Below are 71526 nucleotides of genomic sequence, written 5' to 3' on the forward strand. Positions count from 1 at the left end.
ATAATTAAAACATGAAGAAAAATAATTCGTGAGTTTCGTAGTCGTTAAACCGGCAAAATAAGGATGAGAGGAGCATATTTCTCGATATCGCGTGCCTTCTTCAAAGGCGGAGATAAAAATTCTGCGCAGAATACACTTGGGTAAAAATATAACGGAGTGATTATTGGGTATAAATACAACCGACCGCGGAAAAATTATCGCCAAGTCACATCGGCCTCTAAGCATGAAAATCTGGACGAACAACGATGATCACGTTGTTATATGATGCAACACAAGTGCCTAAACTCTGGAACCCATGATTGTGGCTCTGAACCAACTGACCTTTCGGTGATTTTACTTGTTCTTCTTATGTTATGACATGTTGGGTTCATATTATATATCATGTATGATGTATATACTACGAGAACGGACTTGCATCCTTCGACAGATTCACGTCTCTTTTTTATATTTTATTATGCCAATCCTAAAGTGGACAAAAACAAACTATGTTCTGAGCAAAACTATAAAAAAAAACAGACAGATCCTCTTCTAAAAAATTGACAATATCTACTGATTGGATTTTTGTTTGTCCAATAGGACCTGAATATGCGAAACATCTGAAACTCCATTGCTTAGCCACTGAGATATAATTTTACTTCAACCATTTTTTTTTTTTTTTTTTAACAATGACATGCACAAAATGATATCAAACCCAAATTACTTTAATGAATCTGAACAAGAACTTTGCTCCTTTGCATTCCCCGAACATACAACATGTAATGCATTGCTGTTACACACACACACACACAAACTTAGTATGTCCACTAGAGATATGTATACATTTATGTTTTGAAAAAGAACAGTCCAAGTCCACTTCCGGTGAGAATGTTTAATTACATTGCATGGATTCCTAGAACTCTCATTAGTAATAAATGAAGTGCCAAAAATACGAAATGAGTGCGCAGATGTCTCTGGTCGACTTGACTCAGAGCGGGACCGGCCACGTCAAGTCAATGGCCGCCACAATTCTCGCCCAACTCAACGTGCTCCACGACCAGTCTCTTGTCTTTTATTGCATATATCTCTCCTGAATCACCGTGAGATTCAGAATTCAATTTGGAAAACTCATTTAGTTCACATCATGACAACCAATGGTCACCTGCCACATGTTAGAGCATCTAATGGAGTTCTAATGGAGTTAAAGAAAAAAGGTGGTTTAGATCGCATTGTTAAAAAGCACATTCCAATAGTATCATCTGCTAATTAGGGATATCAAAAAACTTTCTAAATAAATAAGATCTGGAATATTTAGTATATTATCGTTCTTGTGCTACAATGGCGCATTCTAATTTTTATTCTAAATTTACCTCTAAAAGTGCGACTTGTCTCCAATCAAGTAATAAATAGAATAACGTCTCTTGTGTTAGATTTAGCATATTATGATTTGTTGTTTTTTTTTTAAACGGTAACTTCATTATATATATTAGAAAAGGCGAAAGCCACTTTACACAAAAGATGGAACGTTTATAGTCTGCTCCCCGGATCCAATGCCAATCGAGCACGCGAACCAAGCTAAGCAAAACTAGAAAACGAAACCACAACCAAAAGCCGTTACAAGGAGGAAAGGTGAACCTTAGATACAAAAACTAATCTACTGTCTGTCTTAGCGAGCCATAACCAAAAGAGACCGTGTAGGTCTTTATACATAGGAAAAAGAGATAATCTAAAGGGTCAAAAGCTCCCGCCCCTGGTAACTGGGAGAAGACACAAAACAAAAGGAAGGAGCTTCTGTTGGAAGAAAGTTTTGGGTTTGTGGAGAAAGTGTAGATATTTTGGGTGTTTAGGGAAAATGTTTAGAAATTTGGAGGCTTGGGTATAAAGTAGAGAGGTGGAGAATTTCTTCGTAGAAAAGAGAACTTTTTATTTTTTGGCTTTATCCAAAAGTGTAGGATTACATCCCTATTTATATTAGTCTATGGAAATCTCTAGATACAACATTTTCTAGAGAATTCTCCTTATTAATGACTATCATAGATATTACAAGATTATTCTAGAATTTATTCTCTCTAAGCTCTCTAGGCATATCAAGAATATTCTAGATAATATGACCACTTAACTAGGCCCAAAATACTAAAGGCCCAAACTACAACTAGAAATAATTAGGCCCAAATACTATAACCCAAAATCAAGTTTAATTATTCAACACCCCCTCTTAAACTTGATTTTGCTACTCCAAGTAAAGTTCTTAACTTGACAAAGTCTTCGCGCTTGAGGGGCTTGGTGAAGATATCGGCTACTTGGTCATGGGTCTTCACGTACTCCAATTGCACCTCCTTTTGGGTAACACACTCTCTAATGTAGTGATAGCGTGTGTCAATGTGCTAACTCCGATCATGGAAAACTGAATTCTTCGCCAAAGTTATTGCTGACTTATTGTCCACGAAGATCTTAGTCGGCTCCTCTTGTGGCAAACTCAACTCCTTCAATAAGTTTCGTAGCCAAATTGCGTGACAGACACATGAAGTGGCAACTACGTACTCCGCCTTGCAAGTAGAAAGAGTGACAATCGATTGTTTCTTCGACATCTACGTGAAGGTTGTGTCTACAATGTAGAATACGAAGCCACTTGTGCTTTTTCGATAATCTATATCTCCACCCCAGTCGCCATCGCTATATCCAAGAAGCTTGTAATCATTAGAAACGGTGTAGTACAAGCCAAAGTTTGTCGTACCTTTGATATAGTGAAGAATCCTCTTTGCCGCCTTCAAATGAGTGGTAGTTGGATGCTCCATGTGTCGACTGATGACTCCCGCAGCATACAAGATGTCAGGCCTCGTACACGTCAAGTATCGCAGGCTTCCAACCAAACTTTTGAAGAATGTTGGATCAGCGTTTTCTCCTTCCTCGTGATTTGACAGCTTGATTCCACATTCCATTGCCATGCTGACTGGGTTTGAGTCATCCATCTTGAACTTCTTGAGCACCTCTTTGGCATAGCCTTCTTGACTAATGATGATTCCATTGTCTTCTTGTTTCACTTCAATACCGAGGTAGTAAGACATGAATCCAATGTTAGTCATCTCAAACTCCTTCGTCATCTCTTTCTTGAACTCCTTGAACATGCTTGGATTGCTTCTTGTGATGATCAAGTCGTCTACATACAAGCATACAATCAATGTATCATTGTTTTGGATTTTGATATAGAGTGCATGCTCATATGGACACTTGATGAAGTCTCTTCCTTTGAAGTACTTATCAATTCGAGCATTCCAAGCTCGTGGGACTTGCTTCAGCCCATATAGCACCTTCTTCAGCCTCAAGACTTTGTTTTCTTCTCCCTTAACTTGTGGTTGCTCGATGTAGACTTCTTCATCAAGGACTCCATTTAGGAATGCGGATTTGACATCCATCTGATGTATCCTCCATTTGTTTTGAGCCGCTAACGATATGATTAGTCTAATAGTTTCTAGTCGAGCAACAGGAGCAAATACCTCGTCATAGTCGATGCCGGCTCTTTGGATGTATCCTTTTTCCACCAATCTCGCCTTATATCTTTCAACTTCTTCTTTGGAATTCTTCTTTGCCTTGTAGACCCACTTCACACCGATCGCCTTGTGCCATTTTGGAAGTGAAGCTAAGTACTCCCAGGTATCATTCTTCTTTATTGCCTTGATCTCTTCATCCATGGCGTTTCTCCAAGTCTTCTTTTCTAAGGCTTCTTGAAAGTTCATAGGCTCGTAGTCCGCAAATAGACAAAAGAGAGTAAGGTTGTCTTGATTTTCTGTTACCTCGTATAACTCTTGCAAGCTTCTAAAGTGGGGAGTCCTTTCACTTGAACTTTCGCCTTCTTGAGAACTCGGAGTTGGTGAAGTCGGTGGGGTAGCCGCATCTTCTCTTGATTGCTCTGGCTGCCCCACATCATCTTCTTCAAATTCTGGAAAGAAGTTAAAAATTTCATTGCTCGATCTCCAATCCCATTCTCATTCTTCTTCGAAGATGACATTTCGGCTGATGATCGTCTTCCCCGTATCTGGATTGTAGAGCTTGTAGCCTTTAGAGTTGGTGTCGTAGCCGATGAAGATGTACTTTTCGCTCTTGTCATCTAGTTTGCTTCTCTTTTCGTCCAACACATGAGCGTGAGCTATGCTTCCAAAGACTCTGAGATGAGAAATTATGGGCTTTCTTCCACTCCATGCTTCTTGTGGCGTTTTTCCCAGAACGCTTCTCGTCGGGGATCGGTTTGATAGATAAACCCCGCATGCTACTGCTTCTGCCTATAACTCCTTTGGTAGTCTCTGGCTCTTGAGCATGCTCCTCGCCATCTCAAGGATTGTTCTATTCTTCCTCTCCGCCACTCCGTTTTGTTGGGGGGTTCTTGGCACCGTTAGCTGTCGCCGAATACTGTTGTCTTCGCAATATTTCTGGAACTCGTTTGAAGTGAACTCTCCTCCTCGGTCAGATCTCATGGCTTTGATCACAAGTCCACTTTCCTTCTCAACATGGGCTTTGAACTTTTTGAAGTTCTCAAACACTTCGGATTTCTCCTTCAAGAAGTATACCCATGTTTTTCTTGAATAATCATCAATAAAGAGAAGGAAGTAGTTACTCTTACCAAGTGATCTTGGCTTGATCGGACTGCACACATCTGTGTGTATGAGTTCCAACAGCTTCTGAGCTCTTGAGCTTGACTCCTTTGGAAAGCTTATTTTGAATTGCTTTCCGAGTAGACATCCTTCACAGACTTGATTTGGGTGGTTGATGGAGGGAAATCCTTTGACCATTTCCTTCTTGGAGAGCAGCTCCAATCCTCCAAAGTTGAGATGTCCAAATTGAAGATGCCAAAGCCACGACTCCTCCTTGTAGCACATCTTGAGACATTGTGCGACGTCATTTTGAATGTTGAGGATGAACATCCTATTTCTTGTCATCGACGCCTTAGCAATGAATTTGTTTGCATTGTCTCTTATAGAAAGGTTACTATCTTTCAATCGAATATCATAACCTTTCTCTAAGAGTTGTCCTAGGCTCAAGATGTTGCTCTTCATGTTTGGCACGTAGTAGACATTGGAAATGAATTGATGATCCCCATTCTTCAATCGAATGAGAATGTTTCATTTACCGTTCACCGCCACCTTTGATTCATCTCCGAAAGCAACGTTCCCTTTCACCGATTCGTCAAGCTCTACGAACATGCTTTTTTGCCCGCACATATGGTTGCTCGCACCACTATCAAGGTACCATTGTGTATCTCCTCCCATTTCGTTGTCTTTGTGAGCCAACAAAACCGTTGAGTCTTCTTGGGTTCTTTCTTTAACATAGTTGGCCTTCTCTTCAACTCTATTGTTGCGCGGAGCTCTACATTCGGAAGCATAATACCCAAACTTCTCACAGTTGTAGCATTTGATCTGTGACTTGTCATACCTTGGTTTTGTGGCTCCTTTCCCACGACCTCTGGATGAGCTTTCTCCTCTTTGGTTGTTGTTGTCGTCATTGGGCCTCCAACCTCTTCCACGTCCTCGTCCTTGACCGCCACCTCTTCTTTGTTGGCTTCCACCGCGATCTTCATTTGTCGAATCGACTCGTGTCTTGAGTGCTTGCTCCACGATATCTTTATTCTTCTTTTTTTTTCTTCATAAGCTTGAAGCGTCCCGATGAGTTGCTCCATTGTCATGGCCTCCAAGCCCTTCGTCTCTTCGATGACAGTGACGATATGCTCGAACTTCGAATCCATGGATCTAAGAACCTTCTCCATGATTCTCACGTCATCTAACTTCTCGCCGTTTCTTTTGAGGTTATTGGTAACCATCAAGACTCTCGAGAAATAATCGGAGATGAGTTCACCTTCTCTCATGTGCAAGGCTTCAAACCTTTCTCTTAAAGTTTGAAGACGTACCTTCTTGACTTGATCCGCTCCCTTGTAAAAGGTTCAAAGCTTTTCCCAAGCTTCTTTGACCGACTTTGCTCCCGAGACCTTCTTAAACGTGTCTTTATCTAACCCTTGGTAGATTAGGCAGAGAGTCTTCTTGTCTCTCTTCCTTGAGTTTCTCAAACTATCCTTTTGAGTTTGAGATAGACTACCTTCGTTCTCCGGGTCAGCGTGGCCTTTCTCGACTATCTCCCGCACGTCGTGTGCACCAAGGAGAGCCACCATTCTAAGACTCCAGTTATCATAGTTGCTCTTCGTGAGCATAGGGACTTGGAAGGGAACACCGCTATTCGCCATCTTTAGGAGGATCTTGTAGCTCTGATACCACTTTGTTGGAAGGAAGTTTTGGGTTGGTGGAGAAAGTGTTTAGATATTTTGGGTGTTTAGGGAAAAGTTTAAAAATTTGGAGGCTTGGGTATAAAGTAGAGAGGTGGAGAATTTCTTCGTACAAAAGAGAACTTTTTATTTTTTGGCTTTATCCAAAAGTGTAGGATTACATCTCTATTTATACTAGTCTATGGAAATCTCTAGATACAACATTTTCTAGAGAATTCTCCTTATTAATGACTATCCTAGGTATTACAAGATTATTCTATAATTTATTCTCTCTAAGCTCTCTAGGCATATCAAGAATATTCTAGATAATATGACCACTTAACTAGGCCCAAAATACTAAAGGCCCAAACTACAACTAGAAATAATTAGGCCCAAGTACTATAACCCAAAATCAAGTTTAATTATTCAACAGCTTCTTCCTTTTATGCTTTCATATGGCACTTGCACAATCTTTTTTTCAATCCGCTAGAGAGTAGCCTTTGAATTCTTTCAATGAGCTGTGAAGCCACATAGCTACGAGTCTGTTACATGTCTCTTGAAGAGCTTCTACGTTCCAACCTTCGTCGTTGAAAATGCATTTGTTTCTTAGAATCCAAATCGCACAAAATCCCGCAAGCACTCCTGTTTTTACTGCTGCCACCCATCGAGCCTTTTTCCTAGTCGATGTGTGAACCTGGAAAAAATCAGCCAACAAAATAACAGAAGAAGCGTGGATACCGACTTTACCGAAGAACCAACTCCACCAACTCGCCGCTGCAGGACAGTCAACAAATAAATGTTGATCATCCTCTGCAGCACTTTTGCACACCATACAGCAATTAGGACACAAAACCCGATGTGAATTTGGCCTTTGAATGCGTTCAGCCATGTTGACTCGTTTGATAGCAATCCTCCACCCAAAAATCTTCACTTTTTCCGGAGCCGCTGAACTCCAAATAGCGCTGATAAACGTCCCAGAGGGGGCAGTAGCCGCCTGAGAGATGGCTGCGGCCATGCTTTTTACTGAGAACTCCTCCGAATCGTCCATCAACGCCTTTCGATCCTCCAATCCTTCCCACAAGGGCACTTCTTCAAGCATGTCTAAAAGTGTAGCCAATTCCATCGTCTCACGGTCTGACAAGTTTCTTGGGAAATTGAAGTTCCAATCCATGGCTTCAAATAAAAGCGAGGAAGGGGAAGCCAAACTAGCGATATGGGATCCTTTCAACGGGCAGAGTCGGTATAGTCCGGGGAACCTCGCTTTTGTGCTCATTCCCTCTAACCATGAATCCTCCCAAAACCAGACTCTTGATCCGTCACCTATTATCCACTTGCAATGCTTATGAAAATCATCGTGTACCAAATTGATTGATTTCCACGGACTACGAAGTGTGTGTCCCGTAGCGGGGCCAGGGTCCCACCCATTTTCATGGTAACCGTAAATGGCGACTATCACCTTGTGCCAAAGAGCCCTAGGCTCAAGTTGAAAACACCATAACCAGTTTGCGAGTAGTGCCAAGTTTTTCTCTCTCAAACCTCCTAGACCCAAACCGCCCTTTTCCTTTGGCCTACAACATACCTCCCAAGCGACTCCGGAGTAGCCTTTCCGGCCTTCAAAGCCTTCCCAGAAAAAGCTTCTCATGATTTTCCCCAAGTCATCTGCCACCCCTTTGGGCATTTTGAACACCGACATAAAATATGTTGCAAGAACGGATAGCACCGACTGAATCAAGGTCATCTTACCGCCTTTCGAGAGGAACCCCATTTTCCACCGGCCAGCCTTTTAGTTGCCTTTGAGAGGATGGGATCCCAAAAAGTTTTGCTTCTCGGATTGTTGTCTAAAGACATACCAAGGTAGGATATCGGCCATGTTTCCTTTTGACAACCGAGAGTGGCAGCCAAACGCGTACAATCGACCGGGTCGCTGTTGATCCCTATTAGGCTGATTTTCTCAATATTTATTTTAAGCTCAGAATCGTCGCAGAATCTAGAAATGATATCGATCATATTCACCCGATTATGTTCATCAAACTCCCCGAAAATGAGCGTGTCGTCTGCAAATTGGAGGTCGGAGATTGAAAGGGCTCCTAAAGAAAGAGCATGGAAATTTCCTTCCACTACTCCGCGCGTGATACGTCTTGACAAAGCATCCGCTACCAAGATGAGGAGGAAAGGCGACAGAGGATCGCCTTGTTGAACCCCTCTCGATCCTGAGAAGTGTCTCAGATCTTTACCGTTCACAATAACCGAGAAAGACACCAAGGAAAGGCAGCCTTTGACCCACTTCCTCCATCTAACATCGAAACCTTTGCCTTCCAACACGAAGTCCATAAAGTTCCAATCCACCATATCGTGCGCTTTTTCAAAGTCGATTTTGAGGACCGATCCAATTTTTTTAGTCCTACTTGTCTCCTCAACCATTTCATTGGCTATGAGTATGAGATTCGTAATCTGCCTACCTTTGACAAAGGCGCCTTGGAATTCTGAAATGGTTTTTTCAAGAACATTTTTAATCCTCTTTGCCAAGACTTTAGCCAAAATTTTGTAGAGACCCGTCACCAAACTGATTGGCCTAAAGTCCTTAGCTCTACATGCGTTGAGCTTTTTTGGAATTAGATAGATGAAAGTCTCATTGACACTTTTATTCATTACTCGTGTTTCCCAAAATTCTCCAAAGAATTGAAGGACTTCATGTTTGATCGTCTCCCAAATATCTTAGAAGAAAGCCAAAGAGAAACCATCCGGCCTGGGCGACTTGTTCCTTTCACATGCGAAAACCGCCGCCCGAATTTCATCTTCCTCGAAAGGTGAAGAGAGAATTCCAGTGCTCTCCTCGTCTGTGGCTTCCCATTCTATGTTGTTCCACTCATATCTTGTTGTAGCGCCGGCCTGGTAGAGATTTTTTAAAAAATGATTTATTTCCTCCACGATTTCAGCCTCGGCTATCGTGATGGACCCGTCGGACTTTTCCAATTCCACAGCGCGTTTTTGGCTTTCCTAGCGCTTAATAAATTGTGGAACATACTCGTGTTTTCGTCGCCGAATTCGGCCAAGCTGATTTTCGATTTGAACCTGGCCGCTCTTTCTTCGTTTGCTAAAATGCCATCTAGTTGACCCTTGAGGAAAGCTCTCTCGTGTCGTAACTCTTACGTCCAGTCATCACCCCATTCGACACTGTCCAAGCAGGTAATCTCCTTCTCGATTCTGAGTTTTTGCCCGTATCTCCTTTCTTTCTCCACTACAGACCAAGCCTTAACTTTGTTTTTGAGTTTGTAAAGTTTTCCCATGATTCGGTGTCCTGACCATTCTTGCCGGCACCGCTTCTGACCATGTACTTTAACCAAATCTTTGAATTCGGGATTATCCAACCAGTCATTATCTAGCCTAAAAGGAACTGGACCCCAGGTTGCCATATCCGTGGTTATGATCAACATGAAGTGATCTGATACCCCTCTTAGTTGAACCTCTTGTTGGTAATAGGGAAAGATTATCCGTCAACCTGGTGAGAACAAAAATCGATCCAAACGTGAACAAGTCGGATTCTCCCGGAAATTAGACCAAGTGTACTCGCCGTTTGAAATGGGGGGGATCAAACAAGGATAGCTCTGCGATTATTTCGTTGAAGCATCTCATACTCCGCCTTGCCCGAACGGTTTTGTTCTTTTTCGATGCGAATCTAACAACATTAAAATCTCCTCCCGCGCACCAATTCTTGCCACAAATTTTCCCAAGGCTAGCCAACTCATCCCAAAACTCATTCCTTTCTCTCAACCGGCATGGTCCGTACACCCCTGAAAACCACCACGAGGAATCACCATGCATAACCTTTATCGACACTGAAAAATCCGCCAGTAGCGAATCCTCCACCAACACCCTCCTAGAATCCCATACAATCACTATGCCGCCCGAAGCACCGATGGACGGTAGGGAAACCCATTCCTTAAACCTAGAACTCCAAATACTACCTATAAACCTCATGTCTATGTTTATTCTCTTTGATTCTTGCAAGACCAGAATATCCGGATTAGCTTTGCACACAAGGGATTTAATTCCCATGCGTTTGTCGGGGTGAGATGTACCCCTAACATTCCAAGATAATATCTTCATAAAAACGGTACCTATAAACCTCATGTCTATGTTTATTCTCTTTGATTCTTGCAAGACCAGAATATCCGGATTAGCTTTGCACACAAGGGATTTAATTCCCATGCGTTTGTCGGGGTGACATGTACCCCTAACATTCCAAGATAATATCTTCATAAAAACGGTACTTCCCTCCTTTTGAGCTTTGACTTTCCGTAGCTCATATTAAAATCCAAGTTTTTAATTCTTTTCTGGCCCCCTTGGAGCGTTGTGGGTTTCCTTTTTCGTTTACCCGAGACTCTAGTTGCCTTCAATACGCTCTTCCCAGAGCAATCTTTTCGTGAAGTTAGAGGAGCGGACAAAGAAGGAGAGAGAGGAACCTTAGGCTTTTTCCTGCCTTTCGATGTGAAAGAGCCGCCATCGGAGCTGATCGCCTCCTCGGTTCCAAGCAGAGCAGCCACTCCTTCCAAACCGTCTGCCGAATCTAATCCATGGTCGTCCTCGGTGGAGCAAAAGATTTCTTCAAAAAAACCCTCTTCCGGGAGGATTCCCATATCATATTTACCATTACCCCATCTTGATCGTGTCCAACTTTATCATCCTCATCCATGCCTCCGGGATGAGGTTTGAAAGTCGACTCTTCCTCTTGGTTGCCTAACCACTACCTTTGAGAATAGCTTTTGCCATAAACTCCATTTTTTTGTTCACCCACTTCAGAGTCGCTCACGTAGTTTGACTTGTCCACGTCCTTGTAGACAAAATCATTCCACCTTTTGATAATCTAACTCTGAAGATTTTGCGCAATTTTGGGCGACGAATAAGGGAGAAACGATCGCAGCTCTTGGTCGTTTTTTGTGACGTTATGTCCGTCATTTTTTCCGATGCGACCCCGAGGTCCGATTGTGCATCAGTGAAAATAGCCTTTTTAGTAGTTGAAGACACTTTTTGAGGCCCAACCCTAGAAACGCAGTCGTTGCGGTGGATTTCATTGATTTGGTCGGCCAATCTCGCATGCAAAAAACAGACTTCTCTAGGGCAACATTGCGATCGAGCTGGAAAATCAGAGGATATGGCTTTGCTATCTACTTTTTCGGGGTTTCTTGATTAACCGCATGTACCTGCCCAATCAGCGAGTCTTCTCCGTCTTTTGAGACACCGGTCCTGTTTACGCCGAAAGCAGTTTCAGTAACATTGGAGACGAGGGAAAGGTCATCATCCGTGCACCGACGGTTAGATGACTCAGGGAAATCCATCTCGAGATATCCTTGAGTTTTGGCCATAGCCCCGTCCTCCCTTCTACAGTTCCGGCAAGGATTTGTTCCTAAAAATCCTTCGTATACCTCTTTTCCTTTATTGGCTAATTCCGACTGCCGATTAGATGCCGGAGGAGAGACCCCTTGACCCTCTGTTGTATTAACTCTATGGATCCAGAGAAAGGGACCTTTAGGCGATTCCTCCAGGTTAAAGATCCATACTCGGATCTGAGAAGCACCGTAAGGAAGCTCTAACCACGGCAAAAGAAGGCCTCTTGTCAGCCCCCGGAGCTTGATCTTCGCGTACCTTAGATCGGTCAGTTCCAATGTCTCTTTGGTGATTTGAATTATCCCTCCAAACTTTGTACCGATCGTTTTCAGAGCGTGAACATTCCATAAGTCGAAAGGTAGTCCTTCGATGCCGATCCATCCATTTCCTATGCTCGCACGGTTGTCCTCCCACTGATCCAACGCCTCACATTCCTTCAAAATATCGACGTTTTTCCTGTTATTGAAGATGACTCCTTCTTTTAGGATTTTCTCTCTTTCTTCCTTGTCCCTGCACCATATAATGCCTTTGTTTCCCGAAAAAGGTGAAACAAAGACATCAATTCCAGTTAGCCTTTTGATGGCGTGCTGGAGAGGGGTTGCCTCTGATTACCTCTCCGACACTCAACATTAGTGGGGTTGAGGTGGATAAGAGGGTTTAGTGTTTAGAGGCAAAGAGATAAGTGAAACGAGTGAAGTACGAGTTCGACAACGTTTCGAGGCTCAAATTTGGATTACCTTGGGTCAAGAGGCGGACCCTTGCATTTATAGGCGACCAATGGGTGGTTTGAGCACACCTTGGCCGAGTGGAGTCAGGGCTGCCATCGGCCAAGTGTTGCTCGAACTGGCCGATGGTCGGATGGATGTTTTGCTCGGCCATTGGCCTAGAGATGCTCGAGCTAGCCAACGGTCGAGAACAATCTTTGGGCCGGCCATCGGTCGGGGCAGCCTCGAGCCGACCGATGGCCATGTGTAACTTCTGCTCGGTCATTGGCCGAGTGGTGCTCGGGCCGGCCAATGGCCGAGGCTGGGTCTTGGGCCGGCCAATGGCCGAGTCTAGCTCGGGCCGACCATTGGCAGGTGGGTCTTCGTGTCACCGGTCCGAGATGGGACGGTAACATTAGCCCTCCGAGTTTATCATCGGGGGTGGCCTGTGTAATAAACTCAAGGTTCTTCCGTCACCGTCGACCCGTCTAAGCATCTCGTCGTCAAAAGGTACAACTTTTCTCCATTTAGTAATATTTAAATCATCCTCCGCTTGTATTTTTCTCATTACACGTGTCGATGGACCCTTCCAACCACCTTTCGGTGAGTGGGTCCTTTGATGAAGACCTCTCTTCTTTTCTAGGAGACTCTTTGGTGGATTCGGACGGATTTTAAGACAAATTCCCTATGTCCCTAGCCGATCATTCACTTCATACGCCGCTGTGCTAGAATTTTTCTGGGAGTGGAGAGATAAGCATGACCGGTGGTGATTTTTCTTCGGAGGATGCGTGGGTGGCCGGTGAGGACCGCTCTCCGACGACAAGCGAGGTTGATGCACTAGAGGCGCCGGCCTGGGTAGTCCTGGTGCGTGGTGGACTGGCGCCGGTGGAGATGCGTGCTGAGGATGACCCACGCGACCCGGGCAGGACGAGCCCCGGGGAGATCTTGCATGACCCGGGCGAGGCGCGTCTGGCTGGGGCGAGCACCAGGGAGAGGTTGCACAGTTTAGGCGAGGCCGGACCGAGAGATGCGCGTGCCATGGGATCTGTTCGGCCGGATGCTGGTGGAGCCGGAGAGGCGCGCGGCCCGGGCGAGGCGAGCAGGGGAGGCCACGCGTCGGGCCCGGGCGACGTCATCTAGGCCGATGTCGGTGATGGAAATGAGGTGCGCTGTTTGAGGGGAGTCATCTGGACGATCGTCAATGGTGTTAGAGCTCCGGGCGAACACCGGTGGATGTGTGCCAGCGCCGGGCGACACAGTCTGTGGCAGCGCCGGTATCGGGGATCTAGCGCACTGATTGGGTTTTTCAAGATTATTTCTAATGAGTTAAGGACAAGATTGCGAGGTTTTATTTTGGAAGGACTTATGTGCAACAAAATGAAGGACGAAATTGAAAGAAAAAAATAGAAAGGGGTCATTTGCTGAGCGACGTGTCCACTTGTGGTGCAACCACATGTCTTCCATGTGTCGTATTGAAGAGCTGCCATGTGGATATTTTTTCTCCACCTCTAAATATCGGCCACCTCACCATTCCATTCTCTCTCTCTCTCTCTCTCTCTCTCTCTCTCTCTCTTTCTTCTTTCTTTTCCTTCGTCTCTCCCGCGTGCGCACAGCCACACCTGCAACGAGGAAAAAAAAAACGCTGTTAGCTCAAATCATTATCATCACCGATCATCACCATAGTCACCCTCCCTTCTCTTTTTCTTCTCTCCTCATCTTCGCGCGCCATCTCCGTCGTGAGCCTCCATCACCGCGCACTCCGAGCTGAGGAGAACGAGACTCGCCGTGAACCGCCGTGACGCCGGAGCCAGAGAAAACGTCGGGGAAAAAGTGGGAACTCATCAAGGACACTCAATTCCACGGATTGAGGTGAGAATTTCTCTTCCCGGATGGATTTTCGTTTCTAGGGTTCATAGATCCAAATTGGGGGGTTTTTGAATCCGTGATGATTTCTGAGAAATTGGTTGGTTTTGTGTGTTGATTGGGCTTAATTATTGATGTTGATGATTTGAAATTGAGGATTGAACTCAGAATTTCTTGGTTGTGGTTTGAATTTGGCCGAATTTTTGAAAAAGAAAAACTGTTTACAGCCTCTGTAAATCGACGTGGACAGACCGGTATGCTCTGAGTTCTTATTTTTTTAATATTTTTCATGGATAGTAGACTGTATGAGCTTTCTAAAATGACCAAGAACATGTAAATCCATTGAGTATTGAATGAATTATGAATTTTCAAAGATTGTGTTTCGCAGCAGTAATTAAAGGATTTTTAGAATTGTAACATTGAATTACGGGCTATTTTTGAGATAGCTATTCTTGTCGTATATATGCTTGTAATATCTCGTTAGAAAGCTACGTGAGTCTACTTTCATTTGCCGCTAGAGTGAATCGATTTCAAGTTTTGTAGCTCGAGTTATGATAGCTTAAGCGGTAGTGGGTCAGGCTGTCGGGAAATTCTTTTGATTTGTTTATGTTTGTCGAGCGTTCGTTTCTTGTGTGTTCAGTCGGGGCTGGTTAAGTGTTTGTTTGGTTTGGAGTTGGTTAGAGTGTTTTGAGGTTTATGTTGGAGTTTCAGTTAGCTCGGGTTCGGTTTGGTATGGTCGGGTTCATTGAGATGTATGGTTCGTCTTTTTATCAAAGTCTCGGGAGTCTCTCGGGTCTTAATGAGAGACCGAGAAATTGGATTTCATGGTTCGAGTCTGTGCTGGAATTAGTGGTTGACTCGATCTCTGTTTTTGAATTTCACAGCTTGATTACAGATCTAGACGGACGAGCGGGAACCGGACAAGTCGAAGGCGACGAAGCCGGGTTTTGAAGATTTTAAGAAAAAGAGTTATCGAAATCAAAGCTCGATTAACTCGTGAGTCTTTTTATCGCTTATAGCGTTTAAATATTCTTGGATTTGATTATGTAATGTATTTCCTGTATTTAAATAAATAATTTATGATTATTTATTTAAAAACGTTTAAGAATTTAATTTAATTATTCGCTTTGGAATTCTCGGTTACTTTTTATTCGGGTCAATTTATTTAAGACTCATAATCATATTATTGGATTTTATTTCGTATTATTCTCGATACGAAAATATGTGAGTCTTGAATAAAACGACTTCCGAAAAACCGGAGAATAATAACTTAAATTCTCGAATTTCGAACCGACTCGAATCTAATCTTGACAACGAAACTTATCTTTTCAAGTAGTTTTGAACCTAATAACTAACGAAGTTTCAACTTCGGATTCTAGTTCTCTCGACGCTTTAGGACGTGCTAAAGGTCTCGGGAAGTGTGTAAAGCAAAGTGTCCTCCGGAATTCATCGAGTTCTCCGACGAACTACTCCGGGTAAGCGAGATTTAGGTTTGGGGCACCAAAAGGGGAATGGTGCCTAGTAGAATAATTATTTATGTTTGTTCGTTTAATCCTAAAATCAAGAGAAACCCTCAGTTAGACAAGACGACTTAATAAGGCTACTAACTAATAAGATAATAAATGATAGGGTTAAACGATTAACGGGTTAAGAACCTTAAAGCCTTTAAAGCTATGTTAAGCTTATGTAATAGGTTTTACCCCTTCGTCTTGATGAAGAGGACAACATGAGGAGGAAAGACGGTGTCCTCCAGATTCAATCCCGAGAGGAACTATTCTAGGAGAAGGTCCAGTCTCACAGCTGTCGACAACTCATTCTAAAATACTTAAGGAGCCATACAGTGAAATGAATAATGTGAATGACGGGCTTTATCCCGATAAGATCTCCTCCTGTAATAAGGTAGGCAGGTAGGCTGTAGACAGCTCCTGTAAAACGTAATGAACCCTTGCCGGCAATGTAGCGGGTGGCATCCCCAGAGGCCCTTTAATGAAAAGTATGAGAAAAGTATTGAGCGGAAGATGATTTTCCTGCTTTCATTAATCGGCAATATATAGAATACAATTAGGTTAACTACTTCCTAAAATAAAGTAAAAAATCTGCTACAGTTAAAACAGAATAAAATCTAATAATATAATTAAAACTAATTCCTAAATTAGACGCAGCTAATTATCTACAGAATAACTTGATTCTCTACCGACTAACACTCCCCTCAAGTTGGTGCAAAGATATCTATCATGCCCAACTTGTTAATGAGTTCTTCAAACTTTTGGCGATAAAGTCCTTTGGTAAGAACACCTGCGAGTTGTTCCGTTGTTGGAACAAATGGTATGCAGATTTCTCCTCTTTCTAACTTCTCATTGATGAAATGACGATCAATCTCCACGTGTTTAGTTCGGTCATGCTGGACTGGATTGTGTGCAATGCTGATTGCTGATTTGTTGTCACAAAACAGTTGCATAGGGGATTCGCACTCAATCTTCAATTCATCCAGGATGCCTCTCAACCACATCACCTCACATAATCCTTGAGCCATAGCTCTAAATTCTGATTCTGCACTGCTTCTAGAGACCACATGTTGCTTCTTTGTCCTCCATGTCACAAGATTTCCCCAAATGAACGTGCAATAGGCTGAGGTAGATCTTCGGTCGTCTGAGTTTCCTCCCCAATCAGCGTCAGTGAAGACCTCAACTTGTCTGCTCTGATTTTTAGTGAAGAGTAGACCCTTTCCCGGACTTCCTTTGAGGTAATGCAGGATTCTATAAACTGCCTCGAGATGTTTTTCTGAAGGACTGTGCATAAATTGACTGACCAAGCTCACAGCATAGGCAATGTCAGGCCGAGTGTGAGCTAGGTAAATCAGTTTTCCAACAAGTCTTTGATATCTCCCTTTATTTGCTGGAACATCTTCTTCTTTTTGGAGCTTGTGATTTGGATCAATCGGAGTAGAACACGGCTTGCAACCAAGTAGACCGGTTTCTATTAACAGATCCAACACATACTTTCGTTGAGAAATAGCAATTCCACGGTCCGATCGAGCTACCTCCATTCCCAAGAAGTACTTGAGGTTTCCCAAGTCCTTAATCTCGAATTGTTTTTCCAGAAACTCTTTTAGCTCAGTCAGCTCACTCTCGTTGCTGCCTGTCATCACTATATCATCTACATACACAATTAGGATGGCGATTTTACCTTCCTCATTATGTTTGTAGAACATTGTGTGATCCGAGTGAGCTAGCCGATAGCTCTTCTCCTTCATGGCCTTTGAGAATCTTCCGAACCATACCCGAGGTGATTGCTTGAGACCATATAACCCTTTTTTAGTCTACACAGATCTCCGCTGGGATGTTTGTCAAATCCAGGTGGAAATTGCATGAACACCTCTTCCTCAAAGTCTCCATTCAGGAATGCGTTTTTTACATCAAGTTGTAACAAAGGCCAATCTTGGTTCACAGCTAGGGAAAATAAGACTCGTACCGTGTTGAGCTTTGCCACCGGAGCGAATGTTTCTTCATAATCCAGACCGTAGGTTTGTGTAAAACCTCGAGCCACAAGTCTGGCTTTGTATCGCTCTACCTGACCATCAGTTCGATTTTTGACCGTGAATATCCACTTACAGCTGACAACATGCTTTCCCTCAGGTAGGCGTGTCACATCCCACGTGTCGTTCTTCTTGAGTGCTCGCATCTCTTCCAAGACTGCCTCTTTCCACCTTGGAATACTTATTGCTTCCTGTATAGAACTCGGAATCTCATCAGTAGTTATGCGGGTGATAAAGGCTCTAAAGGCTGGAGATAGGTTTAGGTAGGAAACATACTTCGACAAAGGATAAAGAGGATGTTTAGTGCACTCTCTAACACCTTTCCTAATGGCTATCGGGTCCTCAAATTGATTTTGTGATGGTTCAACGGTGTCACCCTGTCCACTATGGGCTGGCTCTTCTAAGGATTCATCAGAAAATATGGGAGACATATTACCTTGACTGGAGCTTGGATCCGATGAGGGCATTGTTTCAAGTATTGGAGACTCGTGACTCCCCCTTGAGTGAACCCGGAATTCAGAGGTTGAATCCTTAGCGGGACTAGTTTGAGAGTCATTATCTGGTGAAATATTTGGTGTAGCATTAACTTGATCAGGTTCTATGTTTTCAGTTGTTACTTGCTTTGGTAAAACATCATTTACTTCCCCAAAACGATCTTCAATATTTGTAATCTCCCCCTGAAGAGAAGTTTTTTTAAAAAAAAGGTTTTGATTCAAAAAATGTGACATCACTACTTGTGAAAAGTTTGTCCGAGCTTGGATCAAAACACTTAAAACCTTTTAGAGTTGGTGAATATCCTAGAAAAATGCACTTAATGGCTCTAGGATCTAATTTTCCCCTATTTTTATCATGAACGTGAATAAAGGTAACACAACCAAAAACTTTAAGAGGTACATGTGTAAAGCATCGGTTTCCAGGAAAATATTTTTGAAGAGTATTTATTGGTGTGTTATAGTTCAATACTTTGCTTGGCATTCTATTAATTAGATAGGAAGCAGTAAGTATTGCCTCACCCCAAAATCTTTTAGGAACATTCATAGAAAACATCAAAGCTCGGGTAACTTCTAGTAGATGTCTATTTTTTTTTTCAGCAATACCATTTTGTTGCGGTGTATCAACACACGAACTTTGGTGGATTATGTCTTTTTCATTTAAAAAATCTCCCATAATTTTGTTGAAATATTCTCTTCCATTATCAGTTCTAAGAATTTTAATATGGGTTTGAAATTGATTCTTGATCATTTTGTAAAAAAAATTTAACGTACTAGCAGCATCTGATTTCTCTTTTAATAAATAAATCCAAGTATTTCTAGTGTGGTCATCAATGAAAGTGATAAACCACCTAGTTCTTGAGAGATTTTTAACCCTTGAAGATCCCCACATGTCACTATGTATTAGAGAAAAAGGTTTAGATGGCATGTATTTTAACGCAGGAAATACAGATCTTTTCTGCTTAGCTAGTTGACAAATTTCACATTGCAAAGAATCCAAATCTTTATTCTTAAACAAAACATGAAATAAATGTTTAAATATCCAAAACTAGGATGCCATAACCGAAAATACCATAACAATATTTCATCAGATAATGATAATAAACTAGAAGATTGAGGTTGCTGAATTTGTTTACTCAAGTTGGAATCTATATAGAAGATGTTGTTGGCCCGTCTAGGGCCAACGGGAACAAGGGCATCTCTTCGACCCACATGGCTGGTACGAGATCTTGGGCGGCGAAACCCTGACTCAACCAGGGGCCAGCCCAAACCAGTGGCCAAGTCAAAACCCAGCCATGGGCCGAGTCAATGACTCACCCGGCCATTGGCTGGGTCAAATGGCTCACTCGGCCATTGGACAGTTCACTCGGCCAATGGCCGAGTGAACCCCTCAGCCACCAAGGCAGTTCACTCGGCCATTGGCCGAGTGAACCTTCCAGCAGTTCACTCGGCCAATGGCCGAGTGAACCCCTCAGCCACCAAGGCAGTTCACTCGGCCATTGGCCGAGTGAACCTTCCAGCAGTTCACTCGGCCAATGGCCGAGTGAACCTTCCAGCCGCCCCTGCAGTTCACTCGGCCATTGGCCGAGTGAACCTTCCAGCAGTTCACTCGGCCAATGGCCGAGTGAACCTCAGCCGGCCCAAGACCTTCACTCGGCCAATGGCCGAGTGAACCTCACCACCATGTTCACTCGGCCATTGGCCGACCCAGCCTCCTCCAAGGCCGACCCAAACATTCTCACTCGGCCAAGGGGTCTTCAAACCACCCCTTGGCTGCCTATAAATACCAAGGCACCCCCCTTGGTCCAGGTAATCCATTCTTGAGTACTGAAACGCTGTCGAACTCGTACCTCGCTCGTTTCTCTCAAGTCTCGGCCTCTAAACACCCCTAAAACCTCTATACTCCACCTCAATCCCACTAATGTTGAGCGTCGGAGAGGTAAACAGGGGCACCCCCCCTGTTTCCCCTTTGTAGTTCACAATCTCTTTCTTGCTTTTCAGGTATCGAGACAAGGTGAGCTTCACCCATAGCTAAGGGACGACTTGGGACACCAAGTCCGACACGCTCGAGTCAAGACGAGACCACTTGGTCCGGCCTTGGGTCTAACCGTCTTTGGCTCCTAAATAGTTGTCCGAAAAACTGCGACAACATTTTGGCGCTAGAAGGAGGGGGATCTCTCGACCTTGACGACGCATTCCCTCTACCAGTTTTCTCCCTTTGTTCTCACGACTCTCGAGAGATGAGTCACATTCCCACTACCTCCGCGGGTACCCGAGCGACGAGCTCGAGGTACGGTCTTCGACGCCTCGCACATCGTCTTGAAGGGCAACCTCGCGATAGCGAGAGCCAGCCCCAAGACCCGACGATTGACCCCGAGGCCGTACTCCGAGAGGACACGGCCCGGCGGCTTGCGGAGCTCCTTGACCGCCCCGGCGTCGACGGTTCGCTCATAGCCGACCTCCTCGGCTATGACGTTGAAGATAGGTCCGCCAAAGACTACTTCGACTCCGAATATGTGGGGGAGTCGAGGACCAACGAGGCAACGCCTAGCCTCGCCCCTTCGCGGCCCGAGAGGCCCAACGACGCTTTGGCCGGGCCGTCGCACCTAGCGCGGCAGAAGGCACGGTCGCATTCCCGGGGACTCGCCCCCTCGGTTTCAAGAGGTGGCCGGACACGGCCCCTCGCCGAGGAGAGAGCGACTCTGGTAGACGATGGGGCCGACAGCCGAAGCGCCCGCCGGACGGCCCGACCAAGGGCGACCTCGCCTCGCCCCGCACCGAGTGCGGACCTTAGAGAGCGCTTGACGGCGCAGAGAAACTCCCGAGGGGAGGATCTCCGCCAAAGGCTAAACTCTCGAAGGGACGCGCTCCCCGCCGCAACTCTCGGCCGGCCGCAGGCCAATGTCGTGGACCAAGCGTCCAACGAACGCCAACCGGTGACTCCCGTGGCCCCGACGGTCGGCCCCGCTAACGGGCTCGACATGGTCACGATGATTCAAAGCCTCCAGAATCAAATCATCGAAATGAGGGAGTCGGGGAGGCAAAGGCCGTACGGAGGGATCGAGGAATCATACTCTCCCTTCGCCGCGCAAATCCTCGCGCAACCATGCGTGGGGAACTTCAAGTTACCGTCCATTCCCCCCTACGATGGACGTACGGACCCCCACTTCCACGTCCAACACTATGAGACGTGGATGACTATGCAAGGGCAGGCGGACGCCACCCTCTGCCAAGCCTTCAGCCTGACCCTCACAGGCTCGGGGTTTGAATGGTTCCGAAGTCTGAGGCCTGGAAGCATCCCGTCCTTCCGGGCCTTGCGAGAGGCTTTCCTCGCTCGCTTTGCCACGCTTGTGGCACAAAAGAAATCGAAGACCCACCTCCTCTCCATTCGACAAGGGAGAGACGAGACATTGAGACAATACCTCGCTCGCTTCACCGAGGAGTCTCACAAAGTCGAGGGCTTCGACGACAAGGACGCCATCACGGCGATCACCGAGGGAGTTCGCACGGGCGACTTCCTCAAGTCCATTGTAGGGCAAGTCCCGCGAGACATGGCGGAGCTGATGACGAGAGCCCGCACACATATGGGAATCGAGGACTATCTCGATGGCCGCGATGGCCGAAAGCCAGGAGGACAAGGTAGTCGCCACCGCGAAGAACGGGACGAAGATCGCCCCGACCCTCAAAGCAAGAGGAGCAAGGGAGGCCGGGCCCCTAACGGTCGCCCCCTCTCCGGTCCAAGATCGTCGCACGTTGATAGCTTCCGAGCGTCATCAACATACACCCCTCTGAACACTCCGCAAGAGCGGATCCTAGCTCTGCATCGCGACGAGCTAGGAAGTCCGGCTCCTCTAGCGAAGGATCCCGCGAAGAGGGATCGGAACAAGTTCTGTGAGTACCACCAGGATCACGGGCATCTGACGTCCGAGTGCTATCATCTTAGGCGTCAGATCGAGGCCCTGATTCAAGTCGGGAAATTAAAAGAGTATGTCCTGAGAACGGTCGGGGCGGCCACGGTGCACGAAGGCCGTCCACGGCGGGGAAGGAAGGGTCCGGCGACGGTGAATGTCATGGACCAGGCAGCGATTGAAGAACCGGAGAGCTCACAGCTGCATGTCGTGGGCTAAGCCCGTCCCCTTTTCTCATTATGTCATTTTATTTTAAGACAATCTCGAATTTCAATAAGGCCAATGGCCCAAGGATGTAATTTTTGACTATTTGTGCATGATAATTGTATCACATTTCACCTCGAAGTCTTTATCTTGCTGCATTATAATTTCTAGTCTCCTCTACGAGTACACGAGAAACTCGGGGGGCTAATGGGAAACAATGCTCAACGAAGAACAATGCTCGACGAAACTAGAGTTCGCTCGCTCAACAAAAAAAAAAAAAAAAAAAAGAAACAAAAAAGACGTGCAAATCGATTATGCCTTCGTTGGCGAGTCGAGAAAAGTAAGACGCGCACAACAAAACAAAGACGTGCAAATCGATTATGCCTTCGTTGGCAAGTCGAGGAAAGAAAGACGCGCACAAAACGACGAAGACGTGCAAATCGATTATGCCTTCGTTGGCAAATCGAGAACATAAGACGCGCACAACAAAACAAAGACGTGCAAATCGATTATGCCTTCGTTGGCAAATCGAGAACATAAGACGCGCACAACAAAACAAAAGACGTGCAAATCGATTATGCCTTCGTTGGCAAGTCGAGAAAAGTAAGACGCGCACAAAACGACGAAGACGTGCAAATCGATTATGCCTTCGTTGGCAAATCGAGAACATAAGACGCGCACAACAAAACAAAGACGTGCAAATCGATTATGCCTTCGTTGGCGGGTCGAGAAAAGTAAGACGCGCACAATACAAAAAAGACGCGCAAATCGATTATGCCTTCGTTGGCAAATCGAGAAAACAAGACGCGCACAATACAAAAAAGACGTGCAAATCGATTATGCCTTCATTGGCAAGTCGAGAAAACAAGACGCGCACAATACAAAAAAGACGTGCAAATCGATTATGCCCTCATTGGCAAGTCGAGAAAACAAGACGCGCACAACACAATAAAGCCGTGCTAACCGATCACGCCCTCATTGGTAGATCGAGAAAATGAGCCACGCACGATCAACCCGAAACAAAAAAGTCGTCCCTCGCGGCGCGCGAAGGCCGTTCCTCATGATGCAAACCCGAGAGCATTCATCCCGCGTCCGCATAAAAGCGTAGATTTTGAGTTTCCACTCGACCTACGCTCGACCGGAAACTCGGGGGGCTAATGTTGTTGGCCCGTCTAGGGCCAACGGGAATAAGGGCATCTCTTCGACCCACATGGCTGGTACGAGATCTTGGGCGGCGAAACCCTGACTCAACCAGGGGCCGGCCCAAACCAGTGGCCAAGTCAAAACCCAGCCATGGGCCGAGTCAATGACTCACCCGGCCATTGGCTGGGTCAAATGGCTCACTCGGCCATTGGACAGTTCACTCGGCCAATGGCCGAGTGAACCCCTCAGCCACCAAGGCAGTTCACTCGGCCATTGGCCGAGTGAACCTTCCAGCAGTTCACTCGGCCAATGGCCGAGTGAACCCCTCAGCCACCAAGGCAGTTCACTCGGCCATTGGCCGAGTGAACCTTCCAGCAGTTCACTCGGCCAATGGCCGAGTGAACCTTCCAGCCGCCCCTGCAGTTCACTCGGCCATTGGCCGAGTGAACCTTCCAGCAGTTCACTCGGCCAATGGCCGAGTGAACCTCAGCCGGCCCAAGACCTTCACTCGGCCAATGGCCGAGTGAACCTCACCACCATGTTCACTCGGCCATTGGCCGACCCAGCCTCCTCCAAGGCCGACCCAAACATTCTCACTCGGCCAAGGGGTCTTCAAACCACCCCTTGGCTGCCTATAAATACCAAGGCACCCCCCTTGGTCCAGGTAATCCATTCTTGAGTACTGAAACGTTGTCGAACTCGTACCTCGCTCGTTTCTCTCAAGTCTCGGCCTCTAAACACCCCTAAAACCTCTATACTCCACCTCAATCCCACTAATGTTGAGCGTCGGAGAGGTAAACAGGGGCACCCCCCCTGTTTCCCCTTTGTAGTTCACAATCTCTTTCTTGCTTTTCAGGTATCGAGACAAGGTGAGCTTCACCCATAGCTAAGGGACGACTTGGGACACCAAGTCCGACACGCTCGAGTCAAGACGAGACCACTTGGTCCGGCCTTGGGTCTAACCGTCTTTGGCTCCTAAATAGTTGTCCGAAAAACTGCGACAACAGAAGAGTCCCCCTCTTTCCTTAACATTGCCAATCATCTTCCCCGAGCGCCGGTCCTGAAGAAAGCACCCAAAAGAATTAAAGGTAAATTGGTAGAAGGAACCAAAAACAAGTTTGCTCACAGATAAAAGGCTACATGCGAGATTGGGAACATGTAACACATTATTTAGGGTAAGGGGTGGTGAGACAATGACAGAACCCTTTCCAGCAATTGGCAAGAAAGAGCCGTTAGCAATTTTTACCTTTTGGGAACCTGAACAAGGTAAATAGGAGCTAAACACATAAGATGATCCTACCATATGATCTGTTGTCCCAGAATCTATGATCCAAGGGTTAGTATCTCTTATTTTGACATTCATGGCTGATATAAAGGTACCTTTTTGTCCTAAGGAAGAGGATGGGATTGTGGAGGATGTCTGATGAGAATTCCATAAGTTAAACATTTGTTCTAAGTGTTCTTTGGTGAAAAGGGGTTGTTCGGATGACATGGTTGGAGCTGTTGACTCGTTGGAGCTGTGAGAGGCATGGGAGGCAGCTTTGTCACGAGCAGATCGATGTGATGGCTGGAAGTCTTCAGGCTTTCCATGGAGTTTCCAACACTTGGCCTTCACATGGCCAGGTTTGTGACAGTGGTCGCAGATGGGACGGTCACATTTCTTTTGGAAGCGAGTCGTCATGGCCGTAGTCTCAACCGGGCTGATTGCTGACTCATTGCTTCTCGGTTCGAGCATGACCTAGCGACGGCTTTCTTCTCTTCGCACTTCTGCAAAGGCCTCTCAAGAGTTGGGCAGTGACTCTCGTCCGAGGATTCTTCCTCTGACTTCATCGAGTTCTTTGTTTAGCCCGGCTAAGAAATCAAAGACCCTATCTTTCTCCACCATTTTTTGATAGAATGCCCTATCTGTGGCGCAGCTCCACTCATAGTTGCAATACAGATCTAATTTCTGCCAGAGAGTCCTTAGATCAGTGTAATATTGAGTGACAGTCTTTTCACCTTGTTTTTCCTTTCTCAGACGGGTCTTTATCTCGAACAGCTGGCCGGCGTTGCCAAGATCCGAGTAGGTTTCTTTTACCGCATTCCAGATCGCGCTTACGGTTGATAGGAATAGGTATGTCCTTCCTAGACTCGTTTCCATAGAGTTCACCAGCCATGACATGATCATGGAATTTTCTGCCTCCCACGTTGCATATGCCTCGTCAGTTTCTTTCGGCTGCACTATAGAACCTGAGAGATAGCCAAACTTTCCTTTACCTTGGACATAAAGTTTGACCGATTGAGACCACTCCATAAAATTCCCTCCGTTCAGCTTGTGAGAGGTTATGGAGATGTTGTGGTTCAGATTGTGATCAGAATGAGCAGCAGGGGAACTCAGTCCACCAGACCGAGTGGAAGTCCCGGTTGAACCGATACTGGTAATACTCGGATCAGCCATGAGAATTGGCTGAACCTATATATGTGTTTTATTGTGTTTTAGCTCTGATACCATATGAGGAAAATATTGAGCGGAAGATGATATTCCTGCTTTCATTGATCGGAAATATATAGAATACAATTAGGTTAACTACTTCCTAAAATAAAGCAATAAAATCTGCTACAGTTAAAACAAAATAAAATCTAATAATATAATTAAAACTAATTCCTAAATTAGACGCAGCTAATTATCTACAGAATAACTTATTCTCTACCGACTAACAGAAAGTCGATGAGTGGCTTCAGGTAAGTCGACGGGTGGCTTACTTGTCCTTAGGGAAATATGAACCCTGGAGCAACCAGGGATTGGTGAGGGTTTGATCCCCTCTACCAAGCGCGCATTAAGGCCCTCCTACATGTGCTAGTGGATCCCAGACGTTAGAACTTCGGCCTTCTAAGGACTAGGCTCAAGTTCTCGGAATGGTTTACTCATCTCTTATGAACGGCTGCGGACTGAAGTGTTGATTGACCAGTCCACTGATGTAAGGCGCCGAGATGAGTGAGATGGATGAGTTCCTAGGAAATCGGTTGTTAGCCGGATTCCTATATGATTGTGTGATTGTTTGTTTTAGAACTGAGTTCTAAAACTATATATGTTCATGTTATTGAATAATCTTTTGCTATGCTACTTGAATGATTGAACTTCTTTATTCTTCTGAATCTGTCATCTGTGTTCATCATCTGAATCTATGCATCTCATATAGTAGTAGGTTACATATCCTACTTACTAAGTCGGTGTGACTTACCCCATAAATCCCTCTGTTGTTACATTAATTGGCGATTTAATGTTGGCAAAATATTTAAAGAATCGTGATATATTATTTCAGATAGAATTGTGTCTTGTTACGATTATTCTGGAAGCGTTACAGTTTCTGTTGTAACAGTTTGCGCAACAATTACGGCCCATTCACTTTTGGGCTTTTCTATTCCGAATTGAAGTAGGATTCCAGCGTGGATTAATGAGATAATGGGCTAGTGTTCCCAATCCGACTTCAAGATTTGTGTTGACCTAGTTTTCTCATATAAATAGGTCATCACCTCACTTTCTACACTCACGCCTTTTTGAGAGATTTATTTGAGTGTTTAGCTGAGCTTAGAACGGCATGTGTTCAAGCTCTTAAGGTGGTTTGTTACCTCTGCTTGGCGGGTGATTGTATTAGAAGCAAGAGGTTAGGTTTTCCATTTGTTCTTTGTTGGGAAACACGTGAAGAAGTCTCGAGAGAGATTTTCTGTGGGAATCGAGGGGATCTCGTACTTAGGGGGAGCCTAAGTTGCTGTTGAAGAGGATAGACGTAGGTTGGGTAGCTAGCGAGGGAGTCGTTGAGTGTAAATACTTATTGTACAACGTCATCATAGTAAATTGCTTTCCACCAGGCAAAGGCCCTCCAGACGTAGGCACGAATTGCCGAATTGGGTTACCAACTCTGGTGTCTTTTTATTATTCCGCACTCATATCGTTAATCTTTTGTTTCTCTAAATTTCAGCAACTGCCGCACTTTCTGTTACAACAAATTCTGCAACAGCTGCGTAGAATCAGTTATTTCACCCTCTTCTTGTAGATAAGACAAAAGCTCAAGCGAAGCAAGAGTGCTAGTCAAGGTAGATCTCATGACGACTTGTGGCATAGGAAGTGTCTTTTTGGGAAATGGGTGTCAGGTTTTTGAAAACCGAGCTTGTATGCTCGTGGAAGTTTTATATAGTTTTTTAAAGAACTTTTATAATATAATAACGTTTAGATGATCGGCCCGAAACTTCTTTTACGTTTTGAAATTCGGTTAACACGATTATGGGCCCGTGCTTATGAATAGCAAGCTAGGGTAGTCCGCATTTTTGTAACTCTTTTAGAAGCAATTTTTTTTTTACCGGTTTTTAGCGGACTATCTCTAGGAACCCTTGTTATTCCTTATATGTAAATTAATTTTACTTCCGCTGTTTGTTTAATGAACGTTTTGTAAATGATGTTTGAAAGCGTTTTATTTTTCCTTTCGGTTGAAAAAATAATGGAATATGAAAATGTTACGGGAAAGGTCGCGATCCGAGGGCGACGGGTATCCTGCGGGTCGTGAAAGATGCAAACTGAAATAAATTTGCGCCCGATTATGCATCATCGATGGCATTCTTTTCAAAAGAAGCTCCACTGACCCTTATCTTAGATGCGTCTCCAAAAGCGAGGTATCCCAAATATTATCAGAGATACACGAAGGAGAATGCGAAAAGCACGTCGGAGGGAGAGCCTTAGCCATTAAAGTAAAAAGGAAAGAAAATTTTTGGCCAACCATGGTAAAAGATTGCGAAAAGCACTCCCGACACTGTGACAAATGCCAAAGGCATGCCCTAAACATAAGGCATCCAACAGAAGTACTGGCCTCGATCTCAGCATTGTATTCATTCATGAAATGGTCAATGGACATAGTAGGACCAATTCCCATTGCACCCGACGGGCTAAAATTCCTACTAGTTCTGACTGATTACTTTTCAAAATGGATAGAAGCCGGATCTTTCTCTTTAATCAAAGACCTAGACGTTCATGACTTCATTTGGAAGGACGTTATATGTCGACATGGAGCTCCACAGGAGATCGTCGCCGATAATGGCGCAAAATTCACATCTAAGCGGTTTAGACAATTCTGCTTCAATCAAGGAATTGAGTTGAGAATGTCAACCCCAAGGTATCCGCAGGGCAACAGTCAATGCCGAAGCCGCAAACAAAACGATCGTAAGCTCCTTAAAAAAGATACTTGACGCCAAAAAAGGAAGATGGGCCGACGAACTCTCGGACGTGCTATGAGCGTATCGTTCCAGCTCAAGACGACCCAGCGGGGAAACTCCGTTTTCCCTAATATACGGCGTAGCGTCAGTAATTCGCATCGAGCATGAAGTCTAAACCATAAGGACAATGCACGCTCATGGGAACAAAGACGCCAATAACACAGCCCTCATGTACTCTCTCGATCTTATCGAAGAAAGGAGGGATCAAGCTATGGTCAGAATGTTACAATAGCGACAAAATATCGCCAGGTATTACAACAAGAACCTGCACCCGCGCCATTTCTAAGTTGGAGACCTTGTCCTAAGGAATGTATTCCAAAACACCGCGAAATCCAACGTCGGAAAACTCGAAACGAACTGGGAAGGACCTTATCGAGTAACAAAAATGGTCCACCTTGGGGTTTACGAACTAGAGACTGTAGACGGGACACCCGTCTTACAATCCTGGAACATCATAAACCTAAGAAAATACTACGTCTAACCATGTAGAATCAACAATCGAACTACATCACGACTTGATCCCATTCATTGGGTACGTATGCAACCTTTCCCCCAAGGTCCATCCCCCACATTTCGAAACAAACAACGAACTTCGTGTCCACCGAGTAACGAACTCTTGACCCCAGTCCGGTAGCACCAAAAGAACGACTGACCGGATCATAAATCTGAACAAAAGACGAGGCTGAATCTCAAGACTTCTACGAGCATCGAGGCTCCCAATGCAATCGGAAGGCGTTTAGAGAAATAACGCCGCTTCGAAACGCATAGTAAAACAACACAGGGACATCAAATCCTAATTAAATCCCTATGGGTATTGATACCCTCAAGATGTCTAAACCATCCTCAAAAGGGAAGGATAGTTTGAACACTCTGGAAAAAATATACACAACGCCATAAACAAGAACCTATTTTGACCAACAAGGACAAAAGGGACCAAGAACACTGCACTCACGAAACCTTACATGAAGAGTTGTACCAAAAAAGGAGCGTCTCGATTCAGCAAAATTCGAAATCGAACCACGCCGCCAAAGTGAATTCCAGTACAACGAAAGTTTGATAGACGAGCTGAAAAACTTAATGAATTTTAAAAAATTCTTTGTTAAAAAGTGAATTTCAGTCCGACAAAAGTTTGAAAATCGAGCTAATAAATAAATGAAAAAATTCTTCGGTTAAAAAGTGAATTTCAGCTCGACAAAATTTTGAAAGTCGAACTGAAAAACTTAATGAATTTTCAAAAATTCTTCGTTTAAAAAGTGAATTTTAGTCCGACAAAAGTTTGAAAGTCGAGCTGAAAAACTAAATGAATTTTAAAAAATTCTTCGGTTAAAAAGTGAATTTCAGTTCGACAAAAGCTTGAAAGTCGAGTTGAAAAACTTAATGAAATCTAAAAAATTCTTCGATTAAAAGGTGAATTTCAGTTCGACAAAAGTTTGATAGTCGAGCTGAAAGACTTATTGAATTTCCAAAAAGCTTCGATTTAAAATGAAATTCAGTTTGACAAAAGGCTCAAAGTCGAGTAGAAATATTCAGCAAAATCCCCGAGGAGAATCTAAAAATAATACCAAAAGAAAAAAATAATAAGCCGCAGTAAGCACGACCCTACGGTCGAGCTCATCGCGAGCAGAGTCATAATTATTATAAACCAAAGCGGAAATTGCCCAAAACACTGGGCCTTGAGGAGCAAAAGATAAAATCGTTCAAGCATAAGGAAAAAAATTCAAAAAAAGGGAGAGATATAAAATAAAAAAAAATTTCTATCCCACTCATTATGGGCATTCGGCTTGTTGAACGACTGAGGTGGTCACTGCGGCAATGTCGGTCGAGGTAGTCACAGCCTCCTCCGCTATCCCCGCCAGCGCCGAGTTCGGGGCGGACAAGTTCGAACGTATTGGTCGATGTCCATCCCGATCGAGGTGTTGTCAGGGACGTCAGCAGGAGAAACTTTCTCTGAGTAGGGGGTTAAAGCCACATCCTCAACACCGGCTAGGGAAGGAAGTGGATCGGCAGACAAGTCAGAAGTAAACTTCTCAATGTCACCCCTGGCTTCCTCCAGGTCGGCGGGCGCGTCTCCAGGGCCATTTTTCACCACTTCCTCCAAGACTCCGACCGCGGCGCGACATTGGTCCATGGTGGCAAATGGGACAATTTCTCTTATTTTTATGCATGGGAACAAAAGAATTCAGGCTCAGTCAATGATCTTATTGTCGAATGTGATCGATTTTCTATATTGTTTTTTGGGCCTTTGGAGCTAATATATGTGGCCTCATACCATCTCGACCTGTGCTATGTGTCTATGGTAGCTTTTGAAGACAAAGTTCATCGAACATATATATTATACGATTCCAGTTACATTTGAAGTTGTTATAAAATAAAAAAAATAAAATCAAAATAAAAAATAAAAAATAAAAAATAAAAAATAAAAAATTCACTATTGGACCTACCTTCGAAAATTAATAGAAGCCATTAGTGATCCTAAGGATCTGGTATTCATATGCGGCAAGTATAATATCGGAATTAAAATGATTTATAGTATGTCGTAATATTATAAATAATAAAAACTTTTTTTAAAAAAAAATTGTTAGATACACAAGTATTTTTCATGCTACAAACGCATATACTTTATCATAGTGTGTGCTACCACGACCTAAGTATAAATTGTGTCCATGAGTTCAAATGCCATGACAATGGCGAAGAAATATGGATAGCGGCCGATGCTTGAAAGAAGCTAATTTTGTAGACTCTCAAATAAATATGAAGTCACAATTTTTTATTATTATATATTATGCTTGAGCTTGAGAGCTTGACAACTTTTTTTTTTTTGGTAGGATTCTATTTTTGTTTCTATATCATCTAATTTACTCGTTTGTTATGAAGATTTATACATATATATATATACATATATATATATATATATATATGTTATTTATTTGTGTTACTATATCTATCAAAATTAGTTTTTATACCACGTAATCTAATTAGAATGATATTTAATTTTTTTTAAGAGTATGACAAATTATAGATAAATGCATATATTGTAATAATTTAGGGGTTGTTTTGATATTAATGAAAGTAGTTTAATATTATTAAATGTCTATTTATTATGGAGTTTGTGAATAGTGAAAAATTATATTTGGAGTTCCACTATTCAATTCTTTTATAGAAGAGTAAAAGATAGTTGTATCGGAGATAAATACAACTATATTTTATCCAATCTTTCTCTATTATATAGTGGATTGAAGATGATCTAACATCACTATTCTCATTTATGTTGCCTTGTTGATTTGAGTTCTCCTTTGGCTTGATTTAGCTTGATAAATCTACATACTACTTTCTTCACCATTTATCACTGTAACTTTTATCATCACCAAATATGGCACGATGAATTGTTTCTTCGATTTATTGGCACGATAAACTACCCAATCGATAAATGCGATAAAACTTATTTTTCTTTCCACTATATTACATGCCTAACCCTTTTCCAATTTTCTTTTATTTATAGGAGCTTTTCCTTTACATCTAGTTACCAATTAATCCATGTATCTTTATAATTATGTATCTGGATGGTCTTTGACTCTAATTAAGCTCGCCCTGATATGGACACGCTGCTTCATTGAGGTCAGATTGGCAATAGTGAAAACAACGACAGAGGTGGATGAATGAGAGGGTGGGAGAAAGAGATAGATAGATAGATATCACGATCACTAGAGGTCATCGGAGGCGCGTCAATGCATGCAAGCGGAACTCGTAGGTCATCATAAAAGAAAAAAATTCGCGAGGGGAAGAGAGAATCGAGGAAGAGAAATGAAGAAGAGAAGGCCTTAAGTCGAATTCGTTTCTATATATGTGCATAAAAAACAAACAACAAGGGCAATCTAGACCACTTAAAGTTTCGCAAAATTTTGAAGCGACAAGCTGCTTATAGTTTATGTTATATAGTTGTTTATATTAAAAACTAATGAGCGTGGTGACATATTTTTTAAATCTCGCTAAATTTTTTTAAGCGACTAGAGTCGCTACTAAATGCAAAATATTATTTATAATTAAAATCGATTTAGTTGTTACGAAAATCAACATGCTTTTAGTCACTTCTAATATTGGTATGCTTCTAAAGTCATATTTGTGGTAGAGATTCTCTTTCTTTTTTTCCCCACAATAAATTTTTCGAGACTCGTCTTTTTTTATGTGTGGATCCCCACACTACTTCTAGAAATTTTTACACCGACGACTCAATTTTTAGTCTTCAAATTACTCTCAGTCTCTGACTCCATTAGTCACCTCGTCTTACTTCACTTTGTGTGTGAGCACATGTGTTTTAGAGAAAGAGACGAAGAGTAATCGATCAAACACATAAGGGCATAAGCACGAAGTCACACACAACACAACAAACAAACTCAATCCGAGTAGATCTATGAAGACGAAGATCACCAATACTCAAGGATGCAATCACAAGAAGCTCCTCATCGACTCGACATCGGACACAAGTCATTTTTAGCAACCCACAAGTTATGGAGCACCGCAACCAACACCCTACTCCTAATGAACTTCTAAACATGCAAATTCAAGATTTTGAACAAAATTATCTATGAATTTTTTTTTTCTTTCTCGGAGGTTTCTAACTCTAACTCAAATGCGATCAACTACTAAACATAGACTAATTTTAATAAGATACCGCATCGAGTAGTATACAAAAATATTAATTTGTACTAAGTACGGCATCGAATGTAACTAACACATGTTTACAAAATTCTCATGATTTAGATAACTAAATTACAGAACTTTTGATTTATAAAAAAAAAAAAAAAAAATTACAGAGAAGGGAGACTTTTAAAAAAATATATTATTATTATTTTCTTCTATAGAAATGAAAATAAATTTGTCACCAAATCTCTCGGAAAAACAAAAACATAAAGGCGGCGAAAGCGCATTGGGAAACGGACTCTTTGGAAAGTGTGAGAGAGAATGTAAAGAAAGATATTATTATTGTGAAAAAAAGAAGAAAAAAATTGTATACTAATTTGAATAATTTCTAACATAATATTATTCCTTATATATTCTCACTCGATATATTATTCACTGCCGCTCACTTTCACTTTCAACACTCAGCTTGGCCTGTACACGTGTACCAACTCCGGGCCCACAAATTCTGCCGCGTGTCAACCCGTTCGTCTCTCTCTCCTTTTGTCCAAAACTCAGGTCTTACTCTTGTGAAGCCACCAAAACACAGAATCACAGAGAGAAACAAAATTCACGATAAATAACAATTTCTTTTTATTTATTTATTTTGTTACTTATAGCTCCGTATTTTCATGATGTTTGTTACATTCTCAGACTCCTAAACAAAATCCAAACAAACATAAAATAAAAAATAAGAATAAAAATCTCGTTTCTCTCTTTCTCCCTCCCTCTTCCTCACACCAGTAACGTCATTCATCTCTCTCTCTCTCTCTCTCTGCCTCTGCATGTAAAGCACATACATATAATACCATAAACACACATTCGGAGAGAGAGAGAGATAATCATCGTTCGATCACGATCGGCGAGGCATGGCGGGGAACGAGTGGATAAACGGATACCTGGAGGCGATTCTCGACACCGGAGCGCCGGCGATTGAGACAGCTCCGGCACCGACGCCGATTCCGGCGGCGGCGGAGAGAGACGGCGGTCACTTCAGTCCGACGAAGTACTTCGTGGAGGAGGTGGTGACCGGCGTGGACGAATCGGACCTTCATCGGACATGGATCAAAGTCGTCGCGACTCGCAACACTCGCGAGCGAAGCTCTCGCCTCGAAAACATGTGTTGGCGTATTTGGCACCTCGCCAGGAAGCAGAAACAGGTCTCTCTCTCTCTCTCTCTCGCTCTTTTTCCCTCGATTTTATTTATTTATTAATTATATATTGGCGTATCTTCAAAGTTCTTTGTGGGGTCTTTGTTTGGTTATGTACTTTCTTGTTGAATTATATATATTTAAAAAAAAAAAAAAATTGGTTTGTTGTAAATACAGAGCAAAGGTCAGTGTCACTGTGATTAGATTCTGTACTTTGAGATTGTTTTGTGTCATTTACTATCAATTATTGTGAGTTGCACTGTTGAGTATGTTATGCATAGAATAATCATCCTTTGACTGTCAATTATTTATTAATTTTTTTAATGATTAAAAAAAGGACGAGGCGGGCTTTATTTATGTCGTTACGGAGTTTGTGTTTTGCAGCTTATTTGATTTTTTTTTCTCGGGGTAACGAAAGCCGCATTGTGATGAAGATTGTGTTAGGATTGGACCGGAATTTAATTTAAATGTCCGAGCTAAAAAAAATACGATTTCTTTAGTTGGATTTTCTGATTTAATGCTGTACTTGAGCGGTTTGGAGAGAGCTTGTTTTGTAATCTTAGATTCGGTTATATTCGATGCCAAAAGCGACATATTTTGATTACGAGCTATTCGATTGGTGGATAGAAGATTCGGCTGGTAAAAACAAAACTTTGTTACCTAGTTAGTAATAATGCTTATTAATTACTTTCCGAGACAAAAGGCGGTACTCTTTTTTTTTCTTCTTCTGGTTATTAGTAATCATGTCGTTATACGAATACGAAATGAGGGGTTGAACTAACATTCGAAGCTTCAATGGCAGTTGGAATGGGAGGAACATCAACGAGTGGCTCATCGTCGATGGGAAAGGGAACAAGGACATAAAGATGTGACCGAAGACATGTCAGAGGACTTGTCTGAAGGAGAGAAAGGGGACGGTTTGGCCGAGTTGGTTCCTTGTGAGTCGCCGAGGAAACAATTCCAACGCAACATTTCGAACTTGGAAGTATGGTCCGACGATAAAAAGGAAAAGAAGCTCTACATTGTCCTTATCAGGTATGTAATATATGTGAACGGCGAAAAAAGGTTCCCTTGTATGTATTGCTTTTCCGTATTCTTTTTTCTATAAGCAGCGGAATTAGAAGCAAAAGGGCTTATGAATTAATCTCGTAATCATTTACTTTCCATAACGAATTTCCTTGGTAATCACGCAAACATAGAAAAATTAAAAAAAACTTGAATTCCTGTCGGTTTTAATTAATTATCAATTCGCCGTTTCTCGCATTTATGAGCTTATCGAATCACGTTAGCGATTTGTTTTGTGTAAAACAGTTTGCATGGTTTGGTACGAGGAGAGAACATGGAGCTTGGCCGAGATTCTGATACGGGCGGGCAGGTATAACAATTCACGCAAAAAGACCTTCCCTTTTTTATTTTATTTTTATTTTATAAATCCCGGGACAAACAAGAATACAAATGACAACTCGGACACAGTTCAACAGTCAAACCAGTCCCTCTGATTAAGCCCTAACGATCAACCCTAACAGTAATATTACGCTAAACACATTTAAACAATTTTTTTTTTTTTTTTTTGCGAATATACCCTATTACAGGTCAAGTACGTGGTGGAGCTCTCTCGGGCTCTGGCGCGGATGCCGGGAGTATACAGAGTGGACCTCTTCACCCGCCAGGTGTCGTCGCCGGACGTTGACTGGAGCTACGGCGAGCCGACGGAGATGCTGACCACGGCGGGCCCCGAAGGAGATGACGAGGACGCGGGGGAGAGCAGCGGGGCATACATCATAAGAATCCCGTTCGGGCCGCGGGACAAATACCTCAGCAAAGAGCTTCTGTGGCCGTACATCCAAGAGTTCGTGGACGGCGCTCTCGCCCACATCCTCAACATGTCCAAGGTCCTCGCGGAGCAGATCGGTAAAGGTGGGCAAAATAATTAAACCGGTTAAACCTTTTACTTTCTATGAAGATTTGACTGGTTAACCGTGTTTTCTAAAACAGTTGAACCAATATTAACCATTAGTTACAATATATTATTTATAGCGATTGGTTACGGTTAACCATGAAACCAAGGGCGGAGCTACGACGTGGGGCCCAGGGTGGGCAAATGCCCCCTCTAAACTTTTGAAAATTATAAATGGGTGATGTAACTAAATAGCCAATTTAAAGTAATGAGTTTGCAAAATAGCCAAAGTTTGTCTTAATTTAGTGAAATAGACAAAATGTGCAGCAATTTGGTTTCAAATTTTTTTTTTTAAAGCAAGATTAATTTTTTTGAAAGTGATAAATTGCTTATAATAATCGTCAATAATTTTAATTTTGACTGTCAAAAAAAATTTGAAGATGTAAATTTGGCTATTTTGCTGAAAAGCTGAAATTTTGACTATTTTGCTAATCAATAAGTTTCAAATGGTTATTTTGTATAAATTTTACCCTATTTTTTTTTCAATTTTTATATTTTCATCCCAAATTTATACGATTTTTTCAAATTTTCCCTCCCTGACTGCATGAAATAATCGGTTAAAATTAAGTGCTGTGGCAATTTTGACCAAAATGAACGGTTAATTGTAAATTAACCGACAAGTTAAATTTGAATTGGTCAATATGTCTGCGTTTAGGTGGCGGGGATCCGATATGGCCGTACGTGATCCATGGGCACTACGCGGACGCGGGGGACAGCGCGGCGCTCCTGTCGGGGGCGTTAAACGTGCCGATGGTGCTGACGGGGCACTCCCTCGGGAGGAACAAGCTGGAGCAGCTGCTGAAGCAAGGGAGGCAGTCGAGGGAGGACATAAACTCGACGTACCGGATGATGAGGAGGATCGAGGGCGAGGAGCTCTCGCTGGACGCCGCCGAGCTCGTCATCACGAGCACCAAGCAAGAGATCGAACAGCAGTGGGGGCTCTACGACGGCTTCGATGTCAAGCTCGAGAGAGTGCTTCGTGCCCGTGCCAGGCGAGGTGTCAATTGCCACGGGAGATATATGCCCAGGATGGTGGTTAGTATTCACGATCATTCTTTTCTTTTTTTTTTTCGTCTGGAATCGGTAAAATGAGAATCCTATGCATTTTCCTTTTGTTGTTTGGGTCGATGAAAATTCGAGAGATACGATGAATTGAGAATTTTTTTTTCCCTGGGAAAGTTTGCATATGTGGGGTATTTTGATTTTCTCGTGTGCGGGATTCGGCTAAAGGATTCATTCTCTTTCCTAATACCCAAAAAAAAAAAAAATTTTGATTTTTCCCTGCCATTGTTTCAATTTTCCTTTACATTTTCATTTTTCATCATGATACCCGGGTTCCAAACATAGTCCAAGTGTATATGGATAAAAAAAAAATTGAGATTTATTTTTCCTAGGAAAGTTTGCATATGTTGGGTCGATGAAAATTCGAGAAAAATAAAATTTAAGGGAAACTGAATACAAAAATTGAGATTTCTTTTTCCTATGAAAGTTCGCATATGTGGGGTGTTTTGGTTTTCTCGTGTGGGGGATTCGGCTAAGGATTCATTCTCTTTCCTAAAAAAAATTCTTCAGAGTTCCAAATACAAAAAAATAAAATAATTGATGTTCCCCTGCAATTGTTTTCAAATTTCCATTTTCCTTTACATTTTCATTTTTCATCATAATACCCGGCTTCCAAACATAGTATATCTTTATATTTTCTGTTTAAAAAAAGGTTATTCCTCCCGGGATGGACTTCAGCAATGTTATGGCCCGCGAAGACGAAGTTGATGGAGAGATCACCCAACTAAATGGTACTCCTGATGGAACGTCTCCGAAAGCGGTTCCATCGATATGGCTAGAAGTGAGTGTTCAATCTGTATTGTTTGTACTTTTTTCATTTACTACGACCGTATAATGACTTTTTATTTTATATATAGGTGATGCGGTTTCTTACAAATCCGCATAAGCCCATGATCTTGGCTTTGTCGAGGCCAGATCCGAAGAAGAACATAACTACCCTTTTGAAGGCCTTTGGAGAATGCCGTCCTCTAAGAGAACTTGCCAATCTTGTGAGTCAAGTTTTCCTTTTTTTTTTCTTTCTTCAGGTTCATGATACAACTGAATTCCTACGGTTTCGAAACTGATCCGCTTTTTTGAACCAGACGTTGATAATGGGGAATAGAGACGATATAGATGAGATGTCCGGCGGAAATTCTAGTGTCCTTACGACAGTGTTGAAGCTGATCGATAAATACGACCTTTACGGAATGGTGGCCTATCCAAAGCATCACAAACAATCAGATGTGCCCGATATATACCGCCTTGCAGCGAAGACAAAGGTCTAGTGCAATTTCATAATTTATAAACATATATTCGATAAATCCATTCTTTTATGCAGTTATTAACAAAGAATTTGTAAATATTTCAGGGTGTCTTCATAAACCCAGCATTAGTGGAGCCTTTTGGTCTTACATTGATTGAGGTCTGTTTTAGTTGATTACAAGAGTTTCTTCTTCTCAGCTCATATTTTTGGCATATAATAAATGAAAGTTTGACCTAAGTTGCACTTTAAAACTACTCAGGCAGCAGCGCACGGGCTTCCGATGGTGGCTACAAAAAACGGAGGACCAGTTGACATTAATCGGGTAAAAATTGAACATTTTCCAAATACGACTCGGCTCATAATAAATGTATAGAAAAATTGAAAAATAGTTAATGATAGATAATATGAAGCGATACTGCGATCTTTGTTATCCATTAGGTATATAGCCATACTTGCAGTTTCACATTGTTATATAGCCAACGTTTCGTAAATCTTAGGTAAATAGCCCCGTCCATTATTTCAATGAAAGGGCAAACCAGGAATGCCGCGTCATCTTTATGTCCATTTACCAAAGATTTACGAAACGTTGGCTATGTAACAATCTCAAACGTTTTAGTTGGCTAGTTAACTAATGTTTTGTATTTATTATCGGGATTTATTCAGGCGCTTAACAATGGTCTGCTCGTGGACCCACACAACGAGCAGGAAATCTCCGCTGCGCTGCTCAAGCTATTATCCGAGAAGAACTTATGGCTCGACTGTCGGAACAACGGTTGGAAGAACATACACCTCTTCTCGTGGCCGGAGCATTGTCGGACTTACCTGACCAGAGTCGCGGCGTGTCGAATGAGACACCCGCAATGGAAAACCGACACCCCCGAAGACGACGCCGTTGCCGAAGGCTCTCTCAACGACTCCCTCAAAGACGTTCAAGACATGTCTCTCAGGCTCTCCGTCGACGGGGAAATGAAGTCCTCGCTGAACGGGTCTCTCGACCTGTCTTTGGTAGCCGGTTCCGACCCCGAGCTCCAAGAACAAGTCAACCGGATCTTGAGCAAGATAAGGATATCCGAGCCTTCTGGCGCAGCGACGATTAAGCAGCAACCCGACGATAACTTGCCTAGCAAGTATCCAAAGCTCCGGCGGAGGCGTAAGCTGATAGTGATAGCACTCGATTGCTACGACAGCGACGGAGCTCCGGACGAGAAGATGGTCCCGGTGGTGCAGAAGATAATCGGGGCGGTCCGGTCGGACTCTCAGGCCGCGAGGGTCTCGGGGTTCGGTTTCTCGACCGCGATGCCGGTTTCGGAGACGCTTGAGTTCTTGAAGACGGTTAAGATTCAGGCGAACGAGCTCGACGTGTTGATCTGCAGCAGCGGAAGCGAGGTCTACTATCCCGGGACCTACGCGGATAAAGATGGAAATCTTTTCCCCGATCCGGATTACGCTGCGCATATCGACTATCGCTGGGAGTGCGAGGGTTTAAAGAGTACAATCCGAAAGCTGTCAAACGAGTTTTCCAGTCCCCCATTAGAGGAAGATTTGGAGTCGAGCAATGCCCATTGCGTCTCCTATCTAGTAAACGACCGTAAAAAGGTATACGTTTACGAATTACTTTCCTAATTGTGAGAAAGAAAGCTGATGATAGGTTATTATTTGGTAGACCAGACTCGTTTACTATTCGAATGTGTGACACTTTGACCGTTATTGACTACTTTTAGATTACATACCCAGTTTTTACCGCTATTCTCTCTCTGTTGGAAGCTTTCTCCTTGACTTTGTTAGAAATTGCTTAGAAGTACTAGTTCAAATAATCTGTCAAGAAATAAAAGAAGAAAAGAAAAAGGATCACTGACAGAATAGTACAAGGGTAACGAATGCCAAACAGTCTCTGAGAAGTAATTTTGTGTGATAAAAGGCTCGGAAAGTGGATGACTTGAGGCAGAAGCTAAGGATGCGGGGACTACGATGCCATCCAATGTACTGTAGAAACTCGACGAGATTGCAAGTCATCCCTCTTCACGCATCTCGAGCGCAGGCACTCAGGTACGCATTGCTTTTTTAAATTATCAGATTGACGCAACGTAATCATGGTTTTGTTAACACAATAGTTGTTGTATCATATGGAGCCTCATGGACAGTAAGGAAGCATGGAATTCTTTTTTCCTTTTTAACAATGACGGAAGTTTGGTAAAATTTCCTTCATGCATATCAAGGCCTTGGGTGTGAAACTCTTGGTTCGCTTGAATTGTTCAGTTGGCTTAGTGTAATAAATTCGAGGGTTTTGCCCCTTAATGGGGCCAAGAGTGCAAATGATTTTTGTATACAATGGCTTATAAAAAGCTTAATTTATGAGGACCGTTGAATTTGTTTTGAATATCTAATTCAGACAAGATTTCTATCCAAACTTCCGAAAACTCTAGTCTATTTCGTTTTGGTCCGGTTTCTAATATTTCATGACTTATAAACTTTGGTGGGCTATTTCTTAGTTTAAGGATTCAACTTCTGTAAAACTGATTGCTTTACTTGGCATTTAGTATCCAATTAAACAGATTTTAACAACTCCATCTAGATGATCTGTTTATTACACGCTTAAAGAGTTCGTAAAGTCTCTAGGTTTTTTTTTCCTTTGATATTTGATAGCTTCACCCATTAAATGCAATTTTTCTATATTGGTTAAGACAGCTATTTTTTTTTTGGTTGGTCAAAACGAACCTAATTGTGTTGTTAATCATGTTCCGAAACTTTTTCTTTCTTTCTTTCTTGTTCACGAAGGTACTTGTTTGTGCGGTGGAGACTCAACGTGGCAAACATGTTTGTGTTTGTGGGGGAAAGTGGGGACACCGACTTCGAAGAGATGATATCCGGGGCCCACAAGACCATAATCATGAAAGGCGTCGCAACCGAGGGCTCAGAAGAGCTGTTGAGAACCGCGGGTAGCTACCTAAAAGACGATACCGTCCCTCCCGAGAGCCCTCTGATCGCCTGCGTGGACGGCTACACATCAGCCTCGGAGATTTCCAGTGTTTTGAACCATATCTCTAAGTCTGGTGCTGGAATGTGACATACATATATATATATATAGCATTGTGTGTATCTATATATGTTTAAAAATCAATAGAGTTATTCATTTGACAATTGAAGACTATGACTGGCTATGTGTAGTGCATATGGGTTTGCCATCACAATTGTGCCTACTAATGACCGTCTTTCCCATAGTCTTGAGAATTTTTTTTTCTTTTTTAGTAGCAACTTTCTTTCTTCAAGACCATTGTAGACAATATTTGTGTTCGATATTGTATTGGATAATTTATAAAGAAATGATCATTTTTATTTCTTTATTTGAATTCTGACATGTTTGGAAAAAAAATAATTTCAGTTTTTTTTTTTTTTTTTTAGAAAATGAGAATTGTTAGTCATATTCCAGGCCAACATTGGACCCGAAGGGCAACATGTAGTAATGAGATGTCAAATCTCCATTTGCGATGTTCTCTTCTCGAAGACCGTCTCAATAATGCAACCGACCGTGACATCTCAATCAACACGATCGCCTCCTCGGAATCTCTCTCTTTTAGACATCTTTCAGACGGAAGAAAAAAAAAACGTGGACGGAAAAGCAGAGAATGGGGACCAACTTTTAAGCATTGTGTTTGATGAATCTAAATGAGGAATAAACATTCTCAGAAAACATTACAGCTAAAAAATTCACACATAATCACAAAGCATCATGTCCTTGTACCTAATTAACCTCAGCTTTTTGCAAAGAAATTGAGAAAATTTTCGATCTGATGAACTTTATCAGCTCAATCAATACATGTAAAGATTTGTGCCTTTGTAGAATACAAAAGAAAAAAAATAGGTAACAGAATATTACAATGGAGTAGAAACTGATGGCACATTACAAGCTCACATCTGACTCTGTGCAATGAACCAAGGCAGATCTACCTAACTGCATTAATGGTCAGCGAAAGTACTTGAAATCGCATTTCAATAAATAGATAAATTCTAAATCTGATTAGCATGTCCTGACCAAAATAATTTACGCCACCTACTGAGAAATGCGTAGCAGCCTTGTAGCGTGGATCTTCTTCAGAGTGTTTCTCATTAGATCGTCGGGTAATAAGCCCGAAGATATCATATCCTTGAGAAGCTTGAGAGCAAAATCTATTTGTCCCACCTTCATATAGCCTTCGACGATAGCGTGGTACGAAACAATATCCGGCAGAAATGGCATTTCTTCAAACACCTCGTTTGCCTTCTCAATCTCACCTTGTAGGCAATATCCCTTTATTAATGCGTTGTAAGTTATCAAATCCATCTCCGAACCACGTTGAACCATCGCTTCGAAAAATTCTCGAGCCTGATCGATCTTCCCATTTCTCGCGAAGCCATCGACGAGAACGCTTACAGTCACGGCACCGGGATAAGTATTTTGAGACACCATCTTGTCGAACAACCTCTTGGCCACGTCGAAATTATTCGAACGACAAAGCCCACATAGCAAAGAGTTGTATGTGATAACGTCTGGCGTTAGATCTCTTTGAATCATCAGATCGAATACGACCAGAGCCTCTTCTGTTCTTCCAGCCTTGGAGAAAGCATCCACTAAGATGTTGTACGTTATTACGTTCGGCGATACGCCTCGGTCCTTCATTTTGTCGAACAGCTCTTTCGCTTCTCTCCATAATCCCGACTTGCACAATCCGTTGATTAGAGTACTGTAAGTGTAGATATCGGGCTTTATACCCCTCTTCGTCATTGTTTCAAAATTATCCAGCGCTTCTTTGGCTCTTCCGTTTCTGCAAAGACCATCCAACATCGTAGTGAAAGTGATAATGTCGGGGAGGGTTCCAGAATCGATCATCTTCTCGATGAACAGATTCGCTTCTTCCAATCGGCCAGCCTTGCGTAGTCCGTCAATGAGGGAAGTGAATGTGACAACGTTCGGCTTGACGCCTTTAGTCGGCATCGATTCGAACACCGATATCGCTTCTTTGAACTTTTCGTCTTTGCAAAGCAAATCAATCACAATACTGTAGGTATGAACATTGGGCGAAACTCCAGAATCGTGCATCTCAGCTAGAAATCTCTCAACTTCTTCCCCGCGATTGCTTTTGCATATTCCGTGAATCAAAGAAGTATAGCCAACCACGTCGGGTCGTAAACCGTGTTTGGACATATCTAGAAACAAGCTCAATGCCTCCTCGGTTCTGTTTTCTTTACAGAGGCCGTCAATGATTGCATTGAAACAGTATAAATTCAGTTTAACCCCTTCGACGCCGACGATTTTCTTGAGCAAAGTGAGCGCCTTTTGGGTTTCTCCGGCCTTGCAAAACCCGTTAATGATGGTCCCATATGTCGCCTCATTGCATAACTCTTTCTGTTTCACTATCTTCTCGAATAATTCCATGGCTGAATCCATCGAGCCTTCCTTACAAAGCCCGTCGAGAAGAGTGTTCATGGTGATCGGATTAGGACGAAGCCCACTTTTAACGGCGACTGAGAGCACTGAGAAACCTGACTTCGCACCGTTTGATCTGCACAAACACTTGGCAACAACGGTAAGAGTACAGACGTCAGGTTGGAAATCAGAGCTACGAAACCTGACGAGGTGTGAGTACATAGAGACCACAGTGGAGAACTGGTTCTTCTTCGACATTGAACCAATCAGATGGTTGAAGCTCCAAATAGAGGGCATGGGTCTCATATCAGCGAATGTATTGAAGAGTCGCAGAGCTTCGACTACAGACAAGTCTCGAGATTCGCACCGCGTTTGGACCAATTTCTGAAATTGAGCACAAGAGCTATAATAACGAAAATGGGCGAAGAGATGTGTGGAATTACCGGTTAAGAACCAAAAAGCTTTCATCTTTAAACCCGTCTCCAAAGCCGGAGTTGATCGATTCTCTCTTTTTGGAAAGTTCAGAACAACAATCTAAAAGCCTCTCAGTATTCTCTCTCTAAACTAGTTTTAGCCTAATTCTGAGAATCTTGAGTTTCTATACATATTATATAGGGTGTAATTGAAATTACTTTGCGCAACTAATCAAATTTGTTTTTTACCTCTGATTTAGCTAAGTTTTATTTTATTAAAGAGATAACTCACAAAACCGAATTAATTATTCAATTCAATTAATTGAATAGTTAATTTAATTGATTTCGACTTGTTTGATAAGTTATTTTCTTAATATAATGAAACTTGAGTTTTTTTTTTTTAAATGGTGGGCTATTAAACTAATTATCCCGAAAAATTATATATTATTTGAGAAGATATATTGATATATCTGAAATACACAAATGTTATTAAATTATAAAAAAATTTCAAAATTTCTTTGAAATAAAAAATAATTAAACTATTGTAAAGCCTCGAAGGTAATCATATAGTATTGAAAAATTAGACGAAATAAATCATTTGAAACGTTGAAATTGTGAAATAACCAATGTTTCAATATTTATAGTAAATAATCAATTTATCTGGCGTGACAATTAAGTAAGAAAATCTCTACCAATTTTAACCTTGTTTTCTTTTTTTTTTATTTGGTTATTTAAAAAAATCAGGAATAATACACTTAAATGTGGAAGCCATATAATTTCCCTTCCTTTGTAGTAACATTCAATCACTTGTACGTTTAATATCAATCTCCTTTCGATAGTTAATATATTTTTTCCACTTAAATAGTCAATTCACTCTCTCTCTCTCTCTCGTACAACAAGCAATCACCCTCCCAACTCTACTTTACAATCTCGCATGGCTATCTCCGACGATTTTGTCCGAGTCGCTGGCCTCGTCACGCGTCTTCGGTGACTCTCTACGGCGGAGAAGCAAGAATCGGAGGCTCCACTTTCGGCGGAAGAGATTGTTCGGCGGCTTATGCGAATTTAGAGGAGTAGCGATGGAGGTGATCATCATCGGCCGGAGTGAGAGAAGAAGCACATATTGTTGAGTCAGTCAGGCACTCGCTTTTTCACCATTGTTAGGGTTTCGAATTTTGGTGATTCACTTTCTGTTTCACCATTATTAGCAAATTTATTTGTGACCTAAGTTTTTGGTTTATTTTTAGGTCTGCCGTAGCCAAAGAAAGAGATATTATTATTTTTTTTTTTTTGTTAATTTGTTTGCTCTGATTTTGTCTCTCGTTAATCTTTGTTAATTTTGGTATATTAATTGTGTTAATTTCGGTAAATTTGTCACAGAAACGCCTGGGAGACTATGACGCAACCATCGAGTGCCACAGTGAACAATTAAAATCGAAGCAAAGATACATAATCAACGTAAATGGAAAAAGAGATAATTAAAGAATGAAGTGTCATTGAATATTGAATGTGACTGATAAACTCATTTAATGTTTAATTTTTTATTTTGCATTATGAAATAATTAATGAAAGGTATTTTGGATATTTAATCCTCGTTAATTTCTGTCAATGACTATTTTACAAAATTAACATAACATTGATTATTTTGCAAAATTTAATTTTACAAATGACTAATTAGCTATTTAACCATATATTTCATAAAACCACTGAAATTTATGAACAACTATCAAAAGTATATTATTGAACATCTTTGTTATTGTACGGGGCAAAGCATTCGGTCAAGAACAAAAATTCTTATTTGAAAAAATCTGGTGGTGACCGGAACATAATATTCCCGTCAGAAATGAACCGGAATTCCAAACCACATGAGAATCAAAATTATATATTTTGATGTTAAAAGGTTTTTAAATGTATTTAAATATAAGTTTTTTTAAAGATTAATCATCTATTAATTTTTTTTAGTGACTCAAATTTATTGCTTATTCAAATATATGTTGACTTTCTCTTTTAAATGCATTTAACATGCATTTAATCTAATCTATAGCAACTTAAACAAGGCTGCTCGGGATCATTTTGAAATTTCCAAGGAAGAAGTCTATTAAAATTAGTGTAAGGAACTAATTGAGTCACTAAAAGATTAAAGGGGTAGTTTTTTTTGCTCACAGGTTAAAGGGATAGTTAAATCATAAACAAGAAACTCATGGAATATATATGATATTATCGAAAACTCAAGTTATGGTTACAATAAGATCACATAAGATCTATCACATAAAAACACACACGAGAAAAGAAATTTTTTTTATAGACGTTACAGCAACCTGGTATTGATCATTCCCAGCAACTCCGATGGTTCTGCCGCTGGTTCGTCTTAAAAAAAATTATGTCTTTCTCTTTCGCCAAATGCTCCAAACACACACGAGGGTCCTGATTTCGTTCCTGATCAAATAAAATTAGGATTACACAGATTCAGAAACGTTAAACTGAAGAATTAACACACACTCAGTTAATAGATTGTGTCTTTGTATGATACAGACAAAAAGGCTACAGAATGTGAGAAGATTGTAAAAAACAGTTGGTGCCTAACAGACTGGAATCATTGCTTTTTGGTGCCTCTTTTAAACCAAAATTAAATAGGACGAATGATTTCGCAATAATCGAGGGATAAATTTTGAGAAGCCGAGAAGCTGACACAAAAGTACATGAAAAATTTGTTCATGCTCATGAAAATTGTTTAAAACTGCAAAACAAAAAAAAAAAAAAAAAACTATCACTGATGAACATGGACTCACCTATTGAACAATGACTAGCAGCCTTTTAGCGTGGATCTTCTTCAAAATGCTCCGTGTTATATAATCAGGTAACACACCATTGCAGATCATCTCCTTGAGAAGCTTGAGAGCAACATCTATTTGTCCCACCTTTGCGTAGCCATCGACCAGAGTGTGGTATGAGACGATATTCGGCAGAATATTCTTTGATGACATCTCTTCATACATCTCCTTTGCCTTCTCAATCTCACCTTGTAGGCAATACCCATTTATCAATGTGTTGTAAGTTACCAAATCTGGCTGCGAACCATGTTGAATTATTGCTTCAAACAATTGCTGAGCCATATCCATCTTCCCATTCCTTGCAAAGCCATCGATAAGAATACCTACAGTCACAATGTTTGGGAAGATCTTCCGTGTGACCATCTTGTAAAACAACTTCTTGGCTCCTTCCATATCATTAGAACGACACAGCCCACATAGCAAAGAGTTGTACGTGATAATGTCAGGAGTTATGTCTCTTTGAATCATCAACTCGAACACAGCCAAAGCGTCTTTTGTTCTTCCAACCTTGGAGAAAGCATCGACTAAGATGTTGTATGTTACTACATCCGGAGATACACTTTCAACCTTCATTTTGTCGAACAGCTCTTTCGCTCCACTCCATAAGCCCGACTTACAACCCCCGTAGATTAAAGAATTGTATGTGTATATATTGGGCTTGAGACCCCTCTTTGTTATTGTTTCAAGATTATCCAGTGCTTCTTTGCCTCTTCCGTTTCTGCAAAGAGCATCCAACATTGAATTGAAAGTAATAATGTTGGGGACTACTCCGGAATCGACCATCTTCTCAAAGCACTGGTTTGCTTCTTCCAATCGGCCAGCCTTACACAATGCATCAATTAGAGAATTGAATGTGACAACATTAGGTTTCACACCTTTTTTTGGCATCGATTCAAACACAGAAACTGCTTCCTTGATTTTCTCGTCTTTGCAAAGTGAATCAATTAGAATACTGTAAGTATGAACATCGGGTGAAACTCCATCATTATCCATGTCAGCTAGAAGTTTCTGGACTTCTTCCCAACGGCCAGATTTGCATAATCCATTAATCAAAGAAGTATAGCTAACAACATTGGGCTGAAGTCCGCGGCTGGTCAGGTCCCGAAACAAGCTCAATGCCTCCTCAGTTCGTCGTTCTTTGATGAGCCCGTCAATGATGGCATTAAAACTGTATAAATTCAGTTTAATACCCTCAAAGTTGACGATTCGCTTAAGAAGACCCATTGCCTTTTGGGTCTCTCCGGCCTTGCAAAACCCATTGATGATGGTCGCTTAGCCTCGTCACACAAACCTTTCTGCTCGACCATCTTCTCGAATAACTCCATTGCAGCAACCATAGAACCTTCCTTACAAAGCCCGTCGAGAAGAGTACTCATCATGAACGAATCAGGACGAATCCCACTTTTAATGGCGACTGAGAGCACTGAGAAGCCTGACTTTGCACTGTCTGACCGCCACAAGCACTTGCCAACAATGGTCAGAGTAGAAACATCGGGTTCGAAATCGTTCCGACGAAACTTGACGAGGTGAGAGAACATAGAGACCACAGTGGAGAACTGGTTCATCTTCGACATTGAACCAATCAAATGATTGAAACTCCAAACAGAGGGCATGGGTCTCATATCAGAGAAGGTATCGAAGAGACGCAGAGCTTCGACCACAGTGAAGTCTCTTGATTTGCAACGCGTTCGGACCAATGTCTCAAAATGAGCGCGTGAACTACAATAGCGAAAATGGGTAAAGAGAGAAGCAGAATTACCGGTTGAGAACTGGAAAGCTTTCATCTTCAAACCCATTTCCAATCTAAGCAAGCTGGACCTGATCGACTCTCTTTTATCGAAACTCAGAGCAACAATCTAAAAGCTTTTTATTTTTCTTCTACGAATTTAAAAGCCTCTCCGTCTCTCTCTCTCACTAATTTTTCTGAACTACTTTGTCTAATTCTAGAAGTCGGGCTTACCCTAATATTTTTGGGAAACTAATCTGTTATAAATAATCTATAAAATTCTTAAGAATATTATTAATCTACGATGTCATGGGCTTGATAAGAATATACTTTTTTTATTATTAAAAATAAATAAAGTGATACGGTGGACAAGTAAGAATTTATTGTTTATCGATAAAATATGATTTTTAGAATTATTTGTTTAAATATCTCGACTTCTTAGGACATGAATCTCTTACAACTATAAGGGTTTATGTTCAACTTTTTTTTTTTTAGAGAGCGTTAGGGAATTCTTCATAATTCTCACTCATTATTTTTCTAGTATGTTTAAGGTTCAAGAGAGCACATAAGAGAATGGATGCTAAAATGAGCAAAGTCGGAGCTTTAGGCACAAAAAATGGAGTTCGGAAGCTAAAAGTCAAAGTTATTGAAGAAGTCAACAAGGACTCGCGGGTCGCGCAAGAGACAGCATGCGACGCGCTAGAGTTCTTCCAGTTACGCAACGCGCAAAGACCCTGCGCGTCACGCAACCATTTATTTTGGAGAGAAATTAGTCTCTTAGCTCAGTGTGATGGCCACGCAATAAGGGATGCGTCGCGTGTAACAAATGTGCGACACGTAGAAGACCTTGTGTGAAGCGCAAGGTGATGAACCCTGAATTTAAAGAGCTTAGATTTGAGCTAATATTGGCATTTGGATCCCATCCAATGGTCCAAATAGCTCCGAAAAAGGGAATCCAAAGCCTAAAGTTCTTTTGGGCTTCCAAATACACAACTAGAGGGAAACCGAAGAAGGAGAGATTTTGAAGGAAGCCATTGAAGAAGAAGAACGAGGAATAAGGAGAAGTGACAGCCTCCTTTATTAGCATCATCTCTCTTAGTTCTTGTTATCTCTTCTTTTCCATCTCTCTCTTATTTTCATCATTGCTACTATTTTGCTTGCTTCTTAAGATTTCTTGAATTCTTGCTATTTTGAGACTTTGATACTTGGAATTAAGTTTTGATTGTCTTGATTTACGTTTTTGTTCTTGAGACTTGGATTTTGAATGAAAGTATAGTTGATTTAATAGTTGAATTGAGATCTAGCTATTTGTGGATGTGTTTGATTCAATTGTAATGTCTCTTAACTTCATTATTTAGTTGATATATCTTATTGTTATTTTGCTTAGTCTAATTGCTATTACGAGTAGCTAAATCTTTTGAAGTAGCATGATGATGTAGTTGGTGAATGAGTGTGTGAGTTGGTTCATGGTTTAGGATAGAAGTGTTCTTGAAGATAGAAAAGTCAAAAGCAAATCCATGGGTTGTGGGTGTTTTATAGTCTCTAATTAGTTTAGCTACCTAATTAGTGAGTCTTGTTCCTTGTTTTGAAACCGAGACGGTAAAGACAAGAGAGATCTCTCCGATCCATCATTAATCCATCTAGATCTATATAAAGGCTAGGGGAGTGGTGTAACCGTTTAAGCCTAGGACGTAGTGCAATAGGTTGTTTTAATAGAGCCCCAACCGATAGGCATAAGCTCGTCAACTTATTAGGTCCCTAGTGACTCGAGAGAGGTTAGAGGATATTTTCGAGAGGTTATGTTAGAATTCCTTAGCTTTTCCTTATTAATTGTGATCCGAATAGCCAGCCACACCTTGAAGCCAACGAAATCGTGTTCCTTATTTTCTTTATTAGTTTTAATCCCGTTTATTAATTAGTTTGTTTGTTCATCACCATCAATTGAAAACCCCTTTTTATTTACTTATTACTTGACAATCCAATAGTAGTTTAAATCTTCTAAATCTAGGATTCATACTAATAGTCTTCGTGGGATCGATATCTTTTTATTACTTGACGACACTCGTATACTTGCGAGAGGTTCGTGAGATCAATTCTCACAACAATCAGTGCTCTCAGAGTAAAAGCAAAACATAAAAAACCAAAGACTCTAAGATGCTCATAATCAACCTGTTTCTGGAATAAAATATCATAATGTGTCTTTTGAGACAAAATCTTAGGAGGAGTTCTATTAATCAGATAAGTAGCAGTCAGTCCAAAATTGAATGGGAATTCTGGATTGAAAGAATAAAGCCCTTGCAACATAGAAACAAATGTTGGTGCTTTCTTTCCACCACCGAGTTTTGCTATGGTGTCTCAATACATGAAACTGATGAAGAATCTCATTCTATGAGAAATAATATGTAAAAGTTAGCTCCTTCGCATTACCAAAACGAAAAATTTTGATACTAGTAGAGAAATGGTTAGTAACATATGCATAGAACCTTGGAATGATGTTATGCACCTCATGTTTGTATTTCATGAGAAAAATCCAATAAAATCTTGATTTATCATCAACAAAGGTTAAGAAAAATCTGTGGCCTAAGCGTGAAGGAACATCATATGGTCCCCACGCATCACAGTGAATGAGATCAAAATAAGAAAAAGCAAAATGATTTGCAGAAATAAAAGGCAATCTATGTTGTTTTGCTAGAAGACAAATACAACATGGTGAGGTGTTGTCAATATCAGAAACATGATATGCTAAATGAGATTTCAAGATATCTAAAACAATGTCACCAAAATAACTCACATGTATGGTAACACGATTAGGTAGAGCAACTATAAAATTCTGCAAAGGTTTTAGACTTGTAAACATAGACCTTTGTGCACTAATGTGTCTAGTGGTACCTGAGTCAATAATCCAAGAAATAACAGCATAATTAGAGCAATAAAAGAAGTTAAACTAACCATGTAACCTGTGTTGAATGAGGTCATGTTGACTTCATTGGTAGTGTCGTGACTCTTGGAGACTGAGGTTGAGAGCTGGTTGGAGAAATGGCTGATAATCTGATGAATTTGTTGAGATGACAAATTCGAGGAGTTTGTCGATGTAGAGCCTTCTCCACCATTTTCAGAGCTTGATCCTTCCATAGTATTTGCCTAATTCTCATGCTTGAACTTGTAACCTGGCGGATAACCGTGAATCTTGTAGCATTTGTCGACGCTATGTCTGAGCATCTTGCAATGAGTACATAAAGGTTGTTCCTTTCCTTTGAATTTCTTTTGATCGTCTCGAACAGCCATGGCAAGAGAGTTAGACTGCTCATAGGAAGGGATCCAATCCAATCGATCGTTGAGTCTCTTCTTGAGTCAACATTGCATAGATTTTACTGATCGGAGGAATTGGCTCCATGAGTAGGACTTGTCCACGAGCATGAGTGTAGGTCTTGTTGAGACTCATGAGAAACTGCATGACGTATTCTGACTCAACAAATTGGCTCAGCTTCGCCTTTCCTCCATAGGTGCAAGAGCAGATACATTCTGGCTTGAATTCGCACAAATCTTGATAAACTAACTTGAGTTTGTGAAGAACACACCAATAGATTATTGATCTTGCGAAAGATTGACGAATTCGCGCTTCAGTTGGAAGATTTTTGGCCCGTTGCTTTGCTGAAATCGATCTTTTAGATCATTCCAGATGTCATTCGCAGTTCCACCAAGAAGAAGGCTGGAAGCGATTTATTTGCTGACGGAGTTCATGATCCACACAATAATGGTGATGTTACGGCTCTATAGACGAAGGAGATCTGGTTCTTTCGAAGAGGGCTTCACGATGGTTCCATCAATGAACCCTAGCTTGTTCTTGGCTTCAAGAACAATCAACATCGAATGGATCCAACGCATATTATTGTTGTCTGTCGGGACATTGGAGACGAGACTGCCTCCTGGGGAATCTGAGTGATGAAGATAATAGGGAGAGAATTGGTCTTCCATCATCGATCTAGGTCGAGGATTTCCGTTGATTCCGGTGGGGATTGTTGATGAAACTTCTGATTCCGCCATTGAAGTAGAGGTTGATTAAAGCTTGAAATCGAAAAAGAGGAATTCTCAGAGATTGCAGATTAGCTCTGATACCATATTGAATCTGAGAACTCGAAGGAACAAGAACGAAGATTAAGAACAAAGCTCTGACTTAGGAATTGAGTTCAGAGGTAAAGAAAGAAAGAATTCATTGAATAAGGATTGTTTTGAATCGATCCTTTAAATACATCAAATGTCATATCACCGTAATAACGACACAACGACTTGTCGTTTATAACAACTAATAGACAAAAACGACTAAAAATACTGTATAACACAAGAAACCTCTCTATTACCAACACTGAAGCCTATCTAGAAACCCAAAAAAACGTCATTGACCATAGAGGTGTTTTTTAAAAAAGAGCGTTTTTGAGCCTATTCAAATGCATATCTTACAGAAACTAAAATATTGTCAACACCCTATGTGTGCAATCATATGTCACTATAGATGTGGCTTGGGATCGGAATTGATAATTCCTATTTAGGAGTCTTTTCATCAAAATTGGTTGAAATAATCACTTAATTCTTTTTTTTTTTTCATATGGCTTTGAGCTCTAGTACTATCTTAAATCTTTGTTTTCGTAAGTGTGCTTTATCTTCCAATGTGCTTTAATATTTCCATATATTATAGAACAGATATACATAGACAGGTGATAGGCTTTTTTTTTTTTTTTCGAAGAGAAACTAAATATTTTATTTATAAGTATGATCTGTTAATGAGCAGAGACCATATGACAACCACCGTGAACATGAAAAATAAAGAGACGTATTCATTTTGAACCAGACGGTTCACAAAGCTGTGAGAATGCCTCAAAATACCAGCTGACAGTCTCATACAGCTGATCTTATTATCGAGTGTATAAATAATCTCATTCTGTACCGATCATATGCCACAAAAGTTTCCTGAATCATCATCATACCCTTTATGCCAAAGAAAATCTACTAGAATGTTACATTTGGGACACCTTGTTTCAGATATTCGAGGGCCTTTTTGATTCTTACACCTTTGCAAAGAGCTCATATCAATTAGCACATAACAAGCTTATATCAGACTCTGCAATGAACTAAGGCAGATCTACCTAACTTAACTTCTTGGGAACCTTTTAATGGTCAGCGAAAATACTAAGCATGGCATCAAAATAATCTGATGTGGTTGCCTATTGAGCAATGCCTAGCAGCCTTGTAGCGCGGATCTTCCTCGAGATGTTTCTTGTTATATGATCAGGTGATAGGCCCGCGCGTATCATCTCCTTGAGAAGCTTGAGAGCGACATCTATTTGTCCCTCCTTCACGTAGCCTTCGACCAGAGTGTGGTACGAAATTACATCCGGCGAAAGATTGTTTGATGAAATTTCTTCAAACATCTCTTTTGCCTTTTCCATCGCACCTTGTAGGCAATACCCATTTATTAATGTGTTGTAAGTTATCAAATCTGGCTCCGATCCATGTTGAACCATTCCCTCAAACAACTGCCGAGCCTTATTCATCTTCCCATTTCTTGCAAAGCCATCGATGAGAATACTTAAAGTGACGATTCCGGGGTAGGCATTTCGAGACACCATCTTGTCAAACAACCTCTTGGCTGCTTCCAAATTATTCGACCGACACAACCCACATAGCAGAGAGTTGTATGTGATAATATTTGGGGTTAGATCTCTTTGAATCATCAACTGGAACACAGCCAGAGCCTCCCGTGTCTTTCCAGCCTTGGAAAAAACATCGACTAGGATGGAGTATGTTACTACATTCGGCGATACACCTCGATCCTTCATTTCGTCAAACAGCTCCTTCGCTTCTCTCCATAGGCCCGACTTGCACAAACCGTAGATTAAAGAATTGTAGGCATGACTATCGAGTTTTAGACCCCTTTTAGTCATTGTTTCAAGATTATCCAGTGCTTCTCTGCCTCTTCCGTTTCTGCAAAGAGCATCCAACATTGTAGTGAAAGTGATAATGTCGGGGAGGATTCCGGAATCGAGCATCTTCTCAATGAACTCATTTGCTTCTTCCAATCGACCAGCCTTGCATAACCCGTCAATTAGGGAAGTGAATGTGACAACATTCGGCTTCACACCTTTTGTTGGCATCGATTCGAACAGCGATATCGCTTCTTGGGATTTTTCGTCTTTGCAAAGCAAATCAATTACGATATTGCAAGTATGAACATTAGGCGAAACTCCAGCATCGTGCATCTCAGCTAGAAATCTCTCAACTTCTTCCCAACGATTATTTTTGCATAATCCGTGAATCAAAGAAGTATAGCCAACCACGTCGGGTCGTAAACCACATTTGATCATATCTTGGAAAAAGCCCAATGCCTCCTCAATTCTATTTTCTTTACAGAGGCCGTCAATGATTGCATTAAAACAGCATAAATTCAGTGTGATCCCGTCAAATCCGATGATTTTCTTGAGCAAAGTGATTGCCTTGTGTGTTTCCCCGGCCTTACAAAACCCGTTGATGATGGTCCCGAATGTTACCTCATTGCACAAATCTTTCTCCTCGACCATCTTCTCGAATAATTCCATGGCTGAATCCATCGAGCCTTCCTTACAAAGCCCGTCGAGAAGAGTATTCATGGTGAAAGGATTAGGACGAAGCCCACTTTTGACGGCGATTGAGAGCACTGAGAAGCCTGACTTTGCAGTGTTTGACCGGCACAAACACTTAGCCACAACAGTCAGAGTACAGATGTCAGGTTGGAAATCATTCCGACGAAACCGAACGAGGTGTGAGTACATAGAGACCACAGTTGAGCACTGATTCTTCTTCGACATTGAGCCAATCAATTGATTGAAGCTCCAAACAGAGGGCATGGGTTTCAGATCAGAGAAGGCATTGAAGAGACGCAGAGCTTCGACTACAGTGAAGTCTCTCGATTTGCATCGCGTTTGGATCAATGTCTCAAACTGAGCAAGTGAGCTATAATAACGAAAATGGGAAAAGAGAGGAGCAGAATTACCAGTTGAGAACTGGAAAGATGTCATCTTAAAACCCATCTCCAATCTCGGCAAGCTGTGATCGTTTTTTTTTTTAACCGAAAGTCAGAACGAAAAGTGAAGAACAGCAATCTAAAAGCCTCTCAATTTTTGTGGTGTATCAATCTCTCTCCTCTCTGTCTCTTTATCTCTCGCTCACCTGTCTTCTTAAGTATTTTATCCTAATTACTTATTAGTTTCATAATAATAATAATAATAATAATAATAAACATTTTTTTTTCCAAACTATTTTTCTACTTCAAAGAGAAAATATCGAATGTGTCTATATATATATTTTTTTTTTGCGGAAAAATATTGTATATGTCTCTTGGGATTATTGTTCAAAATAAGGATTGAGTTATAACTTATACTTCTCTTATCACACTTCGATTTCATTGATGAATTGCTTAGCGCAGAGGTATATTGCATGTATTTAAGAAAAGAAAATAATCATTATCAGTGGGCAAGTAAATTGTTAGGGTAAGTTGTAAAATAAAGGGAAAATAACCCATTTATACCATGTGTTTTAGTGAAATGTCGAGTTTAACCCTCGGTTTTCAAAAATGTCGAGTTCATACCATCTGTTTAACTAAAATGACGAAATTATACCATCTGTTTAACTAAAATGACGAAATTATACCCTGAAATAGACAACAGTGTCACAAATATTCTTTTTATTGACTTTTCATTGACGTTGACTATAATATTTATAATATAAACACCAATTATCTTTATTCATTCGCGCTACATATGTAATTTATTTAAAAATTAAAAAATAAACAACAGTCTCTTAATCATGAAGATCACAGAAAGAGGCAAAGGGGTAAACATCGATAGTTGATAGTCATCAAAATCGCATATTCGAACAGAGAATCCAAGATTTAGAGTTACAATTCGAACACGGAATGAAGTCATTTCTTAGGCGGTTTGAGTTTTATTATTTAATTTCAATTTAAAGCTATTTTTATTTCAAAATTGAGAATTTGGAAATTAGGGTACTGATTTAGATTTGATTCGGTTTTTCTTATATAAGAGTTAATATCAATGAAAGGGAGATTTGTGACGCTGTTATTCATTTCAGGGTATAATTTCGTCATTTTAGTTAAACAGATGGTATGAACTCGACATTTTTGAAAACTGAGGGTTAAACTCGACATTTCACTAAAACACAGGGTATAAATGTGTTATTTTCCCTAAAATAAAAAGTAAAGCATGAGATATTTATAAACAAATAAATACCATAAAGTAAAGTCTATAAATAAAATTAAAAATGTGAAATCACATAGAGTACTCGTAATGCATAATCTATTTCATTACATCAACATACAAAGAATAGCCTCATGTCTGACTATTGGAAGGTAACGAAAATTTCATTTCCAATAAGCTATACCTTCAATTGCTTATTGGAAATGACATTTCCATTAGATAAATTGGTATCTTCCATTGCTTATTGAAAATTGAATTTCCGTTAAACTTAATGGAAATATGGATTTCCGTTAACTTCCATTAAGTAATTAAAAAAAATAAAAAATCAAATTTAAATGATAAATAAAAAGGACTAAACTGTTAAAATTTTAAAAGAATGTATTAAATTTCATCTTTATTTATAACTTTTTTTTTAAATAAAAATAAAAAATAAAACAAATAATTGGCTGCTTAAGCCACGGAATGTGTAGCAATTTAATTTTGGCCAACGTTTTGTTAATAATCCGTAAATACCCTATTGCTTACGTGACTGCACATTTATGAAGGATTTTTTTACAGATTTGCCCTTGTATACTCGGATTAGTAATTTCTTATTTTAGGCAGTTTTTTTGTTTAAAATTTGAAAATGAATTCGGCAAGTATTTGAATTTTTGGACGTGTGGATATGGAGAAATTTCAGCATTGACTTAACTAATTTGTTTCATTTAGACAGTTTTTTTTTTTTTAAATTTTGAATCAAACCGATTAGGAAAGTAGTTGGCCTGATTTTTTTGAATTTTTGGACGTGTGGATTTGGAAAATATTCTTCATTTATTGATATTATTTTGTTTTCCATATATTCATTAGAACGTCCAAAATATTTTCAGAATTTTTTTCAGTTTATTTACACGAATATACTGTAAATATGCTTTGTATTTACAATGAATATACTATAAATATGTTTTGTATTTACACGAATATACTGTAAATATGCTTTGTTTTTACACGAATATACTGTAAATATACTTTGTATTTACACAAATATACACTATCTGAACAAAAACGAATCATCCTATTCTGTACAACCAAATAACCATTGAAACTCATCTTCCTCGTGTAGCCAATCACCGACCCATCTTCCTTGGGCGTCGGAGCCTTCTCGCAGAAAAATCTGTAAATTAAGCAAATAGAAAAAATTAGAAAAATATATATAATTAAACAAAACGTACAAACTCACAGAAAAAAAAAATTTGTAAATTTTTAATCTCGACTACCTCCTTTATGAAGCCATGAATAGGCGTCAATGCCCACCTGGAAATTAACAGAAAAGCAAAGTAATACGAAATGAATACAAACATGACAATGAAGAAGTGCAAAAAAAATAAAAAAAAAAAGTTGATGAATCCATAACATAGTTAATAAGAGACAATGCCTCTCTAACTTTTATCCTGGTGCCGCCACGTGGCGGCCCCAGGGGCCGACACGTGGCTCTTTTTTTTTTTTTTCGGGAGCCTTCCGGTTGTTTTTTTTTTTTTTTTTTTTTTTTTTTTAGGGAGCCTTTCGGTTTGTTTTTTTTTTTTTTTTTTTTTTTCCAATTTTGAATTTTTTTTCCCTTCCAAATATCAATATATTTTGTATAATTTTTTTATGTATATTATAATCATAATTACCAATACTATATCAATAACATATATTATCATTTTTTTTCCCGATCTTTAATTTTTTTTCCCCTCTCTCATCAATATATTTTGTATATATTTTTATTTCAACTTGAATTCTGGTGCCGCTAGGCAGCGACACGTGGAACCATTTTTTTTTCCCTTCCGGTTTTGATTCTTTTTTTACTTCCGATTTTGAATTTTTTTTTCCTTCTTTCATAAATATATTTTGTATAATTTTTGTATGTATATTAATTTTTTTCCTCCCTCTGTTATCAATATATTTTGTATAATTTTTTTATGTATATTATATTTAATACAATTAAAAGTCTAAACTTACTTTATTTACTTTTTTTTATTTTTTTTTTAAATATTGCTGACTCGCGCGTAGCGCGTTTTTTCAACTAGTAAATAAATAAAAATCTTACTCACTTGCCGGTGTACTTTTTGATGTGGATTGGTTCAGGTGTAAGGCTTCATGAACTTGAGAAGGTCTTTGATACCCATTTTTCGCTGATTGATTTTCTCTCTTTGAATTTGGATTTCGGGTCTTAGATTATTAGTTATGCATTTGGAGAGATAATGAGAGAGGGGTTAGATATGCATTTATGGAGTTTTAAATGCTCCCTTGATTTATGCGAGGTATTTATGGTCGAATTTTTTTTTCCATTTAAATTAATACGCTGAAAATAATGGGCGGGAATAACAAAGGGCAATCCCGTCCAATTTTGACTGTTAATAAATCCAAATGGCTATTTACCATAAATTAACTCAATGTTGGCTAAAAATAAATTGCTTATTTTCGGGAGGCCATTTAACTTAATTATCCAAAATAAAAACATGACAACAATATCATCTTTTCAATTTTTTTTCCCTTCCTCATTTTTCAAAGGAAAAATGATATGAAATAGCCAATTCAAACTATAACTTTTGCAAAATAGCCATAGTTTCATTAAGTATAGCAAAATAGCCAATTGAGAGTACTACGACTTTTAATCCTACCTCAATTAATTTTAATCCAGCCTTCATAAAGCTTACAATATGTCTTTATAATTCGTTGGGATTAAATTTAATTCAGCCTAGATTAATCTTACTTGGGCTAGTTTGCTTATAGTTAGCAAACTATGGTTATTTTGCAAAAGCTTAAGTTCTATTTGGCTATATATCCGCTTGACCCTTTTTCAAACACTCATCTGCTCACATCACGTGCAACAACACACTCATAATGATTTGCTTTTTTTTTTTTAATTCAATGTTTGATGGTTATATCTTTTGTCTTCTTCTTCTTCCTCTTATCTTACTTGGACTCTCTCAACAAAGAAGCACAACAACCTCTGAAACTACTAATCAAACCGGATCATCAAAGCTGGTTATTTTTCTCCTTTTTCAATTAATTAATTTATAGAACAAGCAATATGAGTGCATTTCAGTTTAACCCTCTTGCAAAAATATGTCACACACATGCACTCACAGTAACCCACACTCGTACACAACCACACACACAGTCAGCAACGTCTTTATTTTTCTTTCTCCAACGGCATTAAAGCCTTCCGACACCATCCGACTCTCTCTTCCACTTCCGAATGCCACTAGGAAATCACCTGCCAGCTTCCGTGCCACGCGGCAGACGGAAGTTCCGAGAGGCTCTCTTCACGTGCGGAATTCCATCCTTCCGTGGATTTCCAGCCGAATGCCCAGGATGACCTCATGATCAAATTTTTTGTCTGAGTCATCTTCTAGTCATTCACGCGCATCCGCATGAATCACTAGGACAAAAACGTCATCGGGTGCGACGGATGTCGCACCTAATAGCCCAATAGTCACACCTAATAGTTTATTAGGTGCGACAAAGTCGCACCTAATCTCCCGTCGCTAAAGGCATTAGGTGCGACATGTCGCACCTAATAGTCAAACCTTTAGGTGCGAAATTTTCGGGTGCGACAATGTCGCACCTAATACGTTTTTTAAATTAAAAAAAAATTACAAAACTGGACGGCGGGTCAGCGGCTGGATGACGACGTGCAGCGGGGCGGGACGGGGGCTGGCGGGGCTGGACGCGGGACGTGCAGCGGGGCAGGACGGCGATGTGCAGCGGGGCAGGACGGCGATGTGCAGCGGGGCGGGACGGGGCAGCGGGGCTAGACGGCGACGTGCAGCGGGGCGGGACGGGGCAGCGGGGCGAGGCAGCGGGGCGGAGTAGCGGGGCGCGGGAGGGGGCAGCGGGGCGCGGGAGGAGGCAGCGAGGCGGAGCAGCGGTGCGCGGGAGGGGGCAGTGGGGCGGAGCAGCGGAGGGGGCAGCGGGATGGACGGCGGCAGCTGACTGGCAGAGAAAGTGTGAGACGGTGAGAGAGAGAGAGAGAGAGATTGTGTGAGAGAGAGAGACGGTGACAGAGAGAGACGTACCGGGGAGGGACGGCGGCGGGAGGGACGGCGGCGAGGAGCTGAGAGAGAGACAGATCGAGTGAGAGAGAAAGTGAGCGAGAATGAGTGAAAAAGAAGGAAGTTTTGGTTTAAAAACCCTAATTCATATTCGGTGCGACACTGTCGCACCTAATAATCATATTAGGTGCGACAATGTCGCACCCAATATGATAAAAAAAAAATCGGCGGGATTCGGGTGAAAAGTTTAAATTTGAAACCCATTGGGTGCGAAATTTGTCGCACCTAAAGGTATTAGGTGCGACAAATTCATATTAGGTGCGACAATGTCGCACCGAATAGCACTAAACATTAGCGAAATTTTTAGTCATCCGGATGAGTATCCGGTGCGACATGTCGCACCTAATATGGGCTTAGGTGCGACTTTTAGGTGCGACATGTCGCACCTAATACCCTTCCGCACCCAATATGCTAATTTGTAGTAGTGAATACTTCTATTCCGAATTTAATTATACTCTAAATCAGCGAAATAAACTAATAATCTAACTTTTAAAATTAAAATTTTCAGATTAAAACCTAATATTTAGGGGTGTTATATATCTTACCATCTTATCTATGAAACCGCGGTTTTTGATGGTATTAAGGAATGTTGGTTGGTTGAAAAATGAAGAGTACTCCTCGAAACTTATCATTTTTAACGAAATCCCGCAATAAAATTTAGATTTTTTTCTCTACCAAGACGCTCGATTTTTCAATTTTTTATACGGTTACGCGAGGTTTTGGTTAAATTTTGTAATGAGAAGTGTTGGAAAATGACTCACAAAATCGACACAAAAGCGGCAACTTTCACGATCTTATGCTTTCGGTTTCATGTAATTTGCATAAAATAGCACAAAAACATCATAATGTCAAACCTACTATAAGATAGAATCATATAATGAATTTGCAATGACTCGAATATATCTATTATTCATATATGTGTTGACTTTCTCTTTAGTAGGGTTTTTTTTTTTTTTTTTTTTTTAAATGGAAAAACTATCTTCACTTTTACCCTTTACGCTCTTTAACGTGCATTTCATAGAATATGTGGAAGAAGTTGTAGCCCTTGAGAAGCTGGTAGATAGTTTCGGCGCTAAAGCAACTTGAAAAGGCTACTCAATATCATATTGAAAATTTACCGACGAAAAATATATAAAAATTAGAAAAAGGGACTATTTGAGTTATTTAAAATTGGATGAATAACTAAATAAATAAATAAACCGTAAACTCATGGGATATATGTATAATGTCATTGAAAACTCAAGGTGTAAATACAGTCATCCACTAAAACTCATGGGATAGACATGATATATCCTCTTACAAAAACCACTACACCATTGTTTTTAGGGGAAATAAAATAAGGGAACATTTAAAAAAAAAAAAAAAGCAAAATAAAACTCTAAAGTCACATATAATCTATCACTAAGAAACACACGAGAAAAGCAGCTACCAATTTTTTTTTTTTTTTTTTTTTATTTAAGTTACAGCAATTTCTACGGTTATGCAGCCGGCTCGTCGTCAAAACACGAGGGTCCCGATTTCGTTATTGACCAAATTAAATTAGGAATGAACATACTCAGAAGCGTTAAACTGAAGACTTGACACAACTGCACTAGAAAAAATTTCATGCTCATGCAAAATTGTTTAAAATTGCATATAAGTAAAATAAATAAATAAATAAACCTACAGCTGATGAACATGGACCCACCTACTGAACAACGACTAGCAGCCTTTTAGCATGAATCTTCTTTAAAGTGTTCCTTGTAATATAATCAGGTAACACACCATCACAGATCATATCCTTGAGAAGCTTGAGAGCAACATCTATTTGTCCCACCTTTACGTAGCCTTCCACCAGAGTGTTGTATGAAATGATATCCGGCAAAAATGACATTTCTTCAAACATCTCCTTTGCCTTCTCCATCTCACCTTGTAGGCAATACCCATTTATTAATGTGTTGTAAGTTATCAGATTAGGCTGCGAACCATGTTGAATCATTGCTTCAAACAATTGCTGAGCCATATCCATATTCCCATTCCTAGCAAAGCCATCAATAAGAATACCTACAGTCACAATGTCTGGGAAGAGCTTCCGTGTGACCATCTTGTAAAACAACTTCTTGGCTCCCTCCATGTTATTCGAACGACACAACCCATAAAGCAAAGAGCTGTATGTGATAATGTTTGGAGGGATATCTCTTTGAATCATCGACTCGAACACAGCCAGAGCATCTTTTATCCTTCCAGCCTTGGAGAAAGCATCCACCAAGATAGAGTATGTTATTACATTCGGCGTTACACCTTCATCCTTCATTTTGTCGAACAGCTCTTTTGCTCCGCTCCATAAGCCCGACTTGCACAACCCGTGGATTAAAGAGTTGTAGGTGAAGACATTGGGGAGGATTCCAGAATCGACCATCTTCTCGATGAACAGATTTGCTTCTTCCAATCGGCCAGCCTTACACAATGCATCAATTAGGGAATTGAATGTGACAACATCTGGCTTCATACCTTTTTTTGGCATCGTCTTAAACAGTGATATTGCTTCTTGGAATTTCCTGGCCTTGCAAAGCAGATCAATTACAATATTGCAAGTATGAATATTAGGTGAAACTCCAGCATCAAGCATCTCAGCTAGAAATTTGTCAACTTCATCGCCACGGCCAGATTTGCATAATCCATTAATCAAAGAAGTATAGCTAACAACATCGGGCTTAAGACCGCGGTTGGTCAGGTCCCGAAACAAGCTCAATGCCTCCTCAGTTCGTCTTTCTTTGATGAGCCCGTCAATGATTGCATTTAAACTGTATAAATCCATTTTAATCCTCTCAAAGTTGACGATTCGCTTAAGAAGACCCATTGCCTTTTGGGTCTCTCCGGCCTTGCAAAACCCATTGATGATGGTCCCATATGTTGCCTCGTCACACAAACCTTTCTGCTCGACCATCTTCTCGAATAACTCCATTGCAGCAACCATAGAACCTTCCTTACAAAGCCCGTCGAGAAGAGTATTCATGGTGAGCGAATCAGGACGAATCCCACTTTTAATGGCCACTGAGAGCACTGAGAAGCCTGACTTTGCACTGTCTGACCGCCACAAACACTTGCCAACAATGTTCAGAGTACAGATGTCAGGTTGGAAATCATTCCAACGAAACCTAACGAGGTGTGAGTACATCGAGACCACAGTGGAGAACTGATTCATCTTCGACATTGAACCAATCAAATGATTGAAACTCCAAATAGAGGGCATGGGTCTCATATCAGACATATCATTGAAGAGACGCAGAGCTTCGACCACAGTGAAGTCTCTTGATTTGCAACGCGTTCGGACCAATGTCTCAAAATGAGCGCGTGAACTACAATAGCGAAAATGGGTAAAGAGAGAAGCAGAATTACCGGTTGAGAACTGGAAAGCTTTCATCTTCAAACCCATTTCCAATCTCAGCAAGCCGGAGTCGATCGAAAGTCAGAGCAACTATCTAAAAGTTTTTTTTTTTTTTTTTTTTTTTTTTTTTTTTTACGAACCTAAAACCCTCTCAACCAGTCTAGTCTCTCTCTCTCTCTCTGTCACATATTTTTAGCCTAATTCTAGAAGGCGGGCTTTCCTTCATACTTTTGGGAAACTATAATCTGCTATAAATGATTTATAAAACTCTTCAGCACATTATTAATTTAACGAATTGGATAGTAAGTCACCTAAACTATAAGAATTGTAAATTAGTCAACATTTGATAAATACTTTGTAAATAGCCAACTTGCATATGTGGCAGTCTATTAACTACCTATTTTTGACGTGTTTGACATGATTAAATAAGTCTTTTATTAATCTGTTAATAAGTCAACTTGACTATTTACAAGAAATTAATCAAAGGTGGACTATATCCCAATTCACTATAGCCGTGTGGCTATATAACTTAATAACCCTTAATTTAATTTACGATGATATTACTGTTTTTCTTTCTTTTTTTAATTAAAAAAATATCGTGCATATGTATTTATCCCTGAATTTACAGTTTATCCGCGAAATCTGATTACTGGATTTATTTATTTTATTTATTCTTACATATCAGAACCCTCTAAGTTTTAAATAAAAGAAAAACTCCAAATCTAATCTTGAACGTTTAATACAAGGTTTATCAGGCTTCCGTGATTAATTTATGTAGGTAATTGTTACTTATCTTTAGGATAACAAGGTTAATTGTTAACAAGAATCCCCTTGAACTCCTACACGGTTAACGACTTGCCCATTGCAATCGAAAATTGTAAACAACAAATCTTGAAATCCTGCATTGTATCAAAATGAGGACTTCCGTCAATATTTTATCACAGACGTGAGGTTCTAATCACGTTTTTAGCTCGTGACAAGGGCATAAATGTAATTGTATCAATATACTTAATAATAAAAATCGAACAAAATAGAAATGATTGTAATCGATTTTTCTATTTGACGTTTTCAAAATAGCAATAAAAGAAAAATAAAACCATAAATGTGATTTGGGGAAGATGACCTCGCCTACTCGGAAATCCAAAGCGAAGTCGCCAACAAGGAAGAAAACACCTCTTCGGAAATCCAATGCGAAGAAGCCCATATAAGAATCAAAGTCCACACTAAGGTATGTATTTATATGTAATGGTAGTCCCCTTTTTGTTTTCTTTTTCTTTGTTACTCGATTTCTTCAGACCTTTTTTGCTCGATATTCTGATTTGGGATCCCTAAATTCGCAATTCAGATGAACCTTCCTTATTTATATATCTAAATTTTAAGGGTATTTCGATACTTTTACACATCAACCCTTGTCACGTGCTAAAAAGTGATTTTAAAAAAAAAGCACACGTATGTGATAAAATGTTGACGGAAGTTCTCATTTCTGTTACAATACCTGATTTCAAGGTTTGTTGTGTCGATATTTGACTCAGGGGGGCAAGTCATTAACCGTATAAGAGTTCAGGGGGATTATTGTAAATTATCTTTATCTTTAATAACGTTTTCTTCAAAGTTCACTGTACGATTTGTGTTATAAACTGTTAGTGAAAGTGTGAATGAGACTAAATTTTATTCTTGAAACATTGAAATTGTATTTTTGCCAAAAATAATTGAAAATGATTTGTTGTGTACGAATTTTGATATCAGATGGCAAGTCATTAACCGTATAGGAGTTAGGAGGATTCTTGTAAATTATCCTTATCCTTAATAACGTTTTCTTCAAAGTTCATTGTACGATTTGTGTTTTAAACTCTTAGTGAATGCGAGAATGAGACTAAATTGCCTTCTTGAAACGTTGAAATTGTAGTTTTGCCAAAAATAATTGAAAATTAGCCACTCAATTTATTAACTGACCAAAATAGATAAAAATGCATTCTGATTGATTTTAATTTAAAATATAAATAAAAATATTAATTGCATGATATATTTTCTAAATAATCTATTTATTAAATTATAATTAATAATATTTTTTTGTTTGTTTATAATAATTCATAGTATTTTATAACAACTACATGTTTAAAAATAGTTTACGCTTGCTAATCATTTTTTTGTTGAATACATTAAGTAATGAAAGCTTACCCATAAAACAAAACCATACATATATATGACGTGTTTATAATACTTATTATCAATTAAACACAACTTGAAAAATACAATTATCCGACAAAAATAATGAATCATGTAGACAAACATTAAACATTAAACAAAGAGCTATCCAAATACATTATGGAGCAATATCGCCAGTAACTCAATAACTCATTCTTCTTTTAAAAAATAGTCAAAGTTTCATTTTATTAAAAAAAATAGTCCACTAGGCTGAAGTAAATTAATTAACAGGTTGAGTTAATTTAATTTACTTCGAAAAATAGTCTTCCATGCCAACGTAAATTAATTAACCTAGTTAAGTTAATTAATTTACTTCGGCTTGGTGGACTATTTTTCTAATAAAATGAAACTCGGATCAGATCTTTAAAAAGAGGTAAAAAAATTGACTATAGTTGTTGTTTTGAATATTGTCCACTAGAAGACGATCATTACTAAATAAGATAAGAATTTACATTATTAACATCATATGATTAGTTAGGGAGGTCTGATAACATTCAGAATCAATAACAACTATCATCCATAGTCTCCGTATCAAACTGAATCGCATGTTGGGCATCCGAGATCGGGCGGTGAACTAAAACTTAGTCGATGACTGATATGCGCCTGGAAAGCCTTATCTAAAGTCATATGTGTAGAACATGAGTGAGGGTTGATCACTCAATGGGAGCATTATACACTTGGATCAGATCATATATGTGGAACATGAGTGAGGGTTGATTACTTCGGCTCGGTGGACTATTTTTTTAATAAAATGAAACTTGGATCAAATCTTTAAAAAGAGATTAAAAAAAAATTGACTATAGTTGTAACAAATACTTGATACATTATAGAATCAATGATATTATATGACTAAAAATTGTTGCGATATTTTTATGACTAGCACGCAAGTGGACGTATCGAACAAGTAATAGTGTTACGTAAGTAACAGATATCGATCCCACAGAGACAAGTTACTATAGCGACGTTAAACAATCTAAAGCAAATTGATTTCACAAATTTGTTGATGGATGTGATTATAAAAATAGCAAATGAATTAACGTAAAAATAAAAGAGAAACAAACACGAGATAACAAGCAAAGGAAACTACGGGGTTACGATTTCACCAAGTAACACAGCATCGGGGTTTCGGGAACGAACAATTGCAACTATTCCTATGTAAGCTAATCTCATTCTCTCAATAATATTCCCTAGCCTCTCTCGAGTGATCTAGCGAACCTATGCAATTGTCGGATTACTTATCCTCTCGGCCTCTAATCCTATTAATACAACCACATGCACTAAGCGCGAGAATTCTAACGATTACACACTCGTCTAAGCCGTCAAGCAACCTAAAACAATGTGATGAGTGAAAAAGGGCACGAATTTTTATCTCTCTCTCAAGCAGCTAAAAACTCTAATTAAACAATTCTAAAGGTGATCAAGCTAAAGAATGCATTAAGAATACTTCCACACAAGCAAACATATTCATGAAACAGTTAATAACTAATCAAACCCTAACGAAACCCCTAAGCTACATCTAATCCCGACTACATCGTAACCCCGCTAAAGACTTAGCCTCTAACGGTGTTCATGACCATGATCAAAACAAGGAGAGTGATTAAAAGCAATAAAACTAGGATAGAATGACGAAGAGAGCTCATGATTATAACGAGAAAGGAATTCAAGAACACAATAGTAAATTAAGAGCAAATAATAAATAGAAGGAAGAAGAAAAACTATTAATGGAGTTCCGGCTGATCGGATTTTGTCAATTCCGTTGATAAGCTTTCTCTCCGTTGCAAAAGCTCTCCAAAACAATAATAAAATAAAGCGTAACCTCAAAATAAAAGAGGCTGAGTTGTGTTTTATAGTGGTTTAGGTCGAAGTACAATTTTGGACTGATCTGGGCCTTAAAAAACTATCCAACAGCTAGGATTAAATCAAAATTCAACTTTGTTTTCGTCAGGATTCATCGTCTCGCGGCGCGCCATCCATCCTCGCGGCGCGAGGCTTCCTTCTTCGTATCGTCGCGGCGCGATATCACCGCGAGGCGCACCGCGAGAAGCTCTTGGAAGTTTTTGTGTTCGTGAAAATGCGGGGGTCGCGGCGCGAGGTCTTCTGGTCGCGGCGCGCGAATTCGTGATCGCTGAGGTCGCGCCGCAAGGTCTTGCGCACCAGCCTCCAAATCTTCATTTTCTTCATTTTGACTCCAAATTCATCGCTTTTACTTCCGTTCCATCGATATGTGACCCGACAGCTACTTTTCATCTATGTTGACCTGAAATTCACTATAACCACACTAAAACCATCAAAAACACTTGAGAACGCGCTAAATCCAAGTCAAATGAGAGCGGATTCGTACGCAAAATACGCACTCATCAAATCCCCCCAAACTTGAACTTTGCTTGTCCTCAAGCAAAACAAAAATGAACACACACCCAACAAGAGAAATAGACCTAACAACCCTTCTAAGAACTTCTGGTGTTTGAAATACGTCAATCAACATGTGCTCATCTCCACTATCGTCCATCGCTTATCATTGACTAGGATATTCACGATTTTAACATTCACGCCGACTACTAAATACAAAAGAAATCATACAAGTAGCTTTTACCGCGACCGTTATACAATGCTTACCCATCTCGTGTACTTTCGGCTCCAAATTCTTTACCCGACCTCTTGCTTTCAAAGTCACCCCAAATTCGAGGATATGACAAGTTGGCTCGATCAACGCAATCATATGCTCACTCCTACCTTTGGTCTCCACTAATGTATAATCCTCATCTCGAGTCGATCCGTAGGGCTTTAAGGCTTGTATCATCACGGGTAGGGTAAAAGGTGAGATATGGATACAAAATTTTGTGACTAAACATCAACCTTCGCGACTCTTTACCTCACCACAAAAATTATGAGCACACAACCCTCAAATATTCTTCTCACTCACTAGCCACGTTCTTGACATAGGATTTCATCTTTTTAGAACGTTTCACTCTCTCTCAAGTCTTTATCTCCCGTGTTTCACCCCCCCAACACTTGTAATTATGCACACTCAAGCTTATCTGATTTGATTAGTCTTTCCCTTTCATTTTTTTTTCACTGCACCGCGCCGACAAAAGAAAACACAGTTACCACAAATCCTTTTTTTTTTTTTAGATAACACAAGGTAAAGCAAATAAATGGACACCGGCGCGGTGAGAAGTTAATTCACCGAACAAAAAGGGACTAACCAACCCAAATATCTGAAGCTCACATATACACTCAAGAGTCGCAAAGATCGATGGGTTTTTATTATTTTTTTTTTTATGAAACATCGGCTAGGCTTTTTTCTGACTTTCATGAGAATGAAATAGTTTTGGCCTTTAGTAAGCGGGTTCTAAAAGGATAAAGATGTTCCGGGTCGGCTTTTTGGCTCGAATGGCTTATCCTAATGCCTACGTCATCTCGACAAGATCGGATTATACTCAATTTTGCCTCGATCAAGGATTGGAGTAAGTTCTAGTGCGTTGTCGGGTTCCTTTTCAAACAATTGGTTGGGTCTTTCCTAAGGGCTCCTAAGTTCCGAGACATGCAAAATTCGGGTCGAACATGGTATTGCAAACTCAAGCTTTCTTTCACACATAGTAGTTCGTGGGTATATTCTTAGTCTAACGCTTAGGACAACGATTTCATAAACAAGCACATATCAATGTTGATGTACGCACTCAAACACACCAAATTCTACCTAAGACAGCCCTAATATGTACAAATGATACCCCCGCAAAGCAAGAAAACACCCCCCCCCCCCTCACAAACTTAAAAGCAGACATGGTCCCCAATGTCGATCGTCATATATAAGGGAGAATAGAAACTTACCTCGCGGGGGTGGCCGAACGCCCCTACTCGTCTCCGCCTTCCGGCGGTGGTTGTGGATAATTGTACGGGTACCATGGCGGAATTTGAGCATACGGAGTCATGAATTCCGGGGGGAACACCGGGTACATCGGCATGTCGGGGCTGGACTCGGCTGGCGCGTCGGGTGGTGGCATATAGGCTTGGCGAGCCGTCCATGTGTCGTACACATCACGTTGAAATCCGGCGTAGTTGACGCTCCGTTGGCCGAACTCGTTGAGGAACCCTCCGATTGCATTGTGCCCGGCTCCGACGGCTTGCACATCGTGGTGGAGACTTTGGACCTCATGTCGGAGACTTTCGTAGTTTTGATCAAGACTTTGGTAGTCTCGACGAAGGCCCTCGTAATTGTGGTCGAGGTTGTGATAGTCGCGCCTGAGGTCCGATACATGAGTGTCGAGGCGTGTCATCATCGTTATCATCTCCTCATATGACCCTTGGCGACCCTGAGACGACTCGCCTCTATCTCCGTGCACGTTGTCTTTCCCCTCTTGGTCTTGATGCGGGGGTTCCTCGTCATGGTCACGATCGGTGTCGTAATCGGATCCCATCTCCACTGTGTGCTCGGGAATATTGATGAACCCACTTCCGCTCGGGTGAGCCTCGCCGT

At 40.7% G+C, this 71526-nt stretch overlaps 5 protein-coding genes and 1 long non-coding RNA gene across 8 annotated transcripts; 2 read left to right on the forward strand and 4 right to left on the reverse strand.

The window, feature by feature from the left end:
* Nucleotides 1–5090: 5090 nt before the first annotated feature.
* On the reverse strand, nucleotides 5091–5830 carry LOC149394088 (uncharacterized). Its single transcript, XM_089618258.1, has 2 exons — nucleotides 5401–5830; nucleotides 5091–5332 (listed from the first exon to the last, which is right to left on the reverse strand). Exons 1-2 carry the CDS (start codon nucleotides 5828–5830, stop codon nucleotides 5091–5093), a joined length of 672 nt encoding a protein of 223 aa, XP_089474384.1.
* Nucleotides 5831–13872: 8042 nt separating this feature from the next.
* LOC149394089 (uncharacterized) lies at nucleotides 13873–28037 on the forward strand. Of its 3 annotated transcripts, XR_016299846.1 has the most exons (4): nucleotides 13873–14178; nucleotides 15057–15168; nucleotides 15552–15647; nucleotides 27413–28037. It is a non-coding gene; the product is annotated as an uncharacterized LOC149394089 (long non-coding RNA). The 3 variants fall into 3 exon arrangements; XR_016299845.1 differs by lacking the exon at nucleotides 27413–28037 and having other exon boundaries at nucleotides 15552–16228; XR_016299844.1 differs by lacking the exons at nucleotides 15552–15647; nucleotides 27413–28037 and having other exon boundaries at nucleotides 15057–15315.
* Nucleotides 28038–33983: 5946 nt separating this feature from the next.
* SPS3F (sucrose phosphate synthase 3F) lies at nucleotides 33984–42083 on the forward strand. Its single transcript, XM_089616595.1, has 13 exons — nucleotides 33984–34531; nucleotides 35325–35557; nucleotides 35834–35897; nucleotides 36115–36439; nucleotides 37135–37514; nucleotides 38194–38322; nucleotides 38399–38530; nucleotides 38624–38800; nucleotides 38890–38943; nucleotides 39044–39106; nucleotides 39448–40380; nucleotides 40703–40830; nucleotides 41560–42083. Exons 1-13 carry the CDS (start codon nucleotides 34241–34243, stop codon nucleotides 41846–41848), a joined length of 3198 nt encoding a protein of 1065 aa, XP_089472721.1. The 5' UTR covers nucleotides 33984–34240; the 3' UTR covers nucleotides 41849–42083.
* A 333-nt stretch (nucleotides 42084–42416) lies between these two features.
* On the reverse strand, nucleotides 42417–48763 carry LOC149394091 (uncharacterized). The gene is made up of 2 exons (XM_089618259.1): nucleotides 47392–48763; nucleotides 42417–44693 (listed from the first exon to the last, which is right to left on the reverse strand). Exons 1-2 carry the CDS (start codon nucleotides 48651–48653, stop codon nucleotides 42833–42835), a joined length of 3123 nt encoding a protein of 1040 aa, XP_089474385.1. The 5' UTR covers nucleotides 48654–48763; the 3' UTR covers nucleotides 42417–42832.
* A 5268-nt stretch (nucleotides 48764–54031) lies between these two features.
* On the reverse strand, nucleotides 54032–56123 carry LOC149394092 (uncharacterized). The gene has a single exon (XM_089616361.1). It carries the CDS (start codon nucleotides 56031–56033, stop codon nucleotides 54375–54377), a length of 1659 nt encoding a protein of 552 aa, XP_089472487.1. The 5' UTR covers nucleotides 56034–56123; the 3' UTR covers nucleotides 54032–54374.
* A 6754-nt stretch (nucleotides 56124–62877) lies between these two features.
* On the reverse strand, nucleotides 62878–65012 carry LOC149394093 (uncharacterized). The gene has a single exon (XM_089616360.1). The coding sequence runs from the start codon at nucleotides 64890–64892 to the stop codon at nucleotides 63165–63167; it is 1728 nt and encodes a 575-aa protein (XP_089472486.1). The 5' UTR covers nucleotides 64893–65012; the 3' UTR covers nucleotides 62878–63164.
* Between the last annotated feature and the right edge of the window lie 6514 nt (nucleotides 65013–71526).

Source organism: Urtica dioica, chromosome 6, assembly GCF_054948205.1.
Source record: "Urtica dioica subsp. dioica isolate 48M chromosome 6, U.dioica_male_clone48M_v1_H2, whole genome shotgun sequence".
NCBI lineage: Eukaryota > Viridiplantae > Streptophyta > Magnoliopsida > Rosales > Urticaceae > Urtica > Urtica dioica.

Excerpts from the sequence above, each read along its gene's own strand:
- LOC149394088 (XM_089618258.1), bottom strand. The coding sequence starts at position 5,830 with ATGAGAGAAGGTGAACTCATCTCCGATTATTTCTCGAGAGTCTTGATG. Across the intron at positions 5,333-5,400 it reads AAAGGAGCCACAAAACCAAG|CTCCGCGCAACAATAGAGTT; the intron begins GTATGACAAGTC and ends CCGAATGTAGAG.
- LOC149394093 (XM_089616360.1), bottom strand. The coding sequence starts at position 64,892 with ATGGGTTTGAAGATGAAAGCTTTCCAGTTCTCAACCGGTAATTCTGCT.
- LOC149394091 (XM_089618259.1), bottom strand. The coding sequence starts at position 48,653 with ATGGGTCTTCTTAAGCGAATCGTCAACTTTGAGGGTATTAAACTGAAT. Across the intron at positions 44,694-47,391 it reads AGGCTGCTAGTCATTGTTCA|AGAGAATCGATCAACTCCGG; the intron begins ATAGGTGAGTCC and ends CTTTCCAAAAAG.
- LOC149394092 (XM_089616361.1), bottom strand. The coding sequence starts at position 56,033 with ATGCCCTCTGTTTGGAGCTTCAATCAATTGATTGGCTCAATGTCGAAG.
- SPS3F (XM_089616595.1), top strand. The coding sequence starts at position 34,241 with ATGGCGGGGAACGAGTGGATAAACGGATACCTGGAGGCGATTCTCGAC. Across the intron at positions 38,944-39,043 it reads TTGGTCTTACATTGATTGAG|GCAGCAGCGCACGGGCTTCC; the intron begins GTCTGTTTTAGT and ends AAAACTACTCAG. Across the intron at positions 39,107-39,447 it reads GACCAGTTGACATTAATCGG|GCGCTTAACAATGGTCTGCT; the intron begins GTAAAAATTGAA and ends GGATTTATTCAG.